Genomic DNA, 61,656 nt, shown 5'->3' with positions numbered 1-61,656 from the left:
CAGAGAAGGAGGTCGTTAGTATTGTCGAAGGCTTATGAAAATTATTTATTTATTTATTTGATTATTTGGCTAATAAACAATAATAGCTTAAGACAAAGCAATGAAGTTTAGAGTTACATGCGAGTACATTGTATCTTCAATATAAGTTTATACCATTAATTATTGTAATAAAAATGTATATATGAATATTTGTACATTTAATTAAGAAAAAAAAAAAAAAAAAAAAAAAAAAAAAAAAAACTTTATTTTACATGAATGCAGGAAAAATGACGATAAGCGCACGTAGCGCTTTTTAGAAGCAACATAAAAAGGATTAAATAATTTAAAGCGAAAGAAAGCGACGATAAGTCAATAGGGGTACGATGCCTCGGCATACGCTCTTTGGGCATCGAAACAAACAAACTCTTCAACAGGTTTGGTATGTGAAAGCAGTGTATAGTTGAGTTTCTATCCTAATTCTCGTAACGTGACGATAAGAGATTGCAACGCGAGATCTGTTGCGCTTATAACTTAAAAAGCATATTATTGATCTAATCAAGGCAGTGAATAGACTTTTCATATATGTAATAATATTAAAATTCATAAGACCACCTTTACCACATCTACCTTTGTTTACAATTGATTGTATGTGAAAAATACACCTTTACCTGATGCTTCATGCTGCAGTACGGCATTTAACAAATCGCTTACGAATATGAAGGGAACTCGAAATGAAATTATTATTCATTGTGAACAACGCGTTGTCAATGAGAAGAAGAAAATCATTTAACTAAAATGTTTGAATGAGCAAATCATAAAAAATCTAATCAATTAGAAGCCTTAGAGAGATCGGTGCAAACTATGTCAGTTTGCTTTGGGCAACCTTTGAAAGGTACATATACAATAAGACAATCAACCTAACGAAATCTAATAGTAACAAGGGCAAGCGGGTAAGGGAAAATAGTAAAATGAATCGAACGTGATAAACGTGTTGCGTTGTCAATCTCTCACAGAGCTTAGATAGAACATTAAGTTATCTAAAAGGCTAAATGTTTTCAAAGGGCGTCGTGCAATACGACGACCCATGTAGCACAGCAATCATGAGAAAGCGATTAGAAATGAGCGACAGATATGGAATGGCGGCAGCTTAGTGGTTGCTTGCCCGATCGATAAGTGTTATGCTTTCACCCGCTGAGCGCACTGAGCACTGATTTGTGCCCACAAAACGCTGACTTGATAATCGCAACTCTTATCGATTCGGCTAGTTATGACACTGAGACACTTTTACGGACAGATCATAGCAATGATTGTAAAGTGTTCCAAGTTATTAATGGAGAAGAGTCTGCCATATTTCATAGTGAGAAATATTGAAAGTTTGCTTTAAATTATATGGGATTACCTCACGCCAGCTGTTACGTAAACAATTCACAAGGAAGCCGCATAAACTCTGAAAGTGTACAAATTACTCTCACGCGAAATTGTTCACGCCAAAAGAAAATACGACATTTGTTTATTTGCGTCCTACAATCATTAAATTTTGCGCCTTAAGAGACGTGTCCTGTTAATCAATTGCAGTTTCATGCAGTTTCTAATCTAATTGTCGTCCTTAATTTTATTTGCACACTTTATTATATTGATCAATTTCGTGGCATGACGTTGCGAGATGACACTTTGTACGAGAATTTCGTGCAAGTGCTTGATGAGCTCTTCAATGCTATGGTTGGCTGTGTTAGCTAAATTCTATATATAAAATCATATGTTAGCCAAGTTCATATATCAAAGAACGATGCAACTAGCGTTCGATGATGATGATGATGATAATGATGATTTTTTCGATGAACTCGTTATCGTACTTTGGTAACTAATTTTCTGTGAATGATATGCGAGACAAATTTACGAGAAGCAACTAACTAACTAACTAAGTAAGTGTTCTTCACATTGTATGCATCGATCTAACTTATTGCTTGCATTAACTTAACGAAAGCATTGAGATTTTCATTGTGACTGTGTGTTTGATGGTAACTCATAATAATTATTATTGAGATGGCTATTATGTCGCCTGAAGCGATCTACGCCAGCGTATATTTTATATAAGTGCGCAGTGTTTTCATGTTGAGCTTACCATCATTTTCTCTTCTTTCTGTGAAAGAAGCCCAACAAACCTTAAGCTATATTTTAATTGCATTTCTCTCCTGAATTCGAGGCGACCGATAGACATTGCCTGTGCATTTTAAGAAATGGATAGAGAAAACTTGCAGTAAATTTTCACCCATTAACTTTTATTTTTAAAAATTTTTAATTGATTATTATAGACGGATCGTATCAATTTTCAAACCTATTCTAACTATCTGCTAAGAGCGTAGATGTTATGTCAAAGTCAGCTAATGCTAGTGTTCGCAAAAATATTTATCACTTTTTCACTTTATAGAAAAGTGGCACAATACATATTAATCAAGATAGTTTTCATCATTTGCTACAACATTTAACAATATTTTTGGCAACACAACTTATACAGGCTTGGCAGCGATCCACTCAGCCATCGCTTTTTGCACTTATCCAATTTTGCGGACCCGCGTGACAGCCAAGGCATACCGCATCGATCTGAACAAGTGGTAATCAGCAGGCGTCATGTTTGGCGAGTACACGGGGTGTGGCAGAACTTGCCATTCGAGTTGGAATAATGCATACTGGACATCGCTTGCAACAAGTGGTCAAGAAATGGCATTTTCAGTCAATTCGTGTCGCCACTTTTAAAATGTCGCAACCAAAACCGACAATTGGGACATGATGGTGCACCGTCACCATAAGCCTCTGAACATGTTTGTTGGGCTACGGCAATAGATTTCTTCAAAGAAACAACAAATGTAATGGATTTGGAAGAAAGAGAATTTTGAGCGCTCCATGATTATCGTCGGCGTACGCTGAATAAAATATGTTATGTCATGTAGAGGAAGGTCAAAACTATCGAATTCAATTGTTATGCACATCGGTATTTCCCATTTCTTTTTCATCTTTATCCGTAGAAATCGCTGATTAAAATTTTTGAAAACACCTAATAGAACTCAAATGTGGAATTATATGAATTTTGAGTATATATCTGGGTACTGAGAACGACTGCACTTTTCCGGTTGTGACATGGTATAATCTTCAGCATTCAAGCTTTCTGTGATTTCGATAGATTCTATGATTACTTCTCTCTCTCTCTCTCTCTCTTGAATCACTTGCGATATTATTTAACTTTAGTAATCATTTCATATCCTTAAAAACCTATGCACTTACATAACCTGGCTGGGAGTGCCAACAATAAACACCACGCAAACGCACAGACGGACAGTCATGGCTTAATCAATTCATAATTTCACGCTTATCAAGAATATATATACTTTATAGGGTCTCTAAAAGCATTACAGAAAGAAAAAAAAGAGCAAACTCCTATCGTTCAGTTGCGGATGTAATAAACCTTTATATGATAACAAGATCTGATGAGAATTGGTTTAAAGCTGAAGTCTAACAAATAAATTTACTGGGATAAGTTTAGCTTGTATAGGTCGCTACGATTCGCATTCCTCCCTACGGGCAGAAGGGACAACGTGGGAAGTTAGCCCCTACATGGCAATATGGTCCAATTTTTGTTATTTTATGACTAAGATAAATAAAGCATTGCATTAACCGGACTAGTGTAGAGTATTCAATTGTCGACGTTTCCCAACTATATCATTTTACAATTATTAATCTCTTTTTCCTCTTTTGACGCTTTCACATACTTCGTAACAAACATCCACAAATGCATTTACTGCATTTTCTATAGTTCAGTACTAATTTTTATCTATTTTAAAAAATGTTGTGTTGTTGTTCTATTCATATACTTTGTCAGTGTGCAGTAAACAAGTAATTTGTTTTTGTTTTCATTTGTTGCTAATACTAGCTTTATTCTATTTTAGTAAAACAACAAAAAACATTTGCGGCTAATTAAATAGTTTATTTAATGAATCGAACATAATTCACCCAGCATAGAGTTGGCAGTTTATTATACAATTCATGCAACTCTTTGAATATCTATCTACTCATGTTATGTGTAAAAGCATTTAAATCGATGATAGTAAATAAATTGGTTTTGTGATAATTATTTTAATCGATTTATATGCAACTGCCAGTGCCACTGCGACAAATGCCAAATTTGTAAATCACATCATGATTATATTGTTCATTGGGATTTAAAATGATCGATGGGAAATTGGACTGTAAGAAAAAAAAAAAAAAAAAAAAAAAACAATAAATAAATAAAAATAAAACAAAAAAAATTAAAGCGAGATAATTTCAATTAATAATAATAATAATTTCATTGAATACTAAACTGTCCTATTAAGAATACCTCTGCTTAAATAAACATGTCAACAAGCATGTCATGTAGTAAGCGTGTTTCAATTTAAGCATTTTCATTGGTATTAGATCAGTGAAGTGAAGAGTTAGTTGAAAGATATCAAAAGGATGCCAAACCTTAAGTCAATGTTCGATGATTTTTATACGCATATCGAATTTAACATTATACATATAACAAACGCACACATAGACACGCTTCATTCAATATTGCGAATGTTATTTACATAGCGCTTTTGTATGGCTTGGAAAAGTAGAAAAGACCATTAGGCCTTTCGCAATCGTTGGTAATTAAAACACTGCTACAGCTATATAGCTATATAGCTATCCCTTTTGCATTCGAGCTTAATTAAAGTTGAACGGTTTTATTAGTGATCCTTTGCTTTTGCTATGCTTGAGCACTTACATGATTAACAGCATCCGGATATTTTTGAGTCTCTAAACAAAATGAACCTTGTTTCACATATTTGGCATTTTCTTTACCCTTAAGTGGTATCTGAAAAAAAAAAAAAAAAACAATTCATTTAAAATAAATACAAAGGGATTTTCCTTTAAATTACATTTTTTTTCTATTTAATAAGAATTTTGTACAAATCATTTTAAATTCTTAACAATAAAGTCATGAACTATCGCATGGCTGTGCGAAGTAGTGTATAAGTGGCTGTGCGTGTTAGTATTGATTTCAATGCTCTTGTGCACTATTAAGAAGAGTAGTGTTTGTGTGATTTCTAGTAACCAACCACAAGTAACAAACATCACGTGCTCTACGTAACGTATGAGTAACATTTAATTTGATTTTTATGAAATCCAATCTTAATAAAATTACTCATACGACAAGCAAACAAACAGTTCTTATGGTAAGAAGGAATGCAAAAAAAAGCAAAGTTGGAAAAATGTGAGCAAACACCGTAATATTGAGTGGAAAAGTGCAAGCAATGCTGTAGTTTTTGTACCAATAACAACAACTATTTATATATATATATATATATATATATATATATATATATATAATGCTTCACTCACGTACATGGAAATGCATGTGTTTTTCCCAGAGATGTTACAAGACTTCAAGATGAGAAGGACAGATGAACAACTTGTTGGTGCAGTTGTTTGCATCATGCTAACGATAGCATATGTATGTGTATGTGTTTGTATATGCGCGCAAATATTTAAACGTACATTTACATAATAACATAAAATTATTATATCAACTGTCGAAGTATAAGAGCGTACTAATTTTATCATTCAATTTGTAACACTTGAAAGTGTCTATCAAATGGGCGTTATCTGTGAGTGGGCAGCAGCTATCTCGCTAAATATCACTTTTTCTTACATTTTGTAAGGTGCAGACATAATAAAGTTTTACTTAAAATAAACAAAAACATTTTTATAAAAAAAATTCTGCATAAATTGCAAGCCTTAAGAGACATAATTGCATGCAACACGTCGCTGAAAAATGCTTAAATTTTTTTTCTATCTATGTACGAGAACTATTATCCGAAAGGTCAATCAATGTAATGTCTCTTATTTGCCTTATATAATTTGTGCCTATCTCCAGTACGCATAACTATTTTCACCACTAAATAACGCGCGAGCTTATCACCCCCTCAATGAGTCTCCGATCTCGTACATATATGACAATATGTAATATCTGTTATTTCGCTCTATGACTATATTCGCCTTCCCAATCATTTGTTTGCTTATGTCATTATTAAACAATTCCAACAACGTTTAAATAAATAAAATAAATAAAAAATTCAAAATTTATAATAAAGTAATAAACGAGAAATGGAATGGAAATTTTCTTTGCTTTTGAAAACAAAAGTTTTCTCAATTTATTTTGCAGTGTAAGCGACTCATTTGACCCATCAGCATGAACGTCCAATGTTTGTATCGAATGCAAATTCGATATCTTAGTTGATGCGGTCGAGAGTATGTTTACGAAATAGGGAAACACTGGCGGACGGATGGGCAGATATCTGCACAAAATGGTTTTCGAATTTGATATTGATCAACGATATGATCAAGTCTATGCCCTTTACAAGATTTCTAAAGACCATCTTGTGATCTTGCAAACATTTGGACGAAATGAATATGCCTTCAAACTTTTGCATTGACGATATGACGGGAACTATTTTTTTTTCATTTTATTTTTTATTTTTTTTTTATAGAGAGATAGAGAGAGAGAGAGAGAGAGAGAGAGAGGATTAGCCTAAGGTAATGTATACCCAAGATACATTTCAAATGGAATAAAATTTCCTTTTATTTTGTTGTTTTAAATTACTATTACTCTCCCCCGCCCGCCACAACCTAACCTAACGATATTCGCGTTATATTTGCGCGCGTATGTTTCGTGTTATACTTTTACATCTGCACTTTTCTTATTAAAAGTAACAATAATTACTTAATGTTCGTTACTTACATATATATACATTTCATATTTAAATTTCGTGGTTGTGGAGAGAAAATGAAAAAGAAGAAGCAAAAAACAAAAAAAAAAAAGAAAAAAGGAAAGAGAGAAAAAAATTCCACCATTAAAAAGGTTAACGGCCAACCGGTTTTGAAAGTTTTCAAAACCTCATTATTAGTTTATTGTTATGTGTTTCCTGAACAAATTACCCTCCAAATATGTATAATTCAACTAACAAATGGGAGCGTAATTTAGCAACAATGGTAACAACTATTACCGTTGTTCGACTTTAATTGTAATAGACCGACCGACCGACCGACCATCAGCCAAGAGCAAACAACAATAGAGAAAAGGTGTTGCTGAGTAAAAAACCTCTCTATTATATTTTATACAAAATGCACATTAATATGTGTGAACATGTTGCATTGTTACTTGTTACGTTTTTTACGTCTTCTCTGTCTGTTCTTCTGCCACTTTTTAAAAATGAACCCGAAACCCCAACATTATTTTACTATATTTCCTGACGTTTAATGTGTAGTGTTAGCTAGTTGGTTGGTATATTCTTGTTTCGCAAAAATATAAAAGTCATGTAACGGCAAAATTAACATGAACAACATTGCAATGGAGTCGTCCTTTCCTTTTTCCATTTTGCATGAAATGAAAAGCAATTGTTGTTGAAATTGAAGGTGATTTTTAAATTTTTGCACACGCATAACAAAACTTATGATTTTATTGTTAAGTATCTATGTGGCACTCGCCAACCGCCAATCGCCTTAGAAGAAGAAATAACATTTGAACTATTCTTCTTCTTCATCGCACGAGTGTGTGTGTGTGTGTGTGTGTGTGTGTGTGTGTGTGTGTATGTGTTAACAAGTTTCAGACACATAATTTGAAATGAAAAAAAAAAGAACAAAGCATTTCAAAGCACTTCATAGTGCCATCAATTCTTCTCCCACGGACAGAAAGACTCTAATAATAAAAACACCAATTTTTCGGATTCCATTATAAAAATGCAAGCGCTGCTGATAAGAGTGAGAAGTGTTCCTATGTGGCTGAGCTCAATCGTTTTGCATACCATACCATGGTATATATACTTCATATCATATTTGTACGCGATTTGCCCGAATTTTTTATCTACCAGATTATCGGTAAATATGAGCGAATTCTTAGAGAGTTTTAGTGCATTTCCAAACTTGGAAACAAAATTTATAGCCAACCGTCAATCTATGCAATGAAAAGCCCTTAACGGTTATGGACATAGTTTAGGAAGAAAGGAAATTGTTAGTGAATTGATTTAGTTAATGTTCGAAATTTCGCAAGTCCTTGCATTTATTTAGCTGATCTTTGAACTGAAATTCATGAGAGAGATGGAAAACAATTTGAGATTAGGTTTTTGTCCTTGAAGAAAATATTCGCAATTTCAATATACCGTAAGGTAAAGAAATAAAATTAAATCGGTTCCATTATTCATGGTAACCAACAATAGATATAACCGATTGCGACTCCAGCTTGTCTTCTAGATATTATCAGATATCTGATAGACTCTCAAGTCAGTGCTCGCGGATTCAAATCTCAAGTGCGGTAGAGTTTCATTTCCTTTGGCCGTAGCTATAGCGTGTGCTCAGTCGGTAAAGGCATAACGCCTAACCACTAGATTGCGGTCACCCTTCTCCCTAATTTTTTCTTTCTTTCTCTTCGTTTTAATTAGGCTACAACTGTTTGCACCTAAAACAATAAAAAAATCCAAAGTTCGCTTATCGATGATAATCAATATTGTCAAGCGCAAAGGATACCCAAAAAGTATATAAAAATATCAAAAATATTCTGAAAATTGTTTTTAATGAGCGAAAAGTTGGCATTAGCTCAGATCCTAAAGACACACCAAGGGCGGTCTGTATTCACTATTTCTCATGAAAGTTTAAGCAAGAACAAACTTGGTCAGGCTTGCGGCGACCGTTATCTATTTGCAAATCTTAAAAGGATGCATGTGTGTAGTCATGTAATCATTTTCCCGCGTTTTTTTGCCTTTTTAATATGACCGATCACTTAGGGGACACGTTCGCTATTCGCGTAACACGATGACGCCCAGAAAGAAGGAGGAAAAAAGAAAGATAGTGGAGAAAGAGGGAGGTCGTGGCCGCAACCTAATGGGTGTGTCCCCAATCGAGAAGTGTGAACTCAAACGTACTGAGATAAAACACTGATACAATTCTTGCCTAGTAGACGATCCATGCGGATTTACAAACCAAGCCAATCAAACATAAATGAGTTCGATACTTTGAATTGCTAAGAAAATGTCTTCTTCGAACCCGTTCGCCCTCTTTTGATGATGCAGTTATGACACAACTTTATATTTATTAAGAGATTAACTTATGTTGCATTAGACAATTGCGGGGAAGTAATCGGTTTATGTCGATATTTAAAAAAGAAAATGAAAAAATCTTCATCTTCTTCCTCTTCCTCTTCCTCTTCCTCTTACTCTTCTTAGAAGCATAATTGTCTAAAATTACAATTGAATCAATAATTTTTCGCAGCCGCCAATGAGTCCAGAATGCTTTACTTGTTAATATATTCGTACAGTGGAATAAAAGTTGGCAAGTATTTTAAGTTTCGCTGAGGTCATTTGGCAAATTTACTAAATTAAATGTTCAAAGATTTTAATTATTATTATTGAATAATAATTTATACATAAACTAGTCAAAATTAGTTTTAATCAGGCAAGCTCGAATCTTAAATACCCGACGATCATATTTTGTTACCCGATAAAGGCTAACTTTTTGATCAGACAACTAAGCCAGAAAGTACACTTTTTTGGTCTAATCGTACCACACCATGTGTAGCATATCAATACCACTTACTATACAAGATTATATTAAATTTGTGTGTATGTATGTCACACTCACACGAACTTAAGAAAGGCTAACAATTAATTATACCGATCGATTTCGAATCATTGAAATCCATCTGGTCCATGTGTCTGTCGAAGGTCTGCCCATTTATTTTCGTGTTCATTGTGCAGTAAACTATCGTTTAAATATTTTTGTTAAACAAAGTAATAATTTTATACATAACTCTACTACGGTAACTTTATAACCCAAAAGGCGTGGTTATACCCAATGCAAAAAATGGCATTTTGGTAGGCGAAATGAATGCGATGCATGCGAAGCATGTTCTAAGCCCTCGGTCAGATAAATGCTATTGTAATCTGGTGGAAACATAACAGCGAGTAACGTCGAATACTCGATACCTTTCAACATTTTTCGCCTAATACGAAAGGTATGCTTTTCCCGAGAACCTTTACTTACACACAGGAAGAAGCCCAAAATCTAAATTGACTTAGTTCAATTTTATCAAAATTACTTTCTTCATTACCTAATTTGCGTCATAACGATTAGTGTGTGATATGAAGGAGAGACCCGACAAATTCGGTACAATTTAAAATATTTCCAACTAAAATTTGTTTTTATCATACCAAAGCGTAATTTGTCTTCAAAGATCATCTTTTCCGATGAAGATCATTTTCTACTCAATCAATGCAAAACGCAATCGTCATCCAAATTTCATACTCACTCAAAACTAGTTCATCCCCAAAGAGTCATAAAAGAGTGGACGAGTGGAGAGAAAGACATTGGGCCAATTTTCATTAAAAATGATCGCAAACGCTCACTGAATCGGAAATGACCTTCATCGTGATTTCGTCACGACTCCATGAGTCGTGAAATGACTTACTACTTCTCAGCTAAGCTGGCCGAGCGAATAATTTGAAAAAAATCAAATATTAATTAAGCCACCAAGGCCAAGAAGAAGAGATTTAATGTTTTTGGAATATTTTTTTTTCAAATTATTTCAAAAGTAAAGCGTAACACAAACAACGTCGATCAAGTTAAGCAACATTTAGTGGAAAAAAAAAACTCTTCGAAGAATTGGACATTCGAATGCAGGCTTGTAAAAGGAGCCTTGGTAGATAAATATGTTCAAGAGTTTGATATAACATCAATTTGCTTGCTGCAAAGTGTTATATAAATCTAATTTCAACCATAAAAGAGATCTATTTGTGTAAATTAACAAAAACGATAAAACATTTTATACTATACTATACTATACTAGTGGGCGAATCTTTCACTTGATTTTTAAGCTTGACAGGGAGATGTTGTTGCTATGAAAATAAATTTGTTGCATAATTCTGTGGTTGGACTTATGGACTGACTCAAAAAGCAAGAGTGGTATGAAAGAAATTAGGACTAAATGAGAGAGAGAGAGAGAGAGAGAGAGAGAGAGAGAGTCTGCGATGCACATTTGTATACCTCGTATAGTCATTTGAAGCATACGAAATTATTGATTAATAGGAATGAGCACAAATTGTATGTACACGTAAGAACATTATATTTAGCTTCATCAGCAGGAATTTTGAATACTCCCTACTTCTTATTATTCAGCCGGTTTCGAAAATTTTCTGATCTAGTATTTAGATCTAGATGTGTGGGCTTTATACAATGACAAGTAAAAAGTTTTGTAAGATATACTACGAAAACGCAGAAGCTACGAGAAACTACGCACGAGGCACTGGTTGAATACTAAAGCGCCCAACTGTCACATTCAGATAATACTAGACACGGCATGATGCTCCTAATCGCTCTGACATCACAGAATTGACAGGAATGTTTAAACTGAGGCGATAGGAGAATGCACGAAGAAAGTAAATCATTCACGTCTCATCATGAGATTCGCACTTTTGAAAGGCTTTTTTCGATTCTCCAATTAGGCATGTAGGCGTGGTCGTAAACGATGCACGACCATTTTCGAATCAGTTTGTAGCTGTCAGCCCGTCAGCCTTCTAGCTTCAAGTTCTTATAAATTTTATGCTTGTGACCTGGAGACATCTTCTGGTGTGTTTTTTTTTTTTTTCTCTCTGGCCATCGGAATAATAACTTTTGTATAACTCGCTTCCTGGGTCATGAATATATAGAAATAAAAAGAATAAATTGATTTATTTGTAAGAAACTTGTAAATATTTATACCACAAAGGAAATTTTCTCTTACGGTAGAAAAGGGGAAAGAGAGGACAAGCGAGACTTGGATTTCTTGAGGTAAAAATATTTAAATTAAATTTCGTTGTTTCTCAAACCTAACATTGTACCGTTAAATGAAATTTCATCTTCAATACTTGCGTTCTCTTGAGAATGAAACGAAAGAATGAAAAATTGTTATACACGAGATTTATGTTAAAGGCAAGGACGACTGGAACCAATCACTTAAATGCTCACTTACTGCACGTTTTACCATAATATGAGCGCAGTTAAATTTGTTTTAAATATTTAGAAAGAGCAAGGAGAAAGAGAAGGAGAAGGAGAACGCCGTAAAAGCCCCTTTCAAGGATTGAAAGTTTTACTTTTATTTAATAATGATACCGGTTCTTAATACGCAATGAAACCTAAATCACTTGTACACGCTTTTAATTAGCCATAAACTGTTTAAATATCAGTTGGGCGTTAATGAGACCTTATACACGCTCGCTATCCACAAATGGTAGGTAATAACAATAAAAATGTTTTTTTTTTTTTCTTTTATTTTTTTTTATTTTTAACTTTTTAAAGCATAAAAGCAGAACAGTTTTATATACTGTATACTGTATATTGCAAGTAATCAAGCAGAAAAATATGAAAGTTAAAAGCAGCAACAGAAAGCAACAACAACGCAAGAACAACAATAACAAAAAAATAGAATGCTTCTTTCCTCATATGCTTGGTTGTTAGCTCGTTTGCTGGCCATTAAAGCAATAACAAAGTTAACGCCATTTAGGCATCAGTGGTCAATAAATTGCACTTATTTAAGCTTAAATACACTTTGATGTTTGCTGTTTGTTGCTTTAATGCAGATTGTTTTAGCTTGGTTAAGCGTAGAAGAGAAAATGAAAAAAAAAATGAAAAAAAAATAAAAAAAAATAAACAAAATAAATACATAAATAAAAAATAAAAAGACATGAATAGCAGCAAAAGGTAGGTAGGTAGGTAGGTAGGTAGGTAGGTAGGGAAGTGAGAAAGTGAGGAAGAGAGAAAGATGGGGGAAGGATTGGGGTAGCGGCGAGATTTACACAATTTTTAAAACTTTAATTTATATGAGTTTACGTTGATTCCTCACCACTTGCATTCAGCCTCAAAGAACGTTTACAACCTGTTATTCGTTATTAGTTTGATTGGAGTTTACGGCTGAAAAGTTCTCCTTCTCTTTTGCTCTTAAGAATACTATGATGTTTGTGTTAATTAGAAACAAAAACAAATATACAACAAACAAAAATTGAAGCCAATACTTTAAAGCAATCATTTCTAGCGATTTCCATATTGAGCGAATAACTTATTTATGTATGTGTGCATGATACAAGTCTCTACTTACCTCTCCTTTGTTAACATCCGGCATATAGTTTGAGGTATAAAATTGCACGCCCGGTTGATTGCTAGCAATTTCCAACCATCTACCAGATTTCTGATGATAAGCTCTACAATTGCATTTATATATATATATATATATATATACATGTATATGATTGGTTGATTTAAACATTTCTCAGGAGAAATCTTACCTAGCGATTGTGGTTATATTGTTATCGTTAAGTTTTACGCAATAATTATCATCATAGCCATTTAACAATTGCTGTAACCGTTCGCCCAGTTGCGTTGGCTCATTCAAATCAAATAGAGTTCCAGCGACATTAATTAAACGACCAGTTGGTATCGAATCAGAATCAGTTTCGGTAATTTGATCGGCTTTAATCATAATGGAATGCTCAAGCATTGCTTCTCTACCAGCACCCTTTACATCGCAATGCATGGCAATAGCATAACAACAGTTGATTGTGTCAATTGCAACAAGAGATGTTTATGATTAAATTTAGCTAAGAAAATTTCAAACATTTCCAAAAACCCAACGGGTTTTCAAAAAAAGACTGTGACTACATTGTCTGTTAGTTTGCAAGAAAGAAAGAAAAAAAAAAAAAAAAAAAACAAAAAACTGACGAAATCTGTAAAGCGAACATCACCAGAGCAATTGGAAAGCTGCATACAAACTTACATTGATTGTTTTAAATTTAACTAAAAAAGGGCTTATAGTTAGCTTAGTATCAGTTAAACAATCCGTTTGTTAATAAACTTCTCGTTCAAGTTAGCGTAATGAGAACAGGGGCTTAGCATAATTGCTTTCCTACAATGCATCATGCGTACATCAAAAGCGTGAATTGAGAGCGGGCGTACAGCCTCTTTCGCTATTACTGCAATATAATCATAGTTTCAAAAGCTTACAATACATTATCAACGATTGCGACGACTTTAGTTTTTTGAAAACATACATAAAACTAATCATTCGAAAGTCGAAAGTTAGTTGAGAAACGCAACTATCAAGTCGTCTAGCAAGTTCAATCCTTAATGTTGTAGACCATACTTTAATTATGATTGTCATACGGTCGTAATTATGATGAAAGAGTTACAGAGAAAATGTGCTCGGACAACAAATTAGTTTTGCGGTTAATATGGCTATAAAAACAAAACTATATGGCATTAATAAGACTAAAAAAAAAAAAAAAAAAAAAAAAAAATTATATAAAAAAATGAAGTTGACTTCACGTACACGGTGCCGTCTAAAGAGAGGACCTTTTCAAAACAGCACATTTTAGAGGCGCTACCTAGTGATAACTGCCTGAGTTTAATGAATATATTCTATACCGATATTCTATCAAAAGTCCATCACGATCAGACAGATCGTGGATAACAATTCCCTGAGAAAGCACCGAAACTATCGGAAGATAATGCTTGTTAGCGAATATCTTCTCTATGCAGTTAACTACTGTTGCGGATTTTAATGTGGTTGAGAGCGAGACATTACTATGTCAATACTTGCCTTCGTATACTGAAAATGTGTGAAGCAAAAGCTGGACAGTACTTCAGCTATAATCCAAATTCAAGAGCGATTTTAGCTGCGAACTTTCCCAAAGTCATGAGATCATTTTATATTAAAGCGTTAGATGCGTTTCACTTGTTCAGAGAAGAATTAATGCTTTTTAATCATATGCTAATTTTGGTATTCGAAAAGTAACGGAACCATTTAAAGACATTGTTCTATTCGCTAAGCGACTCTTGCTTCATAAATGGTTTTTGTACCATTGGGCAATGTCGTCGAATTAAACGTAGATATGCAGGTCTCCAACTAAAGCGCTATAAAGCGCTGTAACTGCCAGTATTCGGATGACTTCCACGACGACATAACGCTTTTCGTTCTTTGGCAAATGCCCTTCTTCAAATTGATGAGACTCAAGCGGCCCTAAATGAGATGAATACTGGCGAGTTACGGCGATTCGTTGAAATGCAACTTTTCGCAACAAAATCAATCACGAATGTGAATTTTCGTAATCTTTGCACAATCCTTTGTCATCTCTCAAATGGTGCAAAACAATGCAAAACGCACACTTACGGACGGTCAAATGTTCCTTCATCTGTACAAAAATTGATTTTTTTAACAGACACATTTTTGGATATTCAATTCCGTTTCCATTAAGTTCAATGAAGATTTTGGCTAATCTTTGGTGCATTGCTTTAAAGTTTTGATGGCATTTTGACTTATTTACAACACTATAGTTCAGCTCCAAATTGCCAAATACGATTTGATAAATCGTTAATGAAGAATGTATTTTTGATGAAACACAGAGAGAGAGAGAGAGAGAGAGATAGATAGATACTAGAGAATGTGCTATTTTGAAAAAATCCTACTCACTTTAGGACGCACGTTGAATTATTATTGCCAATTAATGCGTTCACAATCCATATCGAAAAGATTTAAATTTTTCTAAATCTCTTACCTGATTGTTAAGCCACTTGTACTAAATAACATGCTGTATACACAAGTGTACATATATATGTATAGTTGAGCTCTTGAGTATTATATTTCCTTTGGTTTTCAATTTTGCTCGAAATTTTCTTAAAATGTTACATAATCTTCTTCTTCTTCATCGTCTTCTCCTTCATTGTCTTTTACTTCCGTAAGGTTTCAATTAACACAACTTTGACAATATCCTTCCGACTGTAACAACTTTACTATCAATTTTCTATTTCCGTATTTTATGCTTCTATAACACGTTGGCCAACACAACGCAAATAAGTATCAATCTGTTCTATCTTCGTTTACCAATGCACAGTCACAATATATATATATATATGTATATATATATATATGTATAGTTGTTTGCGGTGTAAATGAAATACTTACATGTCCGGCCAAATTGAAATAGGAATGATTTGTCATATTGACAATCGTTGTTTTCGTTGTCTTTGCCTGCATCCTCACATGCAGACAATTGTCTTCGGTCAATGTATATTTTACCGTTGCGGTAACTTGGCCCGGATATCCTTCATGACCAGCCGGCGAACAATGTTGCAATGTCAACCCATCGCCATTCGCTTCAAGCACCTGCCAATGCATTTTATCAAAACCAAGAAAACCGCCATGCAGCTGATGTCTATTGTTAAAATTTCGAGATACTTGAATATCTTGACCATTCAACATAAAATGACCATTAGCAATACGATTGCAAACACGACCAATTGTGGCGCCAAAATAGGGATTTGTTGCGGTTTGATATCCTACAAAAGAAATTTAAAGGTAAAGCAACAAAGAAACTTCATTACGCTTGATATGAAAGCAGCTGCGATTTCTCCCGAAAATTCTCCCATGCCCTTTGGCTTGATATCCCTTTGGTTATTGCTCTTATAATATTAATTGTATGACGCCGTTACGGTGATTGTTAGAATTTATGTGCGCAAAATTGTGTACGCTGCTTGTTTGTGTGTGTTCATGCGTATTTGTCAGACAACATCATTTCATATATTTATTAAAGTCTATCTGATGATATTCATTTTACATTGCATTCATAACGTTCGTCGTCAGTTTCCTAAAATTTTACAAGTGGAAAACAGTCGAATTGACTCTTTTTGACTGGTTAGATGCCTTTTGATTATAGATGGTTGACTGGTTAGCTGGGTTTTCGTTTTTTCCCCTATATAGTTTTTGGGTTTGTTGCTCTTCTCTATTCTGGCTACTCTTGCTAAGTAATACTTAATGTTGTTGGTTTCGAGTATGCTTCTGGGGTTAGCCAAGTGACTGACCTGACACCAAGACCAACCAAAAGCCAACCGAAAGGCAACCAACAAACTTTAAAACTCCTTTATTCTTGCATTTTCTCTCTAATTTTTTTTTTGCGTTTTTTTTTTTTTTTTACTTTTTTATCTTCTTTCATTACACGGATGAAGCAAATGGTGTAAATTAGTGGCTTTGCCGTAATGCTGGCATTTGAAATAAACAATATCTGTAGTCGTTGTAGTGAAAATAATAAAATGTCCAGAGTGAATGAAAAAAAAAAAAAAAAAAAAAATTGGATAAAATATTTTACACAAATTGTTGTTAAGGATTTGTCTTTTTTTTTTTTCTTTTTTTTTAAATGACGCAAATAAGTGGTGCCGAGATGAAAGTGTTTGTTAAGAAGACATTTTGCTTGTTTGAGGATAGAAAATTACAAAAGTTTTTTCACTAAACTAACAAGTATTGTATGAATGTTGCCGAGAATTGTGGAATCAAATCCAAAGCAATTATTTAAAGGAAATTTTTGCATATTTTTCGGTACTAAAGTCGATATCCTTATGCTTATCTGTCTCTAGCCGATATCAGAATGAAAATAGAAAGCGGCATCAAAATTCCAATGCATCTAAGATATATTGGTATCGTTCTATACCATAGAAAGAAATAACATTTCTAGTAAACTATCTCTACTTTAGGCCAAATATGGAATATATATCATCTAAGACAGTAGAAAAGTCACATATATATGTCCGCCTTAAAGTAACACTCATGACAATGAGAGATTACATCTCAGAATAATTGGGAAAAGCTGACTAGGAAGTTTTCACGCAGCCACCGTACTGCGCGGAACTCATTCCGTCCGACTATCATTTGTTTCGCTCTATTAAGAGCTCTCTTAACGACATATAAAGCTGACTTAGCAGGCGCACGCTTGACTAAGTAAAGCTCACTTTAAACGTAAGAAAGAAAAAAACACAGCCATCAACGTCATTTACATAACATTGGCGAGCATCTCAATTGTCGGAAAACCTATTTGTCAATTGCAAGTCAAATACAAGTCAGCAAAGCGTTTCCCATACCTTGGCCGAAACGACATTATAAAATATATCAATTTTTTTCGGCATATAAATTCATTAGAAAATCGTAATCGGAGTTTTCGATTAAATCCACGGACTATCACCTGCCGTCTGTATACGATTAGAGTTGCCAGAATTACATGGGTCTGAAGCCGTCTATTGGGCGAAAAGTCTTGTTCTTTTTTTTTATTCCTATTATCGAGAGGTGTTGACATTCATTTCATTTTTATCAATCTCTTTGCAAAGCCTACAAACAAACATCGTCAACTGCGTAATGAAGACTTTAGGTTGATTTAACTTTGAATGCTTGCCTGTTCATCACTTCACCTATTTGGATACGATTGAAACTTTTGAAATCGCCAAACCTGAATATTTGCTTTTTTTTTTTTATCTTCACACAGCTATTAGCCGAACACAGTTCGTAAAACCTATAAATCAGGACGAAATACTTTAAAGAAAAAAAAAAAATGAAATTTGAATAAAATTTCTATATATAAAACTGAGCCATTGACTGACACCAGTAACTGACTCTATTGTACTATTATCTTAGTTTACCCACAAGGCGAATGTTGTTGAATCTGTATTCATTTATATGAAATTTTTATGTAAAATATTTGTACTTGACAATAGATTCTTCAGCATGTTACATTAGGTACATTGGGTGAATCAGTGCAGGTTTCTTTGAGTTGCACTCAAACATCAAGTTGAAATTAAACAAAATTTACTTGTCTAACAAAATGCTGTCGTCCTTTTTCCCATCATTTCTCCTTATAACCTTAGTGTTGTCAGATGAAATTGTGAATTTCTTCTCTTGTACACACGTATGTATATATACATATATGTGCGCTGCAAATTTTGCAAAAATATTTATTTTATATATATTCACATGTCTACATATATGCAAATATATTTATATGTATATATGTATGCATGTACGCATGTATTGTGAGGTGCCAAAGTCGAACCCTCGTTTTGGCCTCACAGGTTCTCCGTCTCTGAGGAGGGGGTGCTAGAGTTAAGTTAGGCTAGGTTAGTGGAAGTTACTATAAGAGCATCAAGTAGAATAAGAGAGCTAGAGTTAAAGTAGGATAAGAGGGCTCCGGCAGAACAAGTTAGACTAAGAGTAAGCTAGGATTAGGCTAAGAGAATCAGAGAAGTTAAGGAAAGAGAAATTATAGTTAGTTACGTAAAATTAGCTTTAAACCGAGGTCTAGTTAAGTTAGGATAAAGTAAGTTAGGGGGAGTCGGTCGCGAGGGTCGCGAGAGATCAGAAGTCTCGTTAGGCTTGCAAACTAGAAAAACGGAGTTAATTTTTTACTCGAAGTGAAACATGAAATAATAAGTTGTTGAATATTATAAAGAAATTGACATACCGTGTATGAATTTCTTGTGGAAAGCAACCTAGGACCGCTGAGCTACCCCAGCCCCTGGTATGAGCAATTTAGCCCTCACAGTATGTATGCATGTATGTATCTATATATTTATAATATTGATTGAAATGATAAACTGTCGCGAAGTATCAATATGCACATCGGTTAAATAGGTTGACTTTGGCATTTCTCTATATAAAGGAACGATCTCATAGATAATATTATTGAGTTATTCAGTCTGTAGAGGCCCAAATCATGGAACATGTGAAGTGCTGCCGGACTCAGTGCACTCATTAGATATATAGCGCCTTCTGATTAACATTGGTTTTAGATCGACGGATAGCGCGCGGATTCGAAACGCTGAAGAAGTACGATATGGGATCCAATTCAATATCTTTCCTTCGACACAGTATCGCCATGTTATCAGAAAGATGGGGAAAAAGTTGATAAAAATTATGGAAAATATTTTGATGATTGCACCGAGTTTTCTCAATAAATGCCTTTTTCAAGTAGAAAAACGTTCCAATACATACACTTACTATATATGGATGAAGTACGCTTCATGTCCTCACACGATCTTATACTCACCCGGCAAACATATTTCATTTGAAAATTATACACAGTTTTGATAAGCCTGAGTAACCTAACGGTTGCGTAGAAAAATACATTTTGCCTTCTATCCGCATCAGCATTCGTTCGAACGCAAACTTAGAGAATTCATTACCGAAAAAAAAACCCAAAAAACTAAAATAAAAAACAAAAAATTGGTGCCGAAATAGATAATGTATAGGGAATGGGCAGATCAGATGTACGATCTGAATATACTATATATTAGCTCGCGATTGATATTAGAGCAGTCGACTTTTGTCGGATTAGTTTTTTATATTTTTTTTCAGTTTTCCTTTTACTGTTCGAGTACAACGACATAGCATGCATTGTATGTAAGAAGAACACACTTGTCAAGTGCATGACGTTTCTCTAAAAAAATTCCGAATTGTGTAGAATATTCCGAAATTGGATACTAAATGAAAAAAAAAATTTTTAATGCAATAAATACTAACCTGCAACATCGTCATATCCAAGAACAATATCGTCTATCTGACCACTTGCATCCGGTACCTTAATAGTGGTTACGGTGGCACCCAATGTACAAATCTTGTTTTTTTCATGTTCAAGTGAAACGTGTCGCCCAACAAACGCATTTCATTAAAATTCAATGTGTATGCGTGCGTTCGTGTATGCGTGTGTGTTTGAGTGTGTTTATATCCGTTCGCGTTATTTTAGTTTGTGTTGGGAATTGTATAAACATCAGCCGCAGCATCGGTTGGCACATGACATGGGTTATTGTTGTTGGAAGATGTTGTATGTTTTATTTGCAGTGCAATGGCAGTAATGGTGAAGGTTGAATACATTGTAGATAATCGCCAAACGGAGGAAAAGAAGAACGAATTATAAACAAAGTAAACAAATTGAAGATTGCTTTACAAAATCAACTAACTATCTAAAGAAGTTTTTAAGGCAAATTGCTTTCCTACAGACAGGTATAAACATTTTTGATTGAATCTTGGATAACTGCCATATGGGATTTACAATTTCTTGAAGCAAAATTTAATTTATAGCAAGTCAAAGGCACTGTGTAAATATAGACATATACACACACATATATATATATATATATATATATATACTGAAAAGTTTCCAACCTAAAGATGAATATTCCATTAGATGTCTAGAAGTGCTATAGAAATATGTTTGCGCGTTACGCGTCCATAAGTATTCGTTAATATTTCATTATTTCAAAAATCTCACTTCGAGCATGCAATGCTTGCTTGACTTGACAATCGTCTAAACGTATCGATTTGAGACTTTTTTGTAAATATAGAAAAAATTGATTATCATTTGGTCATTAAGTATTTGCTTTTTGAAATCCAATAAGCCTACACAAATTAAATGCGAGTTAGACGCTGCGCACAAGAAAATTCAAATCGAAACGTGGCCGTACCAGCTTGCAGGATGATGTGGTCATCAGTCGGACGCGACGCCCCCACCAACAAACATCAAACCGCACTGGACGGCCGTCGAAGTAACGTTAGAGAGATAGCAGAGGTTATGAACTTGTTCATAAAATATATTTATTACCTATTGTTGAAGGGCATGTTCGTTCACATTGGTCTAACAATACTGCGTCAAAGGCCGATGATACAATTATCTGCATTGAAGCTTCAGTTTCTGTCGCATTCATCTTACTCTCCAGCGATATGAATTATCTGTTTGTCAGAAGACCCTGCGAAATAGTTTTGAATCGCACGTTAAGACCAGTTCAGAAAGTCGAGCAAAAGGGCACCATTTAACCCTTGCAGGAGCGACTATCATGATGAATGAAGACAAATTTAACATCAAAACAAAATATCTTTCTTTTTCTTACTTAGTCCTGGAAATTGTTGACCGACACAATTTGGCCTAGATGTTATTGTCGCATTTTTATAGATCAGACTGCTTTCGATGTGTATTAGAGATATTCAAAAGTAATCAATCAAAGAATTTGCTTGGCTTTAAATTCTATAACGATCGTATTCCGAAGATCATATTCGTCATTGCATAGAGTTTTGTTTTCCTGTGGCCGGTAATAACGAAGAAAATCTAGAATCTTTCTATAGATCGATTAAGGATCAATATGGAGCATTATTTAAAAAAAAAGAAGAAAACATTGAGTTTTTTAGAAAATGCAAGCAGTCAGCTTAAGTCGTATTTTGCTTTGGATACCCTAGAGGGCGATTAACTATCGCTGCGGCCAATTAAGAGATAAAGATTTATTTCAGATTTCAAAGTAATTTATTGCTTATGGCTCGTTCTAATAGATCAAGTCCATTCGTTACCATCTTTGCAACGACTTGGAAAAGAGCCCAACACTTTTAAACTAATGCGATTGTTTAGCCACAACAGCTGTTTTGTGAACAATTAAACACTAGTTTATGATTGCCTAAAGCATCTCTCGCATTCGTCCCGATAGTCTGAAATCTCTTCTTCTTTTTGTTAGAGTCATTTGATTTAGAAAAGTACGCATTACGGGCAGATGTATGGAAACGAATTAAATTGTTACTTAAATCAAGGAAAATTACGATAGAAAAACCAAAGAAGAGAGAGAGATAAAAAAATTCCTAAAAAAAAAAAAAAAAGAAAAGGATTGTACTCTAAATGTAATGCATCTGTCGTTTAGATTTGTGGCCAATATGTTTTTCTATGCATGGGAGTCGAGTCTCTCTTTATTTTCTCTCATTTTATTTTTTTTATTTTTTTGAACATAGTAAGAAGTTAATGGCCAGTCGTTATTAAATAAGCATAGAGTGTAAAAGCTTTAAGCTCTTACTTAGATGAAAGAGAAATACTATCGGCAACTAGGCAACGTTTAGGTCTTCTCCTTAGGAATACTTCATCGTAAGAGATGCATGTTTTAATTTATAATTCATTTATTCTTAGATTTCTTCAATTTTTACTCTACATTCATGTTTTTCGATTACATTTATAGCAAATAAAGCAAAGCCATTGCCCTATAAATTCCTATACATTTAATCTATGCGAGTGTGTGTAGGGTATCTTGAAATAGTTTTGTATTTTCAATTTTTCATTGTTTTTTAAGCCAATTTTGCTTGTTTTTATTTGGATTTTGATTGGCAATGAGAAAAAAAAATATTCATTTAGCCTTTATAGTTTATTTAGTTACGTAGATAGGTATCCATCCTTAATCTTATGTCGTCTGTCTACGTGTGAGAATGAAAAAAAAAAAAACAAAAAAAAAAAGAAAGCAAAAACGAAAGAAAGAAGACTTAAATTCGAGATTTTCTATATTGCATTTTGCTCCACTATTTATCTTTTCAATGCTCTTACTCTTGTTGATATTTTCCATTAAAGTTAGCCTGAGTCTCTTCTCTCTCTTTTTCTACGTGCATGCCATTCTGCGATGTGTATTTTCAGAGGCTTTGTTTGTATTATCGAGTTAAATTTGAAAGGGATTGCGTGTAAAAAGGTTTTATAGAGATTCTTTTGATATATTGTAACAACAGAACAGACACACACACACATATATATATATATATATATACACACACATTGTCAAGGAGAAAGGGAAGCAAAAAAGAATTTTATATTCTTGAGCTTGGGCCGAATCTTTTCTACTACACACTACACACTACACACTTCTCCTTAATAGATGGAGCCACGGATCCATTCACACGATATCATTTGAACATTTAGTATATATCGCATGTACATATATTTTAATCGGCCCGTATGTATCAACTGAAAACCACACCTTTCCGTAATTACTAATTAAACTAATTTTCATTTCCATTTCCGTTAAGGAAAAATGCGGCTCTAAATTGAACGCTTTGTTGACAAGACTAGGCAGCTATAGCGATTTTCCAAACTTTCCTCCTTGCGAGAATAATAAGAGGTTAACAAGAGATGCAACTTGTTCTTCTTAACATACTTTCTCTTGCTTTTACTAATTAAGAAATATATGTACTTTACTCGATCTCTGGATCATATTTTCATATGGTAAAATCATATCGAAAATCAATCTAATATACCTATTGTTGTGGGTATAAATGAACGAAAAAAAAGAAGCGAAAACCCCGAAAGACAGAAAACGAAAATGAATTTGACGCTTGTATGTTATTTTCTCCGGTTTTTTTTTTTTCTCTTTATACGTACGGACATGTCATTTTCACTTATTCTTCTTAAGGCGATTTTTGTATCAAGTAAGGGAGAGACGTTTAAGATACTACCTTAAAAAATTGCTTTATAAAGCGCTTATCAAGAAAGGTTATATTAAATGTGCTGGATCGTAAGTAAACAAACAGGCATCCTATGGGTCTTGAATCATTTGAAATAATGATCAATGAAAACGTTAGCTTACGTTACGATATCGAAAGTCGAAATAATCATAAAGCAAATTAGGTGAACCATTAAAGCTAAATATCGATAGTAGTGTCATTATGACGGATCAAGTGAATGTCGTGTAGTGTACTACGGTGTGTTCCGACGAAAATAAAAACCATCACGAGAGAACGCTATCCATCCATAACAACTGATGCAATTGGGACGAAGAGCGAATGAAATATGACAAAAATCCACTTGACAAACCGTGGTCCTACAACGCAAAAGTCTTTAAAGAAACTAACCTGAAATGCGTCGCCCTATCCATTGCGTCTTCTGATTAACACGGTGGCTTATTACCTGTTCGAGCAGATCGTTCGTTTCTATGGTGATAGCCAATGAATGGATATCTTCCTTGGATAGATATCCGGTATGCTTTCTTCGCAGGATTGATGTTCTGCCTAAGAGATAGGGTGAATGATCCCTAGTGTTGAACAACAGCTTGAATGGAATATCTTATGCTATTTTCTTTTATTATACACATTATTATACACATTTTCGGATAATTGATAAAAGCTTTTATACAAATATTAATCACTTATGCATTTATCAAGATAAGAAGTAGAAGAACGGGTGCCTTTCCAAGATGATTCATGACATGGGAGAGTTTAAATCTAAGGTCGCGTTTACGTCGTGCCTATTAGAAAATTCTGTCTTTCTTCATTACTTCAGTTCATATTTCTTAAGTAATTCTGTTTTTCTTTTCTAACTGACTAGTAGTCACCATAGTTAGTTAAGTATAGTAACAAATATCTAATATAACGACACATATATAACAGATTCTGTTTATACAGATATACTAAATTACTTCTAAACGATGGTGTGTGTAAATATTAAATTTGGAACACACATTTTTTTCGAGCCTAGAAGATTTTCTAAAATCCATATATATATATATATATATATCCTGCCTCTCCTCCTCTACTCCTTTACAATATATTCAACATTAAACGGAAATTAATCTTAAATCTATTCTTCACTTTGACGCTGATCCTGGCTAACACCATGCTTGACATGTGTAGACCTAAAATCGTCCCAAATCGGGGCAAATCGATCGAAGGACACTTCTGCAATACCACGTAAACTGAGACCGAATAGGAATAAAAAATTGATTTTTTACTCTTTACTCATAAACTAACCACAGCAGATAAATCTACAAAAATTTTAATGTAATTGGGTGCTATGGGCGATGATGTTGTATCTACGTCTGTCCAGTATTATATTTTTTTAATACCTTTAAAACACGCAGAAATAAACTTCACAAACCTCATAAAGTATACAAATCCATGGTTCATCTTTGCGTCTGTCCGTCTCCCCAACAATGCAATACACGCGGTAAACATTCACAGAAATGAAGATATCGCCTACAAAAACGGGGAAAAGAATTTGAAGGATGGACAGACCAACAACGGTTACACGTTTTCATAACAAAAATAATGAACACCTTTGCTTTTCGTGGTTTTTGCTCATTACTCATAAAGTACAATAGTTTCACTTTTACTCTGAAAATGGGAAAAGTTAGCCGCCACCCCGTGCTTCCCCGTTAATTAAAAAGCAACGAAATCGATCAAATTTCAACTGTTAAAAGACCAATCGACTTTGTCTGAACGGAAGATAATTGATACATATACTCACCATTAAAGGATAAGGATACATGCAAAGCCCTTACAAAGCATATGTAGTCTTGATCAGCGTCAAACTTTGAATCGATCTAAGTATATATCTTTGTCCATCTGTCCTCTACAGCTGTAACAAGGTGATGATCAAAAAAAGTGAGAAAAGAGTGTAAGAAATTGGAGGAGAGGCTAATCGGTAAGTGCACATGTCTTTACCGACTAAGCATTCACTATAGCTATCAGCAGTGGCGACTCTTATCTACTCGGCTAAACGACAAATACAACGATAATAAGTAAGAAAATTTATGTTCAGGAGTGACCAAATCTTTTATACACACCTTTTTTATCTTAAAAAAAAAAGAAGAAAAAAAATAAAAGAAAGCAAAAAACTAAATTTTCGTACTCTGTAATATTGGGTGAATGTGATTGACTTTTTCATATGCCTGTAGGGTGGGTTTTAAGGAACGAGCAAAAGACCCAGAAAGCAGAGTTGTTCTCGGTTTATATTGCACTGCCGGCTTATTCTTGGGCCAATTTGGCCCATCTTTAATATCAAACAGCGTGAAAGAACTTCGAATGTTTAGACTAAGTTTACACGCGATATTTTCATTTTTTGCGACCGACAGAATTACGCGAATGGGCAGGTGAGTAGGTGGGCAGATAGATATGCTTGGATCGATTCAGAATTTGAACTATACAGGTCGCCCGCATGTTCAAACAACATAAGGACACTCTCATTCTTCGGATGGCAGCGGATATGAAAATTTCTTGCGTACGTTGGGTGGATTATCCTACTTGTCCCATATATTAGATAATCAATATTTCATTTATTAGAAAAAGATGACGAGTGCAAAAGATTCGGTCAGAGACGAATATCAATTTCTTACTTGTTATTTTTCTCCGTTTTACTTATTTATTTCGTTTCAAGTTTTTGCTGGAAATTGTAAAAAAGTTTTTTTATTTTTTTTTCTTGGAATAATCTTAAGACCATCATAAATTTTACTATAAAAGAAAAATCGATCTATAAATTTTAAACCAATATTCAATTGAAAACAAACATGTTGCTTAGGTACAAGTTGAAACTTTACATTTTTTTTTGGCTATTTCTGCTACCTCAGATTCGTAGTCAGTCAGCATGCTTAATGAACTCATTAAATCAGTTAACAGTACGCTATATAATATTGCAAATGCCATTAAAACCTAATGAATGTTGTCATGTTGAATCTGTTTTTGTGCGATCTTTTTTATGCGATTTTTCTTTGTTTTGTAACTTGCTGTGCGATTTGTTTTACGCAACTTTTTTCATGCGCCGTAAGAGGAAGAGAGAGAGAGAGAGAGACAGGTAGACTAGGTCGACTTGTATTTAATTGTCTATATTTTGAAAATATCTCCACGTTTCAAATACGATATTAAAACTTTTCAAACTCTTTGGTTAATTATCTAGTTTGCTTGGAAAAACACTTGGCCCTATTTTTCTCTAGTATGTTGCGACAAATCATTTCCTATAATTAGTTAAGAAATTTGTGAATATTTTGATATCCTACATCACTTGTTGTAGGAAAGTGTAGTAAGTTTGCGCGTATGATCCAACACTCAGAAGGGTTTTCATTATACCGTTTAATCCAAATCGCCTTCCGAATCAACCTAAGCTTGTCTGTCAGTCTATCCGTTTGCCCGTATTGTTTTCTTGTACTTGATTTATGGGAGGCCATTTTTGAGATATTTTGATGAACAGAGAGAGATCAGATCACTTTTTCGATATAAGATCATATTGTGAAAAGGCATTATATGTAATAATTGCAGGCTAGGGATTTAATATAGTGTTTTTTGGGGAATTTTTCTGCAGTCTTTATCTATAGCACAACAACAATAGGTTTACCTGCATACGTATTGCAGTAAAATGCTTATTAATTTGTGATAAATAAATATACTTATGATAGTTAGAATTTGATTGAGAAATGAGTTTTTTATAGCGCTTTATATCATAATGTAAATGTGATTTATTTTATTAATGTTGCTTAAACTAAAAAAATTTCTCATCTCAAGAACACTTCATGCAATGCACTAAACTATTGCTCAATTGTTATTAAATATTTATACAAAGATGTCAAATTAATTAACCCCTTGTTTATAGTGCCGTTAAATTCAGGTTAAATGGTCTATAAATTTTAAATTAAACAAAACAGATTTTTTAACCCTTACAAGCAAAACATAATCATACTTTATAAAGTTAATGAATACCTTCGCTTTCCGTCTCTTTTGTTGTTTTGTTTTTTGTTTTTGTTTTTTTTTTTTTGTTGTTTTTTTTCTTGCTTTCTAAAGAAGTAGTAAATAATTGATAAGGAAAACTTAAGTTAATTAGTTTTCTTTTAGAGTATGTGTAACATAATACGATTTGTGTTTTTTTTTTTTTTTCTTTTATTTATTGACTTCTGCATAAAAAGCATACCACCGTTCGGTATTGAATGAATTTAAAAAATAAATAAATAAATAAATAAACACAAATTGTAATGAAAAAAAAAAAAAAAAAATTGCTTTCTTTTTTACCAAACTATTTGCTAATTCTCGAAAAAGGGTGAAAAAGTAAATAAAACCAGAGAAAAAGAGCTAAAGAAGTAGCGAATAATACTCTCGTCGTCTTTGAATGAAAGTAAATCTCGTGTATTCCTTGAGGTCAACTAATTTAATAAACACTATTCATGTTATTTAAAAGGCAGCGACAGCATGGGAGCAAGAATTCCCTCAGGTCTTGATTTCAAAACGCAACTAAAGCCTTATTATTTATACATTTATATATATGAAAGAGAGATTTTTTCATTCATTTTTCGCGATCAAACGCACTTACGAACACATCAAATAGGTCTGTTTATCTAGACGAAGGCACTTGTTCATTATTGCACTCGAACTAAAAGAAAAATAATAAGTAAGAAAATTATATTCGGTTTCGACCGATTCTTTTACATTTATATATTATAAATTTGCATATTTCATAACATTGGGTGCGCGTGGCTGATTTTTGATGTTACTGTAGAATAATTTTATAGAAATTTATATCGTGTGTTTGTTGTAATTTATGAGCAACGAGAAAAAAACACGGAAAGCAAAGGTATTCTCAGCTTTGGTCATATAGACAAGTTCTTTGACCTAATTGCACCATTTTCCAACTCTTTTGCGAATGAGAGATACTACATAGTTGGGTAGACCGATATGTGGACGGAGTAGCAAACAGACAGATGGACGCGCTTAGGTGCGGTACGAGTTTGAGGTTGGCCAAGAATTTGTATACTTTATGCGGTTTCTGAAAGGTATTGAAAAAAAAATTAAATTTTAATGCACTATAATATTGAGTAGGAGTAGGTACTACGCCGTTGCCCACAGAATATGCGTTCATATTTTTGTAAATTAATCTGCTGTAGATCAACAGAGCAATAAACAAAAAAAATCTCAGCTCATATATTGACCAAAGGTCCATGCTGAGAGACTAGACAAAAGTTAAGCGGCAGTAACTCAACTGAAAACCCAGAAAACCTTTATTCGCCCTCGTTTAGGATTCCAGCAACAAAGCTATGCATGACGACCTTGAAATTGCATATATGTATTAAAAAATCATGTGCAACGCTTTTCTTTAAAATATCCAAATAACTTGAGCAGTCGCGTAAATCTCTCGCTCTCCTTTGACAATACTTTCTATGGATGAATCCAACGAAATAAGATGATTAAACACATACGTCAATCCATTATTTTATAACAAAAGTATTTTGGTTCGTTAAGGTCGTTCGATGAACCCTTGTACATTATGATGTCATATATATATATATATATATAGCGTATATATGTATATATTGCTTAGTTTTGATTAGATGGCATCTATTCCTGCACTTAATTTACGATCAAATTGGGATATGTTTGTGATTTTTTCACCCTTTTATATCAAATTTTAAGCTAGAGAGCATTCTAACAACAGAAAGCAATGGACGATATAGGAATGCACTCTTATAAAGAATCTACAAGAAATATATATATACATATGTATGTTTTATACAGATTAATATCATTGAGCATTAGGAACGGGAAAGCCATCTCAAATCTCTCATTGCTAAAAAGTAGATCCATTAATGCATATGTAAATAAGTAGCATAAGATAAGTAAAATAAATAAGGGAGCACTCGACTTGAGGTGACCTTTTGATGACTAGTTCACACGTAAATTATGGTCAAATATATGTTAAACTTCTAGGGCTTATTCGTTATTTTGTCTAGACCTAATAATCGCTATTGGCGAATAACTCTTTCATTCAAAGCGAAAATCAACAATGTTGACGATCCTGAAAAATCGATTGGAAACACGATCTAGTGTGATCAAGACAATATTGCTTAATAAAATTTTTTCTTAAACATATCCGACCATCATGTACAACAAGTAACATAAGCAAGTAGGAATTATTGAATAACATATTCTTTATCGTCTCAAGCTCGAATTGTTCAATTTGTACTGCGTTCTACCTTTCGTAAGGAATTTTTATATTACCTGCACTGACATTTCCGTACTGTTCGCCAATGTAAAACGTTTAATTTGCTCGATTTTTTCGGTGAGCGGATTAACGGCCGTACCAAATACGTCTTCAACTATACGCGCCATACCTGCCGCTACTCTTTTATAATTCACAAAAGAAATAACACTAAACTTTTACAGAGATAATTAATATAAAAATGAATTGAAAGCCGAATGTTATGTTGTGTTGTTATGGCTTGTCAACAACCGAAACACTGGCTTTTACGGCTTAATAAACTTTAAAAATATACTCATGCATATATATATATATATATATATATATATATATATTGTTATCGTGTTATCTGCTTTGTTTTTCTTTTTAAGCTTTTTCACTTTTAACTTAAATTATAAGAAATAATTGCATGGCTTTGCTTTACGTGGCATAGGCTGGTCAGCATATCAGAATTTGTGGTTTATAAATGGGATAAATTAAAATTAAATTATGGTGCTGGGAATATAAAGTGGGGATGAGCTTAAGTTAACTACATTTTAGCTGTAAGTAGATTAAAACACTTATACCGTAAAAATCATCTACCTAATTAACTTATAAACTTAATTTGAGTTGTTTCGGATTGATATATTCCATCATAGTTATACTATATGGATTTATCGTTATCTAAATGGCAATATGTAAATAGCAATATGCGTATATATATATATATATATATATATATATATTATGGGCATAAATTTGAGTGAAAGGAATTACAAAATTATTATATTTCGTTATGTAACATTATTGCTTTACAAACAAATATACACATATGAATGGATTTCTAAACATAATATACTTTGCGGTTTTGCGGTCTTGTTATAAAGCAATTATGCGCGCTACCCAAATTGCGATTAAATAAACTAATTAATGAAATTCACTGTAAGTCCACAACTTTAGCGAATTAAGCTGATTACCGAACGCAATAATGTGATGAAGAGACGTACAATAAAGAAAAGACTTTAGAAAAAGATGTAAAAGAAAAAGAATTTAGTGTTCTACCCAATTAGAAAATATATAAGCGATGAAGACACCTTTAGAGTTATTTACGATATTAATCTGATGTAATATTTATCATGTCAAGTTGATGAAAACACCTACAGATTTTTTCTCATAACGTCAGTATTACGCATATTTTCGGTAGTTGGCACCACCGTAGTAGAAACAATTGAGAGTAAAAAAAAGAAAAAAAGAGAAAAACCATATGATCGAACACAGCGGCTATCATTTATCATAAAGAGAATGAATAACAAAAGAGCTTGCATCAGTTATTTTGATCAATAACATGGCGAGGAATAAGTGTCGCATAAACTATTTTTCTATTTTTTTTATTGTTTACTCTTTGAAATCAAACAAACTCGTTTCTCTTTCGTGTGCTTAGAGAAATGTATATGACATATGCACATATAAGCGTTATAGTGTGCTTGCGAATTCGACAAATGTGTTGAGGATACAGCTTATGCACAAGCATTGCATATATATATATATATATATATATATTCAAGCGAACGCATATAATTCAGTTGCACTTATATTTATTAATATATTGATAAGGTATCTAAATGTATTTTTCTGCGAAATTTTACAAATTAAATATTTGTCTGATACTTCAACGTGAATTTCAATCTCAAATTCATGCACTTTTTATACACTCATAAAGCCATTTTTTTCTCAAATTTTTATAATTTCTCTTATAGATTTTTAAAGTGATTATATACCTATATATGTAAATATTTTATATAGCTCATATGCATGCATAGCAAATCTATGCAAACAATTCGACATAAGTATTTACAAGGCGCAAACATAATGCTTGCGTTATGCGTTGTCCGTTAATGCGACATTGTAGCAAATTCTAGCAAAAAAACACAACACACACACTGATGTGTTTATAAAGAGAAAACATAATTGTATAATTTTATATGCTGTCATGCATTCAAACAGCTGCAGCCTTTCTCCGGCGTCATGATACCAATGCATCGAACGCATTTTCGATTGTCCTTTTTCCCCGGGATAATCTATTATTGAGACTTTCCTTCCCTTGGGATAACAAACAGAGTCCCAGGGAAAAGCCACAATCGGAAATCGCTCGCAAAATCGGAAATCGAAAACTCGATATGCAGGTCATGATGACGTTAGTTTCAGCTGGATGTAGTCGATTATGGAGCAAGCGTCTCCCAAACTCCGTATGGTACATAATGCTAACGTTACATTGAGATCCCTAAGCTCCGATGTCAGTTGCACTAATCGTGTACTTTGCATCGCACATTGTTAGCAGAAAATGTTGGGTACGTTCCTGAGAGAACAAAAATATTATAAAATGTTTGTCATATATTAGGAGAAAACGGCACTTGGCAGATGTAGATAATTTATACGAAGATATTGTTAACATCATTTTCTCCGTCCAATTTAGAAAAAGATCAAATATTTCAAGAGTTATGGGAACATTCACATTAAATTGCTCGTCATCACTATAACACATATGGTCGAAGGCGATCACTAATAATCCATCGACATTTTGATTTTTATATAGGGCGTCGAGGATAATGCCTCCACACGATTCCTATTATTAAAATCCAAATAATCAATTTGCCTTCAATGTGTGTGTATATTATTAACTATAGTGTGAACTTACCAGAAATAATTAAGTCTGTTGTCTCCCGTCTCCCGAAGAGCACTTTTTCTTTTTCTTTCGTCCTTTACTTGCATTGTTCACTTTATGCATTTTGTACCTCTTCACAAGCGATTATATAAATAAACGTTAATCATATGATTTCGCTGTAGCAACGCATGCAATCTGTCGGTACGCTAATTTACTTACTGCTACCCAAGCACATACGCATCGCGCAAACTTTGTGTTGTATCCTCGATCTGCACAAGCACTGCATAAGCACTATAGCGTGAAGTACTATTATTGTATTAATATTTACATTACTACTACACTGTGTTTACGTAATCACGAGAAGCGAATTCTTGGAATGAAACAAATCGAACGAAACCTTTTAGACACTGTTAAAATTCACCGTGTTAACGGTGGCGGTCTCACACTGTGGAAGTGTGTTGAAAATTTCTAGCAAACTGTAACCTTCGTATAAGATCAATAATTATATAACCTATAGAAAATTGTAATAGCCTTTCGTTATCATTAGATGGTAAATTTGTAAGGATCCATGCGCCGAAATGCTGTGAGGCATGAAATACGATCCGTCAAGGTCGAGGACAGAACGAAAACGATTAATTAAATACCGTTGAAATAATTGTAAAATTCTTCTTATTAATAAATAAATAAATTGTGTGAACCTACAGTAGAGAACCTGTCTTCATATTGAGCCGGCGGATCAAGTTAGATGTGTAATTTTCATGATTTTCCATTAATAACTCAATGAAAATACATGCGGTTTTTTATATTGGATGAAATCTGCTTATTTCATATGCCTTTAATCAACTGCTGTTTGCATTTCTGCTTGCATGCTTCTCATCGAATTTTCTTCAACTTCCTTTCGTTCGTGGTTCGTTTCGTCGATTCTTTTTAATCGTCTTAACCTTTTACGGCTTATGGCGAATTTGAGTTTCATACAAAAAGGCCTTTCTATTTACCTTAGGAAGCATTCATCATATCAATGTTCATTTTCTCTTTCAGAAATAATTTGCTTTGGATTTTTTTTTCTGCAGATGAAGAAAAATAGCTATAATACGCACATATCCATCCATCACTAACGTACTGCCGCCAATGAAAGTCCATTCAACATTTCTGTGACGCATCTATCTTATGGTTACAACAGTTTTGTTTAATTGCCAGTGTATTCATAATCATCAGCCATATGTAATCAATCTATATAAGTAACGTCTCTTAAAATCAATTAAAAAAATATGTTTTCTATGTGCTATCACTTTACTCAATTATCTTAATTTCTAAAACTTACGCTTCAGCTCACAGTCGAAATGATTATGACGTTACGTGGGAGATTAAATCGCACTCTGGTTATATGTTTCATAGGTTAGCTGACCTTAACCACTCAATGAATCGATCGTCTTTAATTTGTGGTAAGCAAAAAGCTTTTGTTGTTGGCAATAAGATGAAGCGTTAAAACCATTGCTATTTTTCACCTTCTTCTTCTTCTTTTTATATATATATATATATATATATAAGGATTTCCTTAGTATAGCAGATCTAGAATTCCCCATAAGGTTTCATTTATTCGAGAAAATAAATAAAAGCTCTAAAGACACATATATTTTTTTCTAAAGCAATTATCATATACAAAATTATAAATCTTAATTATTTTTAGTAAACTTCTTGAAAATGAAGAAGAAATGAATTTAATTATAAGCCATAGTTCTTACTAATAGATCAATTTTCGACTGGACAACTCATCATTAAGTTCAATGTTGGTTTTTTCTGTGGTCATAACTCAACTCGTTTATCAGTCAGTCTTTCATTCCTAGCCATTCTTCTTTGAAATCAACGAATATTTGGTTACAAGTAGCATTTCTTTTCTATCTTTCCTCTATCTATTTCTCACGCCCCTTTACATTCTTTAGTTTGGTTTTAAAGTTTCTCAACGAGTGTTACTCGGTTTTAGTTTTTTTTTTTAGCAATTTTTTCTTCTTCTATAACTTTTCTTCAATTTCATCTATTAACATTGCTTCACAACATCTTTCGTTTGCATTCGATATATACGTTCGCCAAAACATGCTTTAAGAATATTGGGAAATAACTACCAACAACTAAGGCAAGTAAGAAAATTATATTGGATTGTGGCCGAATCTTCTATCGTAGTGATCATAAAAGAAAGGAAAACAACTAAAGTTTCATTTACAGCTATAATGGATGGACATATGTATGTATTTTATATATAGAAATCTTTTCAGAATTTCATATACTGATTAAGAATATAAGCATATTGGAGGGCCTCTGAAGTTTCTTTCCGGGTGTTGCAAATGTTTTGAAATAAAGCAATTAATCCCTCATCCTTGTAGGGGTAACGCGTATGAAAAAGGCTTTAAAAACCGTTCAAGCGTAGGAAGAATTTTTAAAAAAAACTAATAATGCTTTTTATACAAATGTATTTTCCATTGATTGTCTTTAATTCCATACAGTTGTTACAAGTATATAAATCATTATTAAGTTGGGCAGATATTTAAGTCTCCCATTGCACCCATTCTAAAAAAAAAAAAAAGAAAAAGTAATTAAGTATATGTATACATGTATAGTGCAAAAGAAAAACTCAATACTATTGCAAATGAAATTCGAGCAGTCGCCATAACCGCCAAACGGTGGAATGCAAGCAATTATTCAGAATAGTAACGAAAAACCCTACTACGATCTTGTACCAGCGGCTTACGGCGAGCATGGCATGGGTTTGCATTGGAAATGATGGATACGGTAAATTGGTCTTTTTGGATGGCACTCTCAACCAGCACGCGAATATTTAAGATGAATTAAGAAGAAGGAGAAGGAGAAGGAGAATTTGGAAGAAAGTGAGGAGAAACTTGACATTTTGAAAACATTCAAATTCTAGCAAGATGACGACCTTAAGCATAAGTCGCGCTTAATTCAAGAATGACTCTTATGCAACGACCCCAAAGCGCTTAGCCCTCTTCCCCAATCACCGGCCATGAACGCCATCAAAAATATGTGAGATGAATTGCACAGTGATGTGCGGAAATACTCAATTTCTTCCGTCGAAGGTCTAAAAAATAAACTACAGGAAGAATGGGGTAAAATCTTTGCTTCCACCATCAAATAAATAGTAAAATGCATTTTTATGCTTGGACAACGATATGGGTTTAACAAGCGTTTATTTTTTGTCTAGCGAAAAAAATGCAATATTAATAATAGGTGTCGCTGTAAGCTAATTGCATGTTGTACATGATCATATGAATAACATATGTCTCGACCAAATTCCTTATCTTATCGAAAGCGTTTATTCGACTTGAAAGGCTTGCAATTTTCTCAATTATCATTAATATATTTTAATTGAGATGATCGCAGCTATTATTCGAAATGTTGGAATAAATTTAGTTTAGTTGTGTCGAACTCACTTTTTGTCTGAACATCAACTTCTCAGTGTGCTGAGTTGTCGTTGCAGGCTTATGTTGTTTTTGAAAGAAAATTCTGAGAATTTATTTATTTTTTTTTTTGTTCTTTTTCAAGAATTGTAATGGATAGCTGCGTATTCATTAAAGGCCGAAGACGCGTAATGAAGTCTAGCTAATAACGTTTTTGAATAAAAATGAGACATAAACCTAAAACCAAACAAAGAAAAATAGTCTGGTCTTTATCGACGAATGCCCTTCACATAGAATAGCAAAACTCTTTTCCTATAAAAATATGAGAACAAAAATCTTATCATTGTCTTGTTGCAAGCGCTTAGTGTGTCTTGATAACAGTAGCGCAAGCGCATATCAAATATGTGGGACGCATGGACATTTAAAAAAATAGATTTTGCTTAAAGTTCATCAATTATTAGCGTAAGTGTTAAACCATCTATAATAATAATCATATATCAATCAATCCTTAGTTCAAATATATATTTTCTTTGTTATCAGATGCTCTGTCATGAGTTACGATAAGCTACTGGAATATATATTTTATGGTTAAGACGAAATTTTCTGGTAGGAACATAAACCTTTGGGCATTTTTCCGCTTAATTCTAAGACTAAAAAGTCCAAACAATTGCCAAATGGAAAAAGAAAACAAAAAAAGAAGACCTTAACACATTATTAACACAATATTATTATTAATAAATAAATGAAGTTTATGCAGACATATAAGAAAATTATATTCGGTTGAGACTAAATCGTTTATACCCATCATCGTTATTCTATAAAAGAATAAAAATAAGAAAAAATATAAATATGTACATTTCATTAGGTGGGTGTGGCTGATTTTTGATATTCTTGTAGAATAATTTTGTGAAAACTTTTATCATATATTTCTGTAGCTGTAGTTCAACGAGCAACGAGCAAAAAACAATGAAAGCAAAAGTTTTGCAAAAGCTTTGGTTGCGTAGACGTGTGGACGTTGTAGCTGTCCTCTTTGACCTGTTTGCGCTTTTTTTAAGCTCTTTTGCAAATTTGCAGAGGGGAATAGGAGAATATTTACAACTGTCGGACAGACGAACATTCTTAAATCAACTCAGAATTTTTTGCTGATTAAATATACGTATATATGTATAAATATATATATATATAATATATATATATATATATATATATATATATGCGTGAAGCTCCCTCCTGGGCGTTGTAAAGGTTTTGATAAACTGAATAAACGCCTCATCTGTCGGTGATGGGTATAAAAAGTATGGAGTGTGTTTTGATAAAGGAAAAAAAAAGCCTCTATAGTCCACAACGGTGAAGAGTAATAATTTATGAAAAGTAACCAATTTAAAGAAGCGTTCTTATGCTCCGGCTGTTAAAAATCGAATAATGTATCAAAAATATATATTAAAGTAAAGAATAAAAAATGAAAAAAAGTAGAGTAGATATCAAATTTGAAATCAACAAAGACCATTCGACCATTGTTATATATATATATATGTATATAAAAAAAAGGACGCGAAGCATTAAAAAGAGATAACAGTATAGGTCGCAAAGATGCTTTTATTATTCATTACTTCCAGACCGAAATGTTTGAAAGGGAACCATGTATAGGATAAGAATGAGTTAAGCGTGTGTGTGTAATAAAGCAGAAATTCGTATTTACATTCAATAGAAAAATAAGTTCAGCCGTCATTTCAGTTGTCGATGCGTACGGGCTTGGTTGCGAAAATGGTCTCATTCTTTTTTAACATATGTAAATTTGATGGATGTGGAACTAATTTCTCAAGTTTATTCGATTTGATTAATCATATCGAGATTAAGCACATTAATTATGATCCCGAATTTATTGAAAAGCAAGAACGTTCGCAGCCAGAAAGTTTACCGTTGAGCTATATTCTACCCTTTACGTCGGAAAATGCATCGAAAGAGAGAATATTTCTGAGCAATAAAATTGCACGTATTGGACTCACACAAAACGTAGCATCCAGATGTCGCAGACAATCTCGTTGCTCATCAAATTGCAGTAAAAGTTCTACATATAAATATTTTAAATCATTTACGAGCGCCATTCCGGTATATACGAAACATTGCCAGAATGCCAATGGGATTAGATATCATTCACAGAAGGTATACAAGGTTAGTGGAAGAGTGTTGAAAAGCTATAAATAACGTTGCGGCAAACGTTACAAAAGACTCCACAACATAAAGAGCCACGATCTGATGGTACTTAAGTTATGGATGGCTCAAATGTTTACATGGAAATCAACATTTCGGTAATATTGACGATATCTTTTTGCAGGAAAGCGGTTTACGATGTCGGTCGTTAGCTTCGTTAGAGCCATCAAGCAGGAGCAATACATTGACCAGTGGAAGCAGTTGCTTTGTTAGTACTAGTGCAGATGGGCTTGAAAACGTTGTTGTTGAATCGGTCGCAAAAATAGCTACGTGTGCAAGGTCGACGCCGTACTGTTCATGGATCGTATCGCGTATCCGTGAGGAGCACAAAAATTCGGGCAAGTAGATCAAGGCAAACTTATTTATTAATCGCCTTTAACGCTCTAACAACCATAATAAAATGAGCAGACTGAACAACAATAACATCACAAACATGAGGAAGAAGAATGCTTACCACGGTAACGCAAAAGGAGCTCAACGTAAAGTCGCTCGTTCTAGTAATTAATCAGTTAATATAGGTCAAGAGATCAATGAGAAGCAGTTGCTATGATGTGTAAACATAGATAGTATAAATAGAACAAAAATAAAAAACGAAACAAATCAAGATTTTGGAGAAAATTACATTGATTAAGAACAAGAAGGAAAGTTGCGTAGATCTGGGTATTTTTGCTGCACAGTTTCCATTCCCATCCACTCCAGCCACTTTAATCGAACATATACAATTACCAAAGCTCGTTTTTCCTAATGGCTGGTGAAAGCGCAGTAGAAACGTTTGTACTGTATATTGTAAATGCTGGACGTGTTGCACTATAAGGACAATATCTGTCATCGGTCACATTTTACGGTTCTTTGTCAATTCTGAGCGCATTATTCTTTTATAGGCGGAATGTGCTCTCATTGGTATGAAAGTTTTCAATGGTTTTGGCAAACACTTGCTCTCAGTTCTAAAGATCGCGTCAATTTTCAAACCTAATGTATGACCATCGATTGTGATACCGAGCCTTTGCCAAGATTCACTTTTCTATCTCAATTTGTTATAATAGACCACAGAGCGATGAAATGAAAATAAGTAAGAAATTTATATTAGATCGTGACCGAATCTTTTATATACATCGCAGCGGTCATAAGAATAAGCGAAAGGGCTCAATTTTCATGCTCTATCGTATTGAGTGTGCGCGGCTGGTTATTTCTACTTTCCGAGTGAAACTAGAGATATATAGGATGCATGAATTGCAACTTTATGAGTAACAAGCGAGAAACATTGGAAGCAAAGGTGTTCACAGGTGTTTTGTAATAGACGCGAATGGGCATTGCAGGCTTGTTCTTTGAAAAGTTTGAATCCTCTTCAAATTCTCCTGAAAGTTGCTAGGGGATGGGAGAATGTTCGCAACCAACAACTACTACGCGGTTGCGCAGAGAGGCTAATGGGCAGACGGACATATTTAGGTGCGTTTCACATTTGAAACTCGCCAAGAGTTTACAGACTTTTGGGGGATTTTTGAAGTTTGCTTCTGCGCGTTATAAAAGTAAGTTAAATTTCGATACACTATAATATCGCCTAGATATACTTGTAGGAGAATTTGAAAGGATCCAAACGTTTCGAAGAACACGCCTGCAGCACCTACGGGCCTATGCAGCAAAAACTGCGAGCAACTTTGTCACGTTCTTTGCTTGTTACTCATAAAGTACAACACGTGCGTCATATAAATTTTCACTTTAATGCTGAAAACGGAAAAGTGGGGAAGGACTAGTCGTAAAAGTTGCCCGATCCAATTCATTTTCAATAGTGCCCGAGTTTAGGCAATAACACTTCGCCAAAATATCTCAAAAATTGTGACTTGCACGTTGAACATGGTAATGTAAGACAGACGGACACCCACAATTAAATCAGGTGAAAAAATTATTTTTTGTTTTTTTTTGCGTTCTTTTTTTTTTTTTTTTTTTTAAATTAAAAAAGCATTGACCTTAATGAGAGACCCTTTGTTTATTTGTTTAAATATAGTTTTCCTTTGCATTAATATACCAAGGCGCATGCACACCGTAAGTCCCAGGTTAACTACTGTATTGATGCGTAGTGTTCTCGGGTTGCCTCTCTTGTAACTTGAACAAACTTGAACTGATTGTTAACCGCATTCGGACTTGGACTTGGTTATCACGTTTCCTTTCTCGTTCATGCTTTCTTCATTTTCTCATTCTATGGCTCGTTAAAATTTAGTTTGTTAATATATTTTTATAAAAGCATTCAATTCCAAGCTCCCAATTCCATGATGGAACCGATTGCGTTTTTGTAGGTCAAGGTCTAGGTATCCTGTTAAATTATTGCTGCTCGTGTCTAACTTTTCGTGTAAATATTCGTTTATTATCCATTCATGCAAAACGCTTTCGTGGACTTTCACTTTGATTGGCCTCACTCATAAACACCTGATTACAACAATTGTTATTATTATTGTTGTTGCTATCAAGATGATTATTTGAATATTTTTTAGTTCTCTCTATTCCCATGACTTATACTAATGTAACAACTATGTACTAATGTACAACTATGGCTTTATAATTGTTAATAAATTGAAGTAAAACAAAACAAAAACCAAGAGTTCTGCTTTGCATATCTGGATAAGGTCTGGCCCATATGCTTAGCGATATTTTTTTACATCTTTCTCCTATTGAATATTCTAGAACTGTTATTATGTATTACGTTTTAAAGGGAATCAATGCTCGCGCTTGCAAAAATATTTCCTTTATTTTGTGCATTTTTAAGATGATTTTCACTTAATATTATATATAAAAAAAGGGTCGAATTAAAACACATTTTAAATTAGTGGTAAACAGTTCTAAAAACCAAACACTCAGACAGACCGCAATAGCATTCAGATGTTTTTTTTTTTTTTTTGTGTTGGCAAAATTCACCATTTAACTCAACCGCACACAAAAAATCTATGTCATCATAGATTTAACATTTTATTTTTAAACCATTGTGTCATTGTTAGCACCGGTTATGTAACATTAGGTAAAAACAGAATGCCAGGAAAATTTTTATGTATATACATATTCGATATATATATATATATATATATATATATCGATAACAACAACAATAATAACATTAAATACGTACTAAACATTGGTTAGTGTAACTGGTAACCAACCAGTAACGTTTGTAGATACGAAAAGCTATACTAATAATGTTAGAATAAAAATACGTTACGGCATACGCAAGTATTATATTATGGCTACTTTTCAAAAAAAAAAAAAAACAAAAACGAAAAAAAGAAGGTAAAATAACCAATAGATTTATTGATATTAATTAATTTTTAGGTTTTCGTTGCGGTCAATACGTAACGCCATACATTAATGTTTGTGTGTGTACGTTTGAGTGCGTATACACATTCAGATACCTAAATGGAATTTTGTTTGCATTAAACTTGATTCGCAAGTGTTTTGTTGGCACACAACACTGTAATGTGCCTGCAAATTGTATTTACATAAGTTGTTCAATATGTTTATGATAATAATGAGATAAATGCAAACAAAATTAAGTTTTCGTTATTAACCAGATGTTTAACTTTAACGTTTCATTTAATTGGTATTTGAAGAAAAATTAAAATTTATATATATATATATAAAACCTAGCTGAACTTTAATTAGACTAATTAAACGTGAGGCACAATTTTAGCTCGTTGATCGTCTTAACAAGTATTATTATTATTATTATTATTATTATTATTATTATTATCATTCTATTACAATTAGTTTACCGATGAAAATAACTTCATTTGGTTATCGGGTTTTATTGAAAACTTTCCCACATTTGAGATATGAACCGACGACAATTTGGAAAATTGTTAGTCGAGATCTCTTGTTAACTGAGTCGCCCAGGCGGATGTCTTACGAAATGATATGGCCTCAGTCTCACCGGAAAATGTAATGGTAAAGTTTTGAAATTAAAACAAGTAAGAACATTATAGTCGAGAAAGGCCGACCATTAAGTACCCTACACTACATTGTCTTATTAGAGAGTAGAAAAAATTATATCTTGATTCTATATAAAGGCATACTTTTCAAGTGCATAAAGTGCGGGAGTGCTAAAACGCAATCTAATGTAATGTACAAGCTTAACCCTCACGTAGGCAGGATCTTTGAACCTTCAGTTGTGTACGAATTTACATGGGCAGACATCAGGCGGACGGACGGACAGACGGACGGACGGACAGAAATGCAGATTTAAATCAATCCATATTACAATTCTGAGTCGATCGGTATAGTAAAGGTAAATCTATCTTAATATACCGTATATACCGTATCTTAATATACCGTAGTCTTCTTGAGAAAACTACATTAATATTCGGATTCTTACATATAACCGATAAGCACCGATGAGAAGCAAACTTTTCTAAAACTTAAAGTAACGTATCTTGAATAAAGCATTATGATAAACGCTATTTTGACTTAATATCTAGTAGTTAAGAAGTCCGTTTTCAATTTCCACTGTAGTGAATTATACTTTTAAAATTTTTCGATTGACCAACAGCCACAGCCCTAGTGAATATTCGATAAGTAAAGTGATAACACGTAACTTTCATTCCACCCTGCCATCGTGTGCTATCCCTTTTCTCCTATTTGTTTTTCGTTGATCTATCGCCATATATATTACATACATATATACACTTGATTCTCTTTTTTTACGATGGATACGTTCGCAAGGACTTCGTGAAAAAGTATTATTGACCAAATGGAGAAATAGTTGATTGGTTGCAGACCTAAAAAAGCAACTGAAAAGTACAATAATTAACATTAAAACATTGTTGTCAGAGTTCACTTAAGAATGTATTCCATTGTAATTCATTAAATAATTTATAAAGAATAAATCATACCTTGAAACACCAAAAATAATTAGGTCTTTCCTCAATGCACAATGCGAGAAATCTCACTCATTTATGCATAAAATCGACATAATATAACAGAATTGTGAAAAGTCTAACACGAACTTATGCGAATGAAAACATTATAGAAACATGAAAAAAAAAAAAAAAATTCATCAGAAACATTAATTATAAATATATTTACAAAAAGAAATTCATCGAATTTGGAAAATCGTGGTAAAACAAAATAATTCGTGTAAAACGAGAATTTTTTTTCTTTTGAACTCGTGTTCAATTAAATTTCGTTTAAAGGTAGTTCGTGTGAAGAGAGAATTAGGTGCAATTCAATACTCATCTCAGATACATCACAAACTATATATATATATTCTTGATCAGCACTAAACACTGAATCGATTTAAATATATCTGTTCGTCCATCTGCCTGTTGATGCAATATTTGTTATAAACATTCTTCTGGGCACAATGAAAATGAAGCTATCGATTTTATGAATGCACTCACAAGATGTCTCCCGCCCAAAATAATCTTGAAACTTATCGTATATGCACTTTGTTCAATTTAGCCTTCAAGGAGTTTTAGCCTTAATGGGTTAAGGCCACTTAGAAAGAGAGAGCTGAGAGAACTTGTTATTAAAAAACCATCGAAGAACTTAATTATCCCTAACGCCCATCCGCTTTATAGGGGAAACTGTGTCCACTTTTCATTATTAGCTTGAGATCGGGTTGGCGTGACTTGAGATTTATGGCATTATTTAAGAAAGAAAAACTGTATATATATATATATATATATATATATATATATATATACTTTAAGTTTCACTTGCAATAAATGCAATAAATTCACATAAAATTTTCTGCGATCTATTGCTTTAGCTGCTAGAAAGTTGAATTTGAATTTATTTGGTTTTATTTTATGTGACTGCATAATAAAAATTAATTTGTTTTTTGTTTCTTTTATATTTTTATTTTTCTATTCATTTATTTATTTCCACATTTACCAATGCATACATACAAATAAATTAAAATATCTTCTTCCTGTATAGTATGTTATAATAAATATGTCAATGATGTCAAATATTCGCTTAACCCAAAAAATGTTCATACTAACGAACAACGAACGAGATGCATATATCGTCGATTCGATAATACAGTTTGCAGCAACTAGATTTTATGACAACAAAAGTTCATAAACCGTAAGCAGTGTTGGACTATAAATGATCTTATCAAATCGATTAGCTATGCCCGCCTATCTGAGCGTCAATTATTTTAACTGCAAAACTCATGAAAAAATGTTATTGAAAAGATTCACAGAAACATTATTAAAAATTAATATTGGTAGCATATTTGAATCGACTAGCTAAGAAAATGGGCAGTATCCGCCCTTAAATAGTATAAAAAGAATTTAAAATTTGCAAAAATTATAAATTTGAAATATACACATACATATATACATTTAATTTGTATATTAAACGTTTTTGATCACGCAACAGAAACACCAACGATTAACGCTACAACCATTATACATATGTGTATATATATATATATATATATATATATATATATATTTACTTTAGATGGTTTGTGTTCAAAAATTTAGTTTTCTTTTTTTTTAGTTATCTATTATCATTTCCTTTTCAATTGAAATATATTTTAAAACAAATATACCAACGTGCACTCTATATATATATATATATATATATATATATATATATTTAAATATATGTCAACTTAAATTTATACGAGTACTGATAGTTAAGCTCAAGAGAAGAATTTTGTCCAAAAACTTTTACATTGCCCTTAGTCACTTATATTCCCATCCCATATAAGGCTTGTGACGAAAGCGTTTTAAATAAATTCATTCATCAGCAAGAATAATGACTTCGTCCATATAAATCGCTATCCGTCCGTCTTATAATGTATTAAACATAACCTCAGCACTGATTCGTTTAACTATTTTGGTAACCTCATAGAAGCCTTGCAAATTTTCGCTACCAATTATTGAAATCACTTTTAGCATTGTCTAAATGTTTATATCCGAATAAAATATTATCATGCTATTGCTATTTAAAGATGATATTGTAATATATTGAACATAACCTCAAAACTGATTCGTTTAACTAATATAAATAATAACCTAGAAACCATATAGAATATCAATTTGATATGTAAATGTAAATATATACGAGTATGTATCGGCTCGAATATAGTATCGGCTCAGATATCCTCGCCGCAATGGCAATTTCGATTAAGATTATAAAAGACGATGGATGTTGAAAATTCATCACGTGGCTTAGATTGTTTACATGGGTAATGTGAAACGCTGATATAATATTTATACGGATCAGATTTCTTTAATGTTTCGAAAAACCCTAGCTCGCTTTTTCGAAAACTTTATCAAGCCTCTGTAGGCTTCAAAACCTGGATTAAATTCGTCAGAAATAAACTGAATGATGCTTTCATACATATTTACTAAAAAACCGAATAGTTTTCTTTACTTTTCTTAAATTTTTTGTTCGAATTTTCTTGTCCAAAAAAATCATACATACATACATATATATACATACATACATATATATATATATATACATAATATTAAAAAATCCGATTTTACGTGAGTACAAATTCTATTCAGTCTTTTATCATTGTATGCTCGTTCCAAGTTGATCTTAAAAGTTCTGTTAGATCTCTATAGATCTGATAAGTTATTTTCATTTTCTCTAATCCAATTATCAGCGTTGTCTTTTGAAATGCTGATTCTTATCTCCGGAAATCTTGTTTTATTTTAGACAAGTTTGGTAAGCTTACCTTAGCAAATGGCTTTTTAAAAATTTTGCCTTTTACCTATGTCCGGGCGATAAAAATCATTGAAAGGCTTATTACGCAAATTCTTTAATTTTTAGCGTCCTGAAGCTCTTTTTTTATAATAAAAATTAAAACTTAAGCGGACAAAGTACGAACACTTTTCCAGCGTTTTCTCTTAAGAAAATAACCTTGTACTGAGCCGCGTTCGGTAAAAACAATTTTCGTGAACTCGCTTCGCAAAGTTGGCCTAACCGTCTACTGAATTATTTGACCTCGATTATATGTTGTGCGTACGTTATAGGCCTATACAACTACCTATCTGTGTTTATATGTAAATATATATATACATATATATATATGTATATGTATATATATGTATATATCTCCGTTTTTCTAAATAATGTTAGACATTGTGATTTTTTCCTACCAATTTGTTGAGGTTGAGGTTATTCATTCCTGTTACAGAATTTGATTTATGTTAATGGTTGTTCTGTGCTCTTTATGGTCTCCCTTAACAATCATCCAGTAGTTATATATGCGGCAATCTAAATTTTTACCGTTATCTATTGAATTTTTACATACTTCCACTAATAAAAAAAAAAAAAAAGAAAATCATTTACAACAATATTTTTTTTTTTATTTTTATTATTACACACCCTACACCACTTGTGACAAATATATATTATGGCTGTATGAATATAAGATAAACCCATTTTTTTATTTTTTTTTAATTCCAAACTTACTTTCTGAATCGATTAAAGTAAATCTGTCCCTCTTTTTGTCTGTCCGTCCGATTGTTAACGGGCCAATTTATTAGCCTGCTTTCAAACTGATTCGATAAAATTCGATATATTGACATCTTTTGGTTCAGTGAAGAACGCTATTGCGAAATTAATTCGATTAGATCAATCTAATCACCGAGCATGTCCATATCGCAAAAGCTATTTCGGGAGTTATTATATTTTTGCACAAAATATCAGTAAGAACGAGACGGGAATAGTATTTTCGCCTAGTAAGTTGAATATATAACAATTTCGATCATATATAGGTCTGTGTTTTGGACAAGTCCTCGCATAAGGGCTCTAATAGAAAATAAACGTTTATATAATAACAAAATCTAACAACAAAATCTTGATATTTTATTTTATGAAAAAAAAAAAATGGAAATAAGTAATGTAAGCCATTAGATGAGACACTATACAGGATTTTGTAGTCGACTTTGTTCGACTATCAAAACTTTAAGTTGTTTTTTCAATATATTCTACATGTTTTATAATATTTCTACTGGTTGTTGTTGAACGGAATCTATTTTCATGTAACACGATGTTAAATCAAACATTTGTTATATTTTTGTGTGGAATTCTTTGGCAAAGTGGGTTTATAAAATGAATCTCATATGAATGTGAATTATTGTGTATGCAAGTAAACACTTCGGTCTATATGCATACAAGCAAACAAGTATACACCCATACATAGACATACATATATATATATATATATATATATGTATATATATATATATATATATATATGTATGTATATATCGTTTTATGAAAAAGATTTTTTTCTATTTGCCACATTTGAATGCTATATTGATTGGAAAGCAGCAACAGTAGCATATCGTGAGGCAATATTTGCAGTTGAAGATAAAGTGAAAAAAAAAAAATAGAAAAAACGAAAATGCGAAATATTAAACGCAAGGCATCATTTGTACAAAATAGGAAACAACAAGAACAACAAAATGCACATATTCATCTAACAGTTCATATTTGGGTGTTTGTGTGTGTAATGCATCCACGTTTGTTTCATTTTACGTACAGCTTTTATACACTAATATAAAACTCTACCATCTCAAATCCGCATACGCACACATATATGCAAACAGCGATCGAAACAGAACTTACGCTTATTCGTACGTACATCCTTTAAAATGGCAAATGTTCAAGGTTTCCATTTTGTATAGCTAGCTACTTGTATTTCTAATGGTCGTTGTTGTGAACAATAACAAATAATTTAAAATCTCGAAAAAGATATATTGCTTGATCTGTCTATATGTACACGCATATGTACAAACAACATGTATTGCTGTATGTGTATAACTACATTTTCGTTCGATAGTACAATTGATTTTGAAGCGACCTTCAATAACATTTGTTGCTGGGTTTCAACATATATGTAAACGCACACACACGTACACACACACACACACACACACACGTGTATAAATTTATATACATATACATATTCGTTATATTAACTATCGTTGAAAATTTGAAATAAATAAAATATATCAGACCGCTTGTGCAATAGCCAACAGTACCGAGTATATTCGGAATTTATTATATTAAAATGTAAAAATGTAAAAATTTTAAATTTCGATTATTTTCTTTGCTTCCAATAATTGACATATTTGCTATATAAAGCGATTGTACATTTAAAACTCTCTTATTATTATATAATATAACATGTAACATAGGTGTAATGTTGTAAATAAAACTTATATCTTCAGTCGATTAGTTGCAGTAATTGATATATTAGAAGATCATCAAGTTCAACTTGATCGTGTTTACTTGACATGTTCAGTCTAGTATGTAATACATACTAGAGCTGAGAAACATTATTCCGAATTTTTCGTAAATAATTGCGATAAATAAAAACCGTTACAGTTGAAAGTCTATCCGTTTAGAGAAGAAAAATTCCGAAAAGCAATAAAATTTATTAGGAACATAACTCACTTAATATATATATATAAATATTTCATTTATTTTATACATTTATGCAGAAGGATAAAAACTCTTTATTTTAAAGTTGGGACAAAAAAAAAAAAAAATATTGAAATTGTAATTTCACGAAGAGAATCGGGCTCTGGATGTGCAAAGCGAATTTTCATTAAAAACGCTATAAACTATAAAACGCTACAGATGTGAAAGGGTATTAAAAGATTCGTTTGAATCTGATTGCAATTTCCGTCTTGCGTTTGTAAAAATGTGTATGAGATGAAAATTTTATTTGTTGTTGTTAATGTTTTTGGAATTGTATGCCAACGTTTTATGTCCATTATTAAAGTACAGTGGTATTCTAATCTTATCAATTGGTTTGCAACATTCAAGAGCTCTTTAAATCACGTTTTACAGGTTCATATATCGATCAGATTTATCTGTACTAGCTCAAGTGCGCGCGATTTATTATTTCTTCATTCTCTCGCATGCTAAGCTATTCAGCTATTCGCTGCTTCTCGTTAGTCAGTCGTTTGCCTACTTTTTCGTTGATAATTCCGCCATTTTTGGATTTTGAGTCTATTCGCTTGTACGCCCATACCCATCCTGTGTTTGGCACTCCCTGCGCCTGTTACCGTTTGCCTATCTCCGTTCTTTCTACTCTCTACTCACCGATTTCTCTTTGTCTATTCCCTATCCCTCTGTCTAGGTTTCTTCGTCTAATCTTCTGTCTGCCTTTCACTATCGGCTTGTTTATGTCCGGCCATCTCTTCGTCATCTTATTTCCGTCATGTCTTTATTTTCTACTACTTTCGTATGCACCTTTCTTTTCCGCCTTTCCCCGTCTAAAGAACATCCCCATCTGCTTACATCTTTATTTTTCAATCTCCCATTGTGTGACGATCTTTTCATCTTGTTTTCTATCCATCCACAGATTGATTTCTCCATCTGTTTATATCATCGTTACTTGGTTTGCTAGTTTGGACGACCTTTGGTTTGTTTATTACGCTTTAGTTTGGCAGCTATTTTTGCCCTCGCGTCTCGTCGCCATCTTCCTATTCACCTCGCTGTCCAGCTATTTGTTTCACTGTACGTTTGCCTTTCCTTATATTTGTCTATCTATCTACATTTCTTCCTGTTTATATGTTCACTGCGTCTTTCTACCTTATCGTCGATCACTCCCCTTATCTGACTAATTTATGAATTCACAAATCTTATTAAAGAGAGGTTTTACAGGAAACATATAAAAATATGTTCAATATATGTTCATATAATATAAAAATTTTTCCTATTAACTAATCGCTGCAGTCGCTTCTAATCACTTGATTAGAAGTATATAAAGATCGTACGAAAATTCCGTCCAGTAATGGTCCCAATTTGCATTGAAAATGAATTAAGCTTATGAGCTAAGGTGAGTATCGAAAAGTCGCTGTTTTAGTCCCTTTTATTTTTTTGAACTTTTTATTTAGTGTTGTGTATAATTAAAATGTCAAAGGGTCTCTAATGAAATTTAAGAACATTTTCATGTCCTTCGGGATTCACAATTTTGGCAACAAATTCCAGTCCAGTTTTTAGGCGTAAGCAAAAGACTGAATTATAAATTTTCTCCATATTTGATCGTCATACTATATTATTATTATTATTATTATTATTATTATTATTATTATTTTATTGCGTTATGCAAAGTAAAGAACGCAGAACACAATTAATGCATTCTATGCGACATCGATTCGCATGAAGGCCGTTTAGGGCCATTGTTAATGAATATTAATCTGAAAGTTAGATAAATTTAACTTATAGTTAACACCAGATATATTTCATGACATTCAGTTACACTCTAACTGATATTTAAAATTTATTCCAAGATTTCTTCCATTTAACAACTATATATATATATATATATATATATATATAGAAATATATGGCTGGTAAAGCGAGAAAGCACTTAAGACAGTTGGAAAAGTTAATCGTAGAAATTCAATCGCAATAGTGTAAGTAATACTTTGCAAATTATTGTGTTATTGAGACAGGAGTTTTAACTTTTAGTTACGAGCGCGTGGTTAGTTTAGTGGATCTTTTATGCAGTTAAAGTCATTTTGGTATTCTAAGAGAAAGGCTCTGCACACCTCTTGTAAGATTACTTGCCGGTTCTCTGCCAAATGCATGCATATATTACATGCATTGCGATTTATTTTCAATGGAAGCCCGTATGTCCAGAATTGCAGTTTCCACATATCCACAAGTCTTGCTGCCAGACATATTCTGCATAAATTACTAGATTTATTTTTTTTATTGAATCGAGATTTACTTGTCACGGTATGTGCATATTTTTCTTTAATCCGTATACACGCCACTCATTCGGCATTTTAAATAGGCAATCGCCCAAAAGCGTTTCAAGCGAATAACGAATTTAAATGCGAATTTAAAATAGCGTCATGCTCGTCCATATAAGGTAGTTGGCAAAAGCTAACTTTTTTAAAATATTAAAAAACTATTTATGAAAATCATTTTGTATATCACATGTAGATCGTCTCGTATGTAAAGTAGCATGCTGGCGTTGTATGTACATCATATTAAATAATTCTCATTTTGCTTCAGTGCACACATACGCTGTACATATACGCATTAAGTGAAGGAATACTGTTTTTTAAATAATATAATTTATCTTACTGTTTATACATATACATGTCGAGAAATTTTCAAAAATTTGAATATTAAAAGATTCCCATATGATTTTTCGAAGCATTCTTCTCATTTCAGTTGAATTAACAAAAACACTAAGTCTTTGATACAAATGAAAAATGGCAAAATTTTCAAAATTATATAGAATAAGCAACGTTTTATAACAATAACCATAACATTTAGATATAACAACAACAACAACAACAACAACAAAAACCATTGTTCACTATGCTAATATAATGTAGTCCCTGTTTAAGGCCAGCTACACCTAAACTGCAACTTGGGAGTCTCTTTCCTTCTATGAAGATCACAGGGGAGGTATGTCTTACGATAAGAGGAATCAAAATTCGGAGAACTTCTTCGATGCCTTAATTTTAATCATCTTACTTATGGGAGATATTGTTGCGATAATCTTAACGGCTCTTGTTTAGAATAACGTAGCTGCTGATCTTAAATTATTTTCTCTTACTTTTTCAGTCAAACTGAGAACGATTTCGAGGCGTACTACTATTGTATAATGTTTAGTCTTCTTGGTACTACACGAACAACAAAAAGTCCGACCCATTTATGCATATATTTTTTAAGATTGGCATAGCTCATTTTGAGCTATCGTGTGGATGAGATATATACATTTTAATACCATTGGCGGGCGATTGAGGAAACCATGAGCATGGATGTTAGGACGGCAGTACTTCTACACTTCCTGCACAGAAGCTTTCCTCGTAAGCATTTACGGTATAGCGCTTCAAAGTCACTTAACAGGATCTAAGGAAGCCTCCGTCCAATTTGGCAGAAGGCATTGTTATGATCTCTAAATTTGCGCGTCGCTGTAGGGATCTCTGTCTTGCTGAAACTTGGCATTATCTAATTTATTGGCATAAAAAATTGAGTACCAGGCGAGGTCTCCGGGCTTTTGATCGTCCATGCGAACTTCATAAATGAACAGTTTATCAGCGTCATCAACAGCCAAGTATTGTCAGTGCCGATTTCTCCGTATGTGACTGTAAGCATAATATAATCCGGATAATATTTTTGGCCGAAAGCCTGTCCAACGATGGTAACACAAAATGTTTCTGATATGTGAATGAGAGGGAAGGGGAGGGGAACATGCTCTTACTACTGAAGAGTCAAGATTCCCTGTTGGCTTTGCGCTCTTCTGAAATTCCATCTATTTTCGTTCCATTGATGGAGTATTGAGAAGGTGTACCCATTCACGCCTTTGCGATAGCGCTATTCAGAAGAAGTTCTTTGATGCTTTGCCCAGAATTCCAGGTATTCTCTCCCGTGTGGGTACGTTAAGCCCTTGCATTTGAACTCTTAATTACACGCTGCCCGCTAACGAACTAGCATTCCAAATTACCGCGATACCTAGGATACCTAGGATACGTAACATCTTATTACTTTAGGCTTCATACATTTCTACTTGTATTTAGGTTTTCCGTGTTATTTTTTACTCTACTTCACTACATAAAATTTCCAGAGTTGTGGGAAAACATCGGACAATGCTTTTAGACAAACTACAAATAGCCCGACTCAGCACAGGAACAGTAGATAATTTGACTTCAATGGAAACACTTGAAAAAAATAAGAAGCAGAAGACTTTTTCGTATATATCCCCCTTAGCAAACTACTGGGAAAACTTTTCGATAGGAAGAGATGAGGGCTAAGTTCATTTACGGCCTATGTTAAGATAAGTTACACATATGAGCGCATATGAGTTTAAAAGTCTCTTCATATAAATAAAAGTCAGTAATAAATTTTGAAATTGAGCAAAGTTGGTCAAATTGTTCCACGCGGCATTTCTACATTTAAAAGACAATTTTAAAAACAAATACTTCGGGCTTTTTCGCTAACTTAGTTCAAGCATTACTTTTCTTAACAAAAGATTTTCTTGTTTTTGATCGAAAATTGAACGTTTAGTTCAAATATTCCACAATTACACTACTAGCCGCGGAACTCCTTCCTTAAAGTTGCCTTGCGAGAATGACTTCGAATTCGCCATTGTTTAAATACTTTCCAATGAAAACGTCTTTTTTTTAATCATATGGAAGCACATTTTTCGAGTAGTATTATTATTCATTCCATTGGCGTTCCCTGCGTTCCAAAATAATTATCAAAAAAAATGGTCTTTTTTTTTTTAGGCTGCTAGGATGAAGTTAGCCTTTTGACACCAAGTCAATGTCAACGAAATACGTGAACTAATTTTTGCTTGCAACTTGTAGCATTTTTTGTGATTTAGTCGGCAGATGTCTTATGTCTGTCTTTTCTTACGATATTAAACTTGTGTATGTACATATTTTATATTCTAAAAGCTTATATAAATCGGGAATTTTTCGTTCTACGCTTACTATGTATAGGCTCGCGGTGAGGACTCAAGTTTCGTCTTAAGCTACAATTATAATTTCTTATGTTTTCCTAGAAAATTTACGAATTTCTTTTTTTCTTTTTTTGATTTTCGTTTTTATGTAAGCGAACGATGCTGTAGACGCTTTTCAATACGCATTACATTCACAACAGTTGCTCTTTTGACACTCGTTCTCTCTCTTTCGTATAAATGTTCGTGAAATTTCTTTTTTAACTTTCTGCATACGAGTGGTTTTAATAGCAGCACTCACTTAGTATTGTCTATAACCCTGCATGTTATTGTTACTTGAACTTGTCTTCATTTTATAAAAGTTTTAACTGTCGGTCCAATTCTCGACATTATCTACATATGTATATAAAAACAAATTTACTATTTTCTTCTACTTGGTTTTTGCTTTTTTTTTTTTTTTTTTTTTTAAGTAAAGCGTAAAAACAACACTGTATGCATATTATTTTTTTTATTTTTTTTTCTCTTCTTACTAATAACTGATGTTCATACACATGTATGCGTGTATATCCGTTGTTTTCTGATTATAAGACAGAATTTTCAATTGGGATAATAACAAATTGTTTATGCGTATGCAAATTATACTTACGTACAATACAATATAACACAAACTGACCATATTTATTATATACGTATATGTTCATATGTGCACATACACTTGCGTGTGCATTCATATGGCTTGCTTGCTTGCTTGCTTGCTTGCTTTGTGTGAAAACCTGACTGATGCTTATATATGCGCGTGTGTACAAAATAACAAATGTATGGGAATATAATGTATATATAAATATGTAGTGTACAGTATGCGTTATTGTAGAAGCCTTTTGAATGTTATTTGTGTATTTGTATGCTGCTCTTCATAGATTTCATATATAGAATTCATAGTAACAGCACACAATGCTTTCAATTTCTTGTTATATATATATATATTTGTTGCTGTTGTTTATCGTTCGTTTGCTTACGGGTTTTCGCCTCCGTTTATTCTTTGTCTTTCTCTCTGTTTTTTAGTTATTTATTTCTGTCTGTTACACTTGTTATTGTTGGCTCTTTCTTGCTTTTTATTTGGTCTTTTTTTGTTTTTGTTTGTCATCATCGCTGTTATTATTGTTTCAGAAGCATTGTGTGCGCGTTGCGTTGGCAAGTGTTTTATTATTATTCGTTAAATTATTTTTACCGTTGCAGGAATCGTCTTTTATTTGATTTAAGTACAAGCACGTATTCTGCATTGAGAGCATGTCGATATAACTTTATATCTATGCATGTATTTGTTTATGTATATATTTATATAAGTATATATTAATGTCGAGGCTATGTGTACGCTAACAAGTTTTTGTCATTTGATGCATCCAAAATGAATCATCTACGTGCCATTTCATTCGTCTTCGATTTTCATCGATATATATATATATATATATATATATGCATTTTCAGTCATCAATTCTTGGCTAGAATTGACTTTCGACTACTTTCTGACTATTTTGATAGAAAAATTATTAAACCATATTTTGGATTTAGATTTTCCACGGAAGTGCATTGAAAAATTCAACCTTTAAAATGAAAATCGTACCAGTGCATGGTAGTAGCGCTGCTGCCGCTGTTACATTGTTCGTTTATATTCTCCAAGGCGTTTTGCACATGCACAAAACAGGATACGTTGCGTCCAGTTGTAGCGGCGAAAACACGCAGACAAATTTCAAACATATTAGTTTAAGAGTTAAACTTTCCCTATATGGGAATAGGAAGTTAAATTCTTGAACACATTTCATCAGTGGCCACCAATTATGTGTGTGTGTGTGTGTGTGTGTGTGTGTGTAGGTGTACAGAGGACTTCCAATTAAGTAGGCTTTTCTTCTTTTTTTTAATAGAATAAGTTTTGTGCACGAAAATCGAGTCTTAAAGGCATTTTTACAAATGCTCTCAGCAGCTTCTCATGTCTAAGGAAGGTAGCGTGTTGCTTTGCCGGCAAAATAGATATAGTATAGCGTGTATTAAAGTGTAAATATCCTCTAATTGATCTTGCATCTGAATATTCTCATAAATAAATGCAACAGTATTTATTTATTCACTTATTCATATGCATGAAATGCAGGCAAAATAAAGATTAAGCCAAAGTGAGCCGTCGTAAGTTAGCAGCAAGAAACTCAACATAACATATACATAAGCTGTTGCAATTAAAAATTGATTACCCAATGAATTAAGATACATTTAAGATTAAGGGCTTACACTGTTAACAGTGAATTAAAAGCAAATCTAATACAATATGAATGGAAGCATAAGCAACAACAACAGCAAAGCATATTTAAAATAAAGAAAGATGTAAAGAGATTTCATAGTTTAAAGTGTAACGTAAAAGTCTTGCATTTAAATGACCCATCTAATTACATACGTAAATAGAATTCAATATTTAGTTGCTTGCGGGGGGGGAGAGGGAGATTCTGCTGTATATATGAACGTTTATAAATAATTACAAGAAGCACACGTGTATCAGAAGTGTACTACAAGTGTAGCCTGACAACTATACATAATCGCTCTATCATATATTATACATACACATGTTCAAATTATAGGGAATAGTTCTTTTAAATCACATGGCTATAGAATGACACGAACAAAAGAGTGAGAAACAATCGTTATATGGTAGTTTTTTAAAGATGCTTCCGACCGAATATTAAATCATTCGTAGTAAGTTTTATATTGTGACGGCAGTGGACAGGAACGTGAATACTGATTGCATTTAATCAGTAAAATTGGTGAGCTTTGAAAACGATTTGCAAGTGAGTAGTGACTTTGAACGATTTATGTAAACAGATAGAGGCAACAATGAATCTCAATTTAAGCGACGAAGTGTAAACAATGAAAATTTACTTTTGTACAAATTCAATAATGTCTATATGTCGTCTGTAGTATGGAGACCATACTACACACACACCATACCATATCATCCGTGGTCAAGGCTGCGGCAAACTGGATTGTTAAAGAGTGATTTACAAATATATGGGTCATCGAACACTTTCGCCTTGTTTTTTTTTTTTTTTTTTTTACACGAAGCTTAGCACAGCACGTAGCTTAATTAGAACAAATTTAGGTACGAACATCAAATCTTGATTTAAAAGCTATTAAAAACGCGATATCGAGATGTGGTGGAACTGCATTAAAGAAAGGCAAGCCACTGTATTATCTTGAAAAGAAAGGTTGTTTTTTCATTCATTTTTCGCGCGATGGAAGGAAATTTAATGCAATAATAATATACGCGGAGGCTGTTAAGCATACACTTATACAAACGAACAAAAAATAAAAAATATTTTTAAACAATACGATACGATGTCTACACCGGACCCATTCTTGTGGGGCATTTTTATTTTAAGAGATTCTATGATTCACGCGTTGTTTTCTGCAAATTAAGTTCTAAAAAAAAAAAAAAAAAAAAAATCACAAACAATTTTACTTTAAGAACTAAAGGGGTATAACAAGTAACATTAAAATTAACGATCATATCAAGTATGGAACATAGGTTCGATAGGCTCGAATAATTTCTATGGTATATATTAGAGTATGTTTGGACCAATGTAGCGCAAATTACTTATCTCAAGTCATTTTTGTTACGCGGTAATTGTGAGGTCTGATCTAGTTTCAGTTTTCCGTTATCGAGGACTCTGACAGCAATCACATTGAGCGGTGCATAAACTAATTGGGCGATGAACAGAGGGCCAAAGAGACGTTGTATAAACGGGTATATCAATGAACAGAGCAGCGAACAGATAAACGAATAAACAAACAGGCGGTCGGACATACTGACAAACAGATATATCGCCGAATGAATAAACAGGCAGACAAAAGGGGGGGGAAACAGAAAAGTTGACAGACAAATGGCACAGACAAATAGGCCGGTAAAGGAGTAGATGAAGAGACGCAAAAATTGCCAGACGGACGCGCAGGCAAAAAACTAGGGGGCAAAAGTTCGGACAGAGAGGATGATGAGTAAATGGGCTTACATTGTTTTAAAGAAGGCGCGATATCGTTCCCGACGCGAATTTCCGGTGCTATCGAACAATCGATGATGTTTATTAAAAAGCAATAATTTCCCTTTGGTTTGGAAGCAGACAATATGATAATTCGAGTTATTCGCTTTTAAAGACGAATTGCAAAAAATTATAATAAAATTTGTTTAAGATTTCATATTTCATATTTTATAATAAATAAAGCATTCAAGCCTTAATCATAACAGAAAATGTTTGCATTGTAAACATACCTTCCACGGTTGTGCTTTGCCAGCAAATTGTCCCAAGTCTCAAACTATCAAGTAAAACACAACGCAGAGGAAATTTATGAGAAACTTTTCAATTTGTTTCAGTTTTCAGTGCATAAGTTATCGTGTATGTTGATATATACCAGTTCGTAAGAAAAGACTGTAGTGAAGGTGGCCTACAATTGTTGTGGTTTGTGCCCTGACTACAAAAAAAGTACAACTTAGTGCCATTATTAAGCAATTAATAGTGTATCATGAATATATACGTCATAACCCGTTCCTCTGTCCTTCCGTCCGTCTGTCCTTTTCGGATTCTCTCATCAAACTTAATCACTATGAAGATTTCATTACAAGCTAATTGCATATTACACACACACACTTTTTGAGACGCAATTTAAATGCACATTTTCCAAAGAGGTCGACACGATTAGTTGGGTGCTCGTGCCTCGTGCCTCGTGCCTTGGGCATGATCAAATGTAACAATACCTTTTTGTTTTTGATTTTTTGTAAATGCAACGAATGATTTGCTGATCTCTGATGAAATACATTTTAGCAAAGACATGAACCGCTGCTGATATGAAGATAGCCCCTCTTCTTGGCAAAGATGAAAATATTTGCTACGCACAGTTGTTTGGCTAACGCTATGCGACTAAGAAAAAGTGTGTGGTTAAGTTTTGTTTTTCTAAAATCTTAAAAGCTTAGATTTCCGTTACGGTATTCGCATGCTTATCAAACGTCCTTTAAATACCGGTAACCGCAAGTTAAATTACGTATGCTGGTAAAAGAGTAAAATATTTGCTTTGGTTACACAAGTGTTGCTGACATCAAATGTCCGTAGTGTGAACTAAAAGTGTACTCTCTCTCTCTCTCTCTCTCTCTCTCTCTCTCTCTCTCTCTCTCTCTTAACATCCCTTTTCTACCCTCTTGTGTTGGCATTTTCAGAGAAAGTACTTTTCGAAGGCAATTTGCTTGAAATTAAATTACTTTTATAAAACATCGACAAGCTATCGTATTTGAAAGGAAAAAAGTCCATTTAACACTTTCTTCTTACCTACGAGCGGACAGACAGTCCTCTCTAAGCAATTTCTATTTCAATAAAAAGTTCAAGATTTTATTATGATATTTATAAAAATATATTGCAAAATATCATATAAGTGTGCGTCCGTCTTTGTGGAAATGTTGAAATGTAAATTTAATAAATCGAATTTTTTTTTTCATTTTCAATTTCGACATATGTCACATAACTCAAGAGTGCATACGTATTACAGTTAAAGATAGTTTTTGTGTATTTCTTTCACATGGTTTTCTTAATCCATCCGTACCATGTATTTTAATTATGAAAGAAAAGGAAAAAATGGATTTTATTATTTTTTTTCTTCCCATATTCTGTATTTGCTTCAACTGCATAAAGACAACACAAATCTATAGACCAAAGGCGTTTTCATTATTTTTAATGAAAATTTGCTATAATTGAATAGAATTGTGTAAGCAATAAATGTTTTCAAGATTTTTAGTTTTCTCTGCTTCATAGAAATAATTACAATTTTTTTTTCCATTTTTTTTTTTTAAGGCATCGGCTTGCCCAGACCATCCTTCAGTTGATGCAACGGATAAAAAAATTTCTTATTAATTTTTAGCTTTTACGCTATATACCGTAGATGCTATAGACTGTTTTCCAATTTTACTCGCATCAGGTCGCTCGAATCTTTCAAAAAAGTTCAACTCTAAAGTTAGGAAAAAAATTTTGATTTTAATTGAGAAGATGTCGTTATAGCAATAGCTTCCTTTCTTTCCAATCCTTATTTTGATCTATCGAATAAAGATAAAATAAGAATTTTAAATTTTTAAAGGACTAACCACACACATGGTATGAACATGTGTATTATGTATATATAACCGTGCACAGAATTTCGAATAGACTTTTGAAAGTACCATGAAAGCGAATGCAGGTCGTAGACATAAAATAATTAGTCAGTCGGCATGGCATTGTAAGAATATATCGAATGTTAATCTTCAAGCGAATGCATAGCTTCTCTTTATGTAATGTGAGCAATTGAACAAAGCCTTCATATTTTTATCTGTTATTATTCTCCAATTTTCGTCGATAAGTAGAAATTATGCTGTTTCTTTGTATAAGGGCTTGGTTTCCATGATAACCCTAGGATCTAAAAAATATATCTATCTGGTCCAAATTTTACACGATTATGCTGCTATGGACCAATTTCCATCATCAATTACTAAAAATTAAACCTTTTTATGAAGGGCTCACTAATCAAGAGAAATCTTGGGGTAAGGGGGCCAATATATTGCCTCAGTCGAATCAAATTTTTCATTTCAAATTTAGAATGTCAAAATGCGATTATTAAGCGACTTTTGTCGCAAAATATAAAAAATGTTAATATTTTGGTAGAAAAGTGGCAGAATAAGTTGACCGATTCGAACCAATTTCAATAGCATTCGCCATTGGGTTAGAACATGTTAGTGTACCAAGTTTTATTCAAATATTTCGAAGTTGAACGCAAACACAAATAGACCAACATCAGAGGGACAGACAGACAGACGGCAAGACAGAAGACAAGCTTAGATTGGTATAATAAAAGGCGAATTCTATGTCCTCCTAAGCGTTACGTACGATCGCAAAAACTTAACATACTCAGTAGCACGAGCTACGTAGGGTGTAATTAATGATGTGAAATATATATAACATGCACGTTCCTGAACGCATGTCTATCCCATATTCTATCTGAATTGTTTCTCTTCTCTTCAAGATACGGGATTGCTTTCTATCTATAAGTCCACATAGTGAGCGCGTGCAGATCGTGCATCGTCGATCTGAAAGTAGCAGAAAAATCTTTCCGATTTTGATAAAACTGCTTAAGCTGACGAGAGAGATGAAAGATTTGCCTCAACGTGTTTTAAGATCCATTGGCCACGTTTAAGCGGCTGAAATGTCTCTCACACCAATTCAAAAACGATGAAATCCGTGTAAACTATTTCATGTTCATTTTTAATGCATAAAAAATACTGACCGTTAAAATGGGTGATTGAATTATGCATTGATTTCACGATGATCACGTTAAAGTCGTACGAGGCGCAATACTTCTTCGACAAGGGATTATTACGATAAAAGAATGCATTATTTTTCCACTTTCCTAACATCGTTAAGAGAGATTGTTTTCGTCAATTTATGAATTAATTTAAAATATTCCTTCCATCAGCCTTCAATTATTCTCGTAAAATAAATTAGTGATGAAAACATATAATAAATTATTTTGCGTTGACATTAATGTCTTTACGAATTATTGTAATAAAATATA

The 61,656-nt window shown here is 33.1% G+C and overlaps 1 protein-coding gene across 2 annotated transcripts; it reads right to left on the bottom strand.

Annotated features, from left to right (window-relative positions):
* Nucleotides 1–4,096: 4,096 nt before the first annotated feature.
* Nucleotides 4,097–30,671, bottom strand: LOC119638536 (galactose mutarotase). Of its 2 annotated transcripts, none has more exons than XM_038035406.1 (7): nucleotides 30,407–30,671; nucleotides 20,390–20,483; nucleotides 16,016–16,389; nucleotides 13,344–13,573; nucleotides 13,157–13,259; nucleotides 4,763–4,852; nucleotides 4,097–4,218 (listed from the first exon to the last, which is right to left on the bottom strand). In XM_038035406.1, exons 1-7 carry the CDS (start codon nucleotides 30,515–30,517, stop codon nucleotides 4,117–4,119), a joined length of 1,104 nt encoding a protein of 367 aa, XP_037891334.1. In that variant the 5' UTR covers nucleotides 30,518–30,671; the 3' UTR covers nucleotides 4,097–4,116. The 2 variants fall into 2 exon arrangements, with proteins under 2 accessions (XP_037891334.1, XP_037891340.1); XM_038035412.1 differs by lacking the exon at nucleotides 4,097–4,218 and adding an exon at nucleotides 4,521–4,700 and having other exon boundaries at nucleotides 30,407–30,670.
* Nucleotides 30,672–61,656: the final 30,985 nt, after the last annotated feature.

Source organism: Glossina fuscipes, unplaced genomic scaffold (assembly GCF_014805625.2).
Source record: "Glossina fuscipes isolate IAEA_lab_2018 unplaced genomic scaffold, Yale_Gfus_2 0, whole genome shotgun sequence".
In the NCBI taxonomy this organism is placed as follows: Eukaryota; Metazoa; Arthropoda; class Insecta; order Diptera; family Glossinidae; genus Glossina; species Glossina fuscipes.
Note: the sequence above shows the minus strand (reverse complement) of the source record. Positions and strands in the feature narration are given on the sequence as shown.

Coding starts and splice junctions, on each gene's coding strand:
- LOC119638536 (XM_038035406.1), bottom strand. CDS start 30,517: ATGGCGCGTATAGTTGAAGACGTATTTGGTACGGCCGTTAATCCGCTC. Junction 16,390..20,389: donor TGGATATGACGATGTTGCAG/GTTAGTATTTAT, acceptor TTTCTTTTGTAG/GATATCAAACCGCAACAAAT. Junction 4,219..4,762: donor ATCCGGATGCTGTTAATCAT/GTAAGTGCTCAA, acceptor TTTTTCTTACAG/TCCAATTTCCCATCGATCAT.